Source organism: Athene cunicularia (assembly GCF_003259725.1).
Source record: "Athene cunicularia isolate RWA chromosome 4 unlocalized genomic scaffold, athCun1 chr4_part3, whole genome shotgun sequence".
NCBI lineage: Eukaryota > Metazoa > Chordata > Aves > Strigiformes > Strigidae > Athene > Athene cunicularia.
The window spans coordinates 3871228-3943316 of record NW_020799100.1 but is presented as its reverse complement, the minus strand read 5'-3'; the positions used below and the strand labels follow the sequence as shown (position 1 = coordinate 3943316).

The window sequence follows — 72089 nt, the reverse complement described above, 5'->3', positions numbered from 1 at the left end:
TGACCTTTAATGATTGCAACTACTATTCCACACTAAACTTTCAAGTGAAATACTCTCCACCCTTCTTCGGTGACTCTCCCCTCCCTTCTTTTCCTCCTACATTTCTAACCCACCTACTGGCACATTTTTGAGGGGCTTTTTCTTACATGCTTCCCAGCTTCCAGTAGATACTAACCAGACCTTGCCCCTAGAGTCGCTCCTGTAGTCACTCTACATTTTATCCCCAGATAATGTGTACTACAACCACAGTTCAGACAATTCCCACACTCAGATTTTTCACTGCTACACCTCTTCACTGGAGATTGGCATGCTTTCCTAACTAAACTCTTGACTTGTGTCTCTGTTACCTTCTTCGGACTGTTCAGTAGGACTTCCTCTTCTGCTGCACGCAGTCACAAATGCCCCATGAGTCCCACACCTGCACAGTCAGATGCCTGAAGATGATGTGACTGGAAGAAACGTGCTTTGAGTCACCTGACTGATGATTCACCTGATGGCTATTTGGATCTGTGAGAGCTTATGTTATTCAAGTTTTGTGTGTGAGTGGAGTTCTGGGATGTTTAGGTTGTCTCTGTATTTCTGAGCCTGGTCCTCGCTCTTTTGTATTGCAGCATATGGTGCCCATGTTGTAATCAGCCCAGACAGCACACAAATACTTCAGCCTCCAATCCCTGGGCCATCTGGATAAAAACTGGTTAATTGACAGCCCTAATGTCATTTTAAGCACAGTACAGTTAAAACAGTGTCAAGTATTCTCCCACAAGTACTCTCTGCTTTATCTATTGCACTATTATCTGCCTGTATGTAATAATCTTTGACTCAGACCTTTCCCTAGACCTTTATGTTCAAACTATGTCTGAAACTGTCCGTATAGCTAAAAATTCCATCTTCTCAAATCTCAATTACTGCAACATCCTTTCCTTTGGCCTTGGAAAATATAACCTTGTCTTGCTCATACTTATTGAGAACATTGCTACAAAGGCCATTTTTCTTAGTCTGTCATTTTCACTGTGTTATTCCTCTCTTTTCATCCCTGTGCTGGCTCAGCCTACTCTATCATGTCGATCCTTACCTACGTGTCTTTACTCTGGAAGGCCTTGGTAGCCTGTCTTCACCTTACTTGCCGTTTCCATTCACTGCTGAGATCTAACTGCCACTCCAGTCAGCTCATGATGCCAGTTTTCACAGCCTGCTTGTAATATGTTTAAACAGGTTGTTTTGTGCATTCTGCTGGCTGCCCTTTATTTCCAAGGATCCTATAAACAGAACAAAAGTTACTGATAATTTTTCTTCAAAACTGTCCTTAAAATTTTTCTTTCCTCTAATGAGTACAATATAGTGTCACATTTCTTCATGCTGCCTCTCTTGCCTGTATTCCTCAGTTCTCTCATGTCATACTTTGTAAAGCTCTCAGGGTCTTCTAGCACTATCATAATGCAAATAATAAATATGTATGTGGAACTGAAGATGCCTAGGCATTATGAGATTGATGACAACAAGGTGCAGTTTGGGAGCATAACCATACCTGATAATAATATTAACTTGTTTTGCTACTATTCTGTAAAGTAGAGGGGCAAAACTAAGTGGAGGAGGGGAGTCTGCATCTTTAAATCAAGCCCATAATCAAGTTAAAGATGATTTATATCCATCTACTTTTCACTTGGTTATAGTTGTGAGAGATAAAATGGAAAAGACAATATAGCATTGCACATAGCATACATACATATGTCTATATGTTCATATTTGTACATTTTTTTCCTTTGTGTGTTAGAGATTAGAAAAGATATATCAGTGACTCTTGCTTTTCTAGTACTGTGCCACTTACACCCTTTGTTTCCTGTTATTGTCCTTTGTTGGCTAATTTGATGTTTATTTTTGTCCCTGTTAAATAAAGACTGCCAGATTTAATTCTTTTAAGCTGTACTTTAAGACCGCTTTAACCTATTTCTGTCTAGCTTTTCCCTCAATTAGCCTAATCATTTCTTTATCAACTACCATGTTACCAAATAAAACACCTTTAGCCCCTAAAAATATCTGCACCTTGCTGCTTGATTCACAATAGCAATAAGGTGAGTTATGTAAGAGGCTGGTTGTATTTCTGGATCCTGCAACTCCCAAGGTCTGGAAATAGCAACTGTCTTTTGGGAACCATTTTCAGAGACACTGACTGAATGTACATACTTGTTATTGTGAAACTGGGCAGATGCTAGCTTTCAGATACCTAGGTTTTGCATGCACAGTAGTGCTGTCACCAAAAGCTGGCACATGGCAACTGAAGCATACATATACATATATATGTATATATACACATCTGCTGTGGCTAGTAGACAGATACCTCCTATTAGATGCTGATTCTTTGTCTTCAAAGAATGAGAAAATTAGTATCAGGTACTTCCTGATTCTATATTTAGGTAGGAAAAAAAACCATTATTTTCTGCATGCAAATATTAGAAGCAGTTAGCATGTTTTATTTGAGAAATAGCTGCATTTCACAGGAAGGCAAACTCATTCTCGCATGTATCATACCTAATTTGCATAGTAAGTAAAAGGTTTTAAGAGAACTGGAATGAACGTGGATGAAAAGAGCCAAACAAATGGAAGATAGTAGTATCTGCTGAATTACCAGAACTGTTAGTAGAATTAATCAGAACAATGCCCCAAATTAAGAGATATAGAAGAAAATCCTCTTAAATTAAACAGCACACAAGTAAATAAGTTTCAAGTACACTTAAATGTAAACTGCAATACAAAGTTACCTGTTAAATGTGTAAATAGACCTCATAAAACAGAGGGAGCTTTTAGACAAATGCCTGGTAAGTGCTTCTCTTTTTCTCTGTGCACTGAAGTTCTCTGAAGGGCTGAGGCTTCATTCAAATCCCAGCAGAACGAGTGATGCAGGGCAGCTGAGACTGCAGCAGTGAAGTGCTTAACGTTAAAACACCTTGTTACAAGCACAGCACGTTGGCATCAAACACTTTTATCAGTGTAAAAAATTGTGTAAAATGGACTCCCCCAACACCCTCCTTCTATTATCAAGGTCCACACGTGTACAGCTTAAGCCACAGTAGTGTCTGAATCACTTAAAATTCAGCATGTAAGAGGTTCTTTAAGCATCACTTTAAGTATGCCAATGAGCACAATAGAGGTGGGCTGCCAAAAGAGTTGATACATGATCTGTTCAGAAATAGTCTTTATTTTATAGTACAAGAGTCACGGCAGGTGATAGGACAGGAAGGGAAACCATTCTCACCAGCATTTACTGCTCACGGTGAATTATTTGTGCGCTTTGAAAATATGGCACAGCTTCTCCCAGCTGTCATCCCCCAACGAAGAGGAGTTAGCTTTAAAATCTGGACAGGCTCCAGGCAGCAGGCTGAGGTTGCTGAACGGCAAAGAGTTCTGAGGTCACAGGACCAGCCAGAGAGCCTGCAGAAAGATCAGCACTGGGAAAGCCCTTCCTCCTTCCTCTTGAGAAACATGCATCTGTTTAGATCAGAACATATTTTTGCTTGATTTCCATGATAGTATTTGCTGTCATATTGTCAACAGAAGTGACTGCTTATGCAGGGGAGGCAATCAATGAGTTGGCAAGCTGTTCCAGGCACCACTACCCCCCAGAGCTTTACGGATTTGTTTCTCCAAACCCCAGTGGATCCATTAATTTGGAAGAAATTCTGCACTCTCAGGTGATGAACTTCAGGTTGGATTCAAGCCTGTATCAGCAGAGGCTGCCAGTGCACAGCTAGAGGAATATAGTTTCTTTTGGGTTCTCCGGAGCTCATGCTTTATTGATTTTGGTTTAATTCGAATTTCCCCTGACTATGTTTTGTAGGAAAAATGGATCTAATCTTGTTATTCTTTATAATAAAAAAGAAAAACCCACCACCATAGTCAGTTTGCCTAAATATGTCATGGTTGGGAGAAGAGAAACTGAGTTTCAGATGCAATTTTCTTTCCCATTGTTAGAGAAAATTGCCATTTATTGGCAGGATTAGAAACAAGGAGCATTCATAGTGTTAACAGTGATCACCCATTGCAGCAGTCAATGAAGGTTTTTCTTAACTCCTGTGGGACAAAAGATCATTCCCATGGGACTGAAAGAGCCATGCTGCTGTGGATCAGCTAGCCTGGCTCATCTTTGCACTCTGGTGAGTAGAAGAAAATAATTTTTTTATGAAGCAGAATTTCGTTAGTTGATCTAATGAGTGAAGAAAAAAAAAAAACCCACAAACCTCTAAGCTCTGCAAAATCACTAAGACAAGTGCAGTCTTCGGAAGCCCCAGGTATCACATCAGGTGCTGATACAGGTTTCTCCAGACAATTAGTAAAGCTCCAAGCAGCCACCTGAAAGAAATAATGTCTTTTATTGGAGCTGATGCAGTCATTTCTTCTATAAAGCTTCTTGTGAATAATTCTTGCTAGAAAAATTGTACATGATTTCTTTTCATTTATATTTTAATGCAATTTATTATACAACAGCGACCTCCATTCAGGGTTCAGAAGATCAGAGTACTTACAGTAATCTTCACAGCACTTTGCATCTCCAGCTACAGCTTACATTCACAGCATGAAAAGAATAAGAAGTTAATGTACCAAATCAGAAAGCCTCCGTGTGGCAGTGTTAATCTCAGTGTTGAGTTATTATTTATTAGTAGTATTATGGTAGCATCTAGAGACTGGGGCTTCATTGTGTTGGGCACTGCATAAAATACACAAAGAATGTATTTGTTCTCCAGAATAGCTCACAGTTTAAGTTTGAGGATGATTTGAGGATGTGGACAAGAGGTACTACAGCTATCATTACTGCCACAGCCAGAGGCAAAACTCTTTTCATGCTTATTGTGGATGCTGACACCAGGAATAAAATGACCTACTGACAGACAATTAAAATGAAAACATTATTCTGGGATCAGACCTCAAGGTGCAAGAAGATGAAAAGAGCCTCCCTGTCTGATTTCATGCCAGGCCAAGCATGGTTGCAGATGGTGTCTTGCTACACTCTTGGGTACATTAGCCATCCATAAGAAGCTCAAGAGGTGTCAGGTGTTTGAGTTTCTAAACCAGTCAATCACGGAGATGTCTGCAAGATGAAACAGTGGATAAAATCATGAGGCGGTTACACATCCCTGTGAGTTACAGAGTGCTGGAGAAGCGTGTGCCTGTGATGGTGGATCTACACATGGCTAAGCATGTTAGCTTTTGACACGGCAGCTGGAAATGTGGGCATGTTTTCTGGCTTACACACTGGTAACCATTCCAAGGTGCAAAGATCTTTTTTTGCTACCTCTAGAAAACAATGCTTGAATCCTCTCTGTTGAATGCTGTACTCACATCACAACTCACTTCTAGCAAGTTTCCTCTGAAAATGAGTCTGATGCAATCATTTCTCTGTCTGTGTCTAGCCACACTCCCCCACTAGACGATTTTGAACTGTTGATTAATTGTACCAAATTCAAAATACACTAGTGGTCTCAAGATAATTAAGTTTCGCAAAGTAGACAACCAGGAAGAAGGGGGGCGCTTTCCAAATACGCACCAGTTCACCTCTTACAGCCTTGGATTCCCATCAACCATTCTTCACAGCCAGACATGGCAGTCCACAGGTTATCCTCACATGTGTGAAAGACTATGTGAAGAAAAAAAAGGAAATGTATAGGTGTGAGAGGAGTTAGATACAAAAAAAACCCCAAACAACCAAACCCCAAACAAAAAATACAAAAGCATACATACCTTAATTAAAAAGTCAGAACAGCTATAAATGCCAGCTGCTGTTTGGAGAAAAACTGGTCACATTAAAGCTTAATTATGAGTCCAAGAGCAGATACCCACCTGGAGTACTCATGTAGCTGAACAGCATGAACTCGGTGTCTGAGTGGCTGGCTGCAAATAACTACAAATGCACAATTGCCCGCACAAATCGTGAAAGACCAACAAAACACTGATTTTCCAGGTAGGTTCAGAGCATGGCCTGAAATTCATTGGTGCAAAAACTTATTTCCCTTTTCAACAAGGGATTGGGTTCTCAGTCACTCAAGCAGCAAAACTCAGCCTGTTGCAGCCAAGCATTTACAAGTATTTAGTTTAAATTTTTCTTTGGATACCCAGACACCCACCGCAGGCAGCGGGAACTGCTGCTTTTGGTCTGAAAAGGCCAGCTGTAGGCTAATCTGCTTTGCATGGCCTGTGCTGTGAGGGGAGCGGGTGCTGCAGGAGGCTGCTACTGTACCACAAGGCTCCTTGATCTGGTTGACACAGTAAAGCAAAGACATGGGACTAATAATAATACTTGGCACTTTTACAGTCCTAGCTGCTCAAAGCACTTTATCAGTGTTAACCAATTACCCCTCAAACTATCTCTGTGGAAGGGGGACTATCTCAATTTTATGGGTGGGTAAACTGAGGTGCAGAGCTTGGCTGGGGACACTAGCAGCCTCTGATTTATAGTGACAAGCACAGCATTGGGCTCAAAAGCCTCCCCAGGTGAAGGAAAGGTTTCTGCAGAGCCACAAAGCAGTACCCTATGGCAATCGGCTGCGCAAACCCACCTGACCACACACACTCCCAGCTCTCCACTAACAAAGCGACACGGTTACATTTCTGCATGTTCTGGTCTGAGCGCAGGCTCCGGGGAGGTGACCATGCTACAGGATTTGGGGAAAGGTCACCCCAGGGCTGAGGGGTCACCGAGGCTGTAAGTGAAGTCCTAGCCCTGATACCTGTCTCCAGCGCATTGGTGTGCCCTCTCTCCCTCCCTCCCTCTCCCTCTGTCCTTCAGTTCAGGTTCTCCCCAGGTGATGTTACATTCACAGCAATCCCACTTGTGGTAACAGTGCACCCCGCTACCCAGAGGAGCGACAGTCTCGGCCCACACGGGAGGAGCTGTGCTGCACTGCGGCTAACGCCAGGCTGCTCCCCCCCGAACACGTGTCCATTGTCCCTCCTGCTTCCTCTGGAGACAGATCAAACTCAGATCTGTCCCTTTTCTCCTGCCATCTCCCCACAGGTCTTTCCCGTGTGAGCTGTCTGGGTACTTGCTGCATTAGTATTTGCTACATTATTTCAACTGCAGGTCATAAGCCAAAGACCTTAGCAGAGTAAAGAGCTGGAGGTTTGAAGCAGAAGTAGGACTCCACCTGCTCTTTGAGATGCACAGGTGGCACTTTCAAAGAATTTGCTGGCAGGAATATTGGCCAAGAAGAGCGAACCACTTAGTTTTTACAATGAGCCCAATCCCTGCGGCAGCAAGGTGTGCCGGGGCCCAGAGCTGGGAACCAGGCGCTTAGTAAAGCAAAGAGCTTGCACAGAAGATGGGTGAAATTGATGGCTCATCCTCCACTGCCTACCTGCCGGACTGCATGCTCTCCCCGGCTGGAATGAGCCAACTGGCTCTTGAGGTTGGAAAATTAAAACAGAGAGGGGCCTGACTCACAGTCCCATTTTGCCCACAACAGGCCATACAGAAACAACCAGCTTCTCCTCCCAGATCTGTAAAACAAAGTCCAAACCGGCGCACAGCTACTGACGGTAATATACAACCCACAGGCTGTGAGACATGGCTGCTAGTCCTGCTTAACTACACTTGAAAAATCCTACTGGTGTCTGCCTGCCTCATTAGGCACTTAAATATCTTTGGGATTTGAGTCCTGAGCCTTTTGTGCCTCACGGTCCCCCACTGCTAATGGACATCATCAACTATCCTGAAAGGGCACAGGAAAAAATATATATATTTATTAAAGATTGTGAGGCTCAAACGGGGGGTTAATGGGAGCCGCTTAGGCAAAAAGTGTAGCCAGCTAATAGGTGAAAGAGAAAAATAATTTATGGGCTGAGAAGAAGAAAGGAACACAGGTCCTGGTCTGCCAGGTAATTCTGTTTCCCCGGCTGCCATACAAAGCCGGCAGGTCTGACAAGGAGCAGTCTGTAAACTTGAAACAAAGCATGTTTCTGCAGCTGGATGGAGTCAAGCACAGCTCTATATTAGCAAAGAAAAAAAAAAGAGATTTCACAACTTTATAGCTTCGGGCTGGTTTCCCTTCAGGAGTGAAAATAGGCCAGTCTCACTACCTCCTGCCACTGCCCCAGGTCTTACCTGTCCCAGCCATTCATCAAGCACAGCACAGCTTCAGGACGTGAAACCAAGCAGGGTCAGTACTCGGGTCTTTTCGCTCCTTGAAAAGGGATTAAAACAACATCAGAACAATTAATATGTCCTTTTTGGATACAAATCTGACTCTGAGCTTAAAATGGCATTTCTTTTTTCTTTTCTAACCAAATGGTTTAAATCTCAGACATTAAATTGCAGGATCATAAACCATGATAAGGGCAAAAACAATGTGATGCACAAAACCCAGGAGTGTCTCACTGGTTTCTGGCTCTGACACATGTGAGACCAACAGCAGGGTTCAGCCACACAGCAAAAGGCCCTTTTGGCTGTCGGGACAAATCATTGCTGTAGTTGTGGTGTGTTTTAATTGACACATAGCCGTGATGCAGCCCAGACCACTGTCATGCCAAACTTGCGAAAAAGAAAAAAAAATCCAACCATCTCTACTTCTGGAGCTCAGAAAAGCAAAGAAACTTGGCTCCATGTCCCTACCACGTGCATGGTCATGCGTGCTTAGCCACACAGAGGGCACACAGCCCAACACCAACACACACAGCCCAACGCAGATAGCACGAGCCCTTGTGAGGCACATGGCTGCCTCGGGCAGAGCAAGGGTGAAAGCCAAGTCCCACACCTGCCGCGTAATGGGAAATGGATCAAGACGTGTATAAAACAGCATATTTGTTCTGCGCACTGCTACAAAACCCTCAAGTGAGTGGGCAGGTAGCAGAGAAAATGGCTGTGATTAACTACAGCTCCACTGGTTTCAGCCTGGCTGCTTTAATAAGGCGCCTTTCCCCAGTTTTATGCAGGATTGTACACAGGAGGCCTCTTGACCAGCCAGAGTCTTCAGTTCTCAGTAACTCCCGCGGCTGCCAACCAGTACTTGTGTTTTAGCTTGCCCAGGAGAGACCATTATTGGTATTTAAAACACCTCACTCTCCTCCAGACTATTTTTTTTAAATTATTATTTTTAGATTTGCTATATATACAGCAGGGAATAGAAGGTGAAACAGGCATTAATTTGGCATTAAGCACCAAAACCTGAGCTCAGCCTGAAGAGATGGCTAGGCAGATGTGCCAGGGCCAAGTGTTCCCCTGGGGGCGTGTGCCACCTGCCCTTCTGTGCAGACACGCAGCAAGAAAGGCGGCAGAGCCTGCACGGTGGCTGGCCGCTTACCCTCACGCCTTCCCTCATCCTCACCGGCCCCTCAGCCTCGTGCCAGCACAGAGCAGGTCCTCTCCCAGGGCCACCCTGCATGTCCCCGGCACCTCTCCCGACACGTGGAGCCATCAGGGCAGGGCTGTCAGGCAAGTGCCAGCCTCTCACCAGGTGCTCACTCCTGCTCCCACACTGGTGTAAATCAGGGGTTACCCTGCTACAGGCAGTGGAATAGCTCCTGATTTACGACATCCTACACAAGAGGAGAACTTGACCTTACACTTCAACATCAGTGCAGCTTCCTTTGTTGAAAGCTTCTTAAGAAAGACATGTAATCAATCCTGGAGAGCCACTGAGCAGCAGAGCTCAGGTTCTGCATAAGTCAGGGCCAGGCTTCCCAGGGAAACTGCCTGATCCAAGCTCCCATGACATCTATCCCTACACACTCCCTGCGTGCTTTCTGATAGGAATTAATGTGTTTTTCTGTTTTGCCTTTGTCAAAACTGGGCTGCTTTAGATGAATACAGTTCACAAAGAGAATTTTTCTGTAGTAAGTCCACCTTACCTATGCGACTAACATTTCAGACAGACAGGCTTTTAGTGAGCTCAGGTCTTTGGAAATTCTGGCCTTTATAGGCATTTGATGTTATTTTAGAATCCAAGAGGAAAAACCTTACTGCCTTGCCTCTGTTTTCATGGCCATAATTATGAGGGCAGTCTGGTGATGTAACTTGTTTGGGAAATAAATGATAGCTTTCAACAGCGAGTGCTCTCAGACACTTTGTTCCTTGTAACTATTTTAGAAATCAAAATTAATTTTGCACTTCCACAGCACCAGATGCTGCTCTTATTTACGCCTGTGTAAATCCTGTGCTATACCACTGCCTTCAGGAGACCTATTCTGTGTTTACACTGCACGCAAGGCAGCAGAATTTGGCTCGTGGTGTAATTCTACATAGGCCTCGTGGTGTGATCTGGTAGTAAATACAACGGGAGAACCGTGCAGATGGATTTAGTCTTCCTCACTAGCTCTAACTATTTGCCTTAGTGATATGGACCGTGAAAGTGAAGGCAGGATCAAACCTTGGGCATTTTCACACTTTAAATGGAGAGAAGAAAAAAGGGAAGGCAAAGTACAAAGGTATTTTCTGTAGAACAAAACAGACGATTTATTGTGATAGAGGCATTACCTGACACCAACCAGAACTGCAGTGTTAGTGCTCCGGTTGCTGAAACATTACCCTGCGGTCATCACGCACCCTGCACATCCCTGTGCTTTGTGCTCCAGCCCGAGCTGCAACCCAAGCAGAGCACTGGCCATTGCAGTTACATACCAATGCCCCCAAAGATATGTTTAAGAATCAGCAGTTACAAGCACAACCAGAGACAGCAAGATAACAATAATACTTAGTCCTGTTCCTCTTCCAAGCTCGATATAGTCCTGACTCCTCACAGCACCCCTGTGGCACGGAAGGAGAGACGTGAGGAACTGTGATACGGAGGGGTAAAAAGCTCTACCAGCTCAAAAGCTAGACAAAAAAACAGAGTGAAAACAAGTGGGTACACAACACAGGTACAAGATAAATTCTGTGGGAAACAGTTGGCTTTTGAAGACGTGTCCCCCCCAGTATTTGTAACCCAAATCTTGCAGAAGTGAAAAGCTGAAAGGTGCACTGACACAAACAAAATGAAGAATGAAAAGAGGGCATTTTCATTAGTTTTATTAATATTCTAAAAAAGAGCGTGTGGGCAGTAGCCCTCTCTCCATCTGTGACCGCTGTGCTGCTGGCCCGGAGGGGGCGAGGCGCTGCTGGCTCCCAGACCTGTGGTCAGACCCGCTGCTCCATAAAGCAGCGAAGCCCGGCCGCAGCCAGCGCTGCTCCCTGGCAGGACACAGCTCACGACAGAAAAGCTGCTGAAACGGTGCCAGTTTTCACAGCCAAACAAACTCACCTTTGTCCTCACCACAGACATACTCACAGGCATTTCTCCCCCTCTCTGCTGTCTGGAGGCGAGTCGGCATTTCTGTCTCATTCAGACGCTTGCTGAGTTTTACAGCCCATTTTGGGCAATTGTTTGGTGGGGCTGACTTCCTTTGCTGGAAAAACTGGCTTTTTTCCTCCTCACCCTGGTTTCGCACACAAGTACATGCCATTCTCAGGACGAAGCTGGTTCGGGGTCATTCCCCTCGGAGCCTCTTGCACCACAAGGACCTGCCTTCGCCATCACAAAGCCACACAGATCTCCGGCAAGGCAGTTGTGCCTGGGAGAGGTCTCTGGCCCACCTGGCAGCAGAGCTTGGACTCGACTGCTTTAAACTCTGTCTGTCCCCTCTCATTTCAGACTTCAGAAGCTGTTTTCTGCCATCCAGCTCCGGAGAACAGGCTTCTAGAAGGACCCACGCCAGGGTGCCAAACCCCTCCCTCCAGCATGGATCAATTTGAGGGAGATCACCCCCCAGGAGATCTCCTCAGGCTTGCCCGTGACCACAGTGTGCCCAGGACAAAGGGCAGCACTGACACGTCTTCTCCACCAGCCCTAGGAAGCTGGGGTGGCATCTGGCCCTGTTTAAATGAGGCAATTTTAGCTACAGATTCTATTTGTGCATTTCTTTAAGATTACCAAAACGTTCCTGTTCCTTCCCACCCCACCTCCCTGCCCCACGTTCCCCAGGGCAGGCACCAGCTCTCCTGTCGTTTCTGTGTCAAAGGAGTGATGTGCTGTACCTGGCATCACCCTCGCTGGCGTTGTGGAATAGAGCCAGCCCCCCAGCTCTCCTCACCACCTCACGCTGGGCACGGCTCTATTTTCTGATGGGCCAACTGGTATGGGCATTTCGAAATAAGAACTGTCACTTAAATAAACATGTTGCTATGTAAAGAAAAACCCAACAGAGATTAATTTCACGTTCACCTATAATTACACTGGAAAAGGAGAGCAAGCCTAAGAAATCACACCTTAAAATAAAATTAAAGCCTGCTTCAATTCTTTGTCTAGCCCATTTCTTTTACTAACAGCACACACACACATTTGTACAGGTTATTAGACTGATGTTGCAGCATCCTGGACAAATCAAATTAATTCAAATATCTGCAGGTATGAAACACTGTAGCTGAGGAATGAGCACATAAACTATATGCAGTTTTCCCCTGGCAGTTTATTATGGTATGAAGAAAAAAAACATTCTGTGCTTGAAGCTGACGTTATATTACAAATGTATTGCGAAGTATGACGTGACTATTAAAATATGATTACACAAAGTATGAACATTTTAAGAAGTTTACAGTACAGTGAATCTTTTATAAACAGACTCTTAAATATACATAGGACAATAGTAGCTGACAGAAAAACATCAAAAATTAACTATTAATGTTTATAGACTTTTCCCCTGAAAAAAGTCTCACATGAAAACAGAAATTATGAAAAGCCTTAAAACCAGGAACAAATCACCTGTACACTACAAATATACATGGCAGAGGTGTGCAAACCAGAGCTACCTTTTTACGGAAGGGTTCAGTTGCCAGGGAGGCTTGGCAGCATCTCCCCCGCGCCCTGCCTCGGGCGGCGCAGAGCCCCCAGCCTGCGATGCCCACACACGCACGCACACACCCGCCAGGCAGCGCCTGGAACACCGCCAGTGCACACTCGCTGCAGGACAACGGACGGCACGGGGTCGGTCGAATCGACCTGCTGGAGTGGGTCAAGTTGAGAACGTGGTCGGGTTCTTGCAAATGGATCTCTGCGGGCAGATCCCTGAATGCACCAGGAGCCCAGATGGGACCTACATACCAGAATCGGGCTGTGAGACTCAGCTATGAGGGAATCTGCAGCTCCTTTTATGGATTTTTTTTTTTCAATGCAACTTTTCAATCTTTCCTCTTGATATGGGAGAACAGATGCCACATTTGATTTCTGCTTAGTCTGGTTGCAATGACACCCCTAGTTCATGTGTTAAGTTATGTCAAAAACATAAGTATTTTATGCTGTAATACACAGTATTACTGAAACTAACAATATTATTTGCATATTTATAACAAGGTATAATGAAATCCCTATAATAAAACCAAAAGGTATGCTATAGATTTATTTACAAACAGTCCAGCAAAGAAGTATAAATACTTCTACATTTAAGGTTTAGGAAAACATAATTTACAAAATATTCAAATATATACAGTCATCTGAAAAACTGCCAATATTAAACTTTGATGCAGGCAAAGAATTGGCTGAGTCTGTTCATTCTGTATTGAAAGAGGCGGCGGCTTTCACGGGTTGTCTGTTATGTTCAAAAGCCATACGTATGTTATATACAACGAGGCTGCTTCTCTCCGAGCTAAACGTGTCCGGAGCTTTGAGCATGCTGTCCCAAAATGTCGTCTATCATTGTCAGATTGTTCAACCACTCTTCGTCGTTGCTGCTGCTGTTCTTCATGAGGGAGTCGAGGAAGTCAGTGTCACTGCAGTTTGCGGGCATGACCGAATTGCTGTGCTGGGACACAAAGTCGTACTGTGGCAGCTCAGCAGCAGCGCTCATCCTGTTGAAGGCGTCGGGAGGCTGGCCCGTGGCAGGGTAGCTCGGTGGGCCAAGGCCCGAGGCAGGGTTGAGCTGGTTAAAACTGGACACTCCCTGTGGCATTGATTTCATAACATTCATAGCTGGCAACGGTCCTCTGGTTAAATTGTGTCTCAAGTTCTGATTACTCATTGAGCTCAAGCCCTGGCCAGACTGCCCCATGCTCAGTTTTTGCATCTGTCTGACCTGGACGCTGGGAGCGATCTGGTTTGGGGGCACTACAGCCTGCTGGGAGAACTGCTGCCCTGGTGCACTCGGTCGCATGTTCTGTTTGGAGAAGAGGGTGTTACCGGAGAACTGCTGCATGCTGGTATCCATTTGGCTTTGATTTGGCATTCTTGGCACAGCGGTCGGCGTCCACATCTGGGCAGATGAGTTGGGGTAGACGTTAGGGATTCTTGGCATACTCGGCTGCCTCAAGTGTTGCTGAGTTGCAGAGTGATTTGCTAAGGAAGCAGAACTGAAGCCTGCCATCGGCATTCCTGGCCGTGCAGCAGAGTGGCTGTGTGCTGTTTGGCACCCCGAGTTCATGCCCAGTGAGTTCTGGCTTGGCCGCAGCGCGATGTTAAAGTCAGAATTAGGTGGAAAAATACCCTGCTGCTTGCTGGAGTTGTGTGGAATCATCACCATCGTCCCGCTGCTCTGGCTGGCAGTGGCCGGGGCCATGCCAGAGCCCAAGGTGCTCTGGAGCATGGCTGGGTTAGATGGCAGCATGCGGTGGTTGGGCGGAGGAGCTGGCATCACCTGGCTGCAGTCAGCGGGAAGGGGCTGCTGCACGGCTGCGCACAAAGGGACACATTAGCTGGTGGGCACATGTTCACCTGGAGACATGGCAGAGCCTTAAAAGGCTGCTGCTACGTCTCTCTCTTTCATTACATGGGCCTCTCCTCTGTGCTCTTTGTAACAGAGTTATTACTGGAGTGATAAGGAAATGGGTCAATCTCATGATATGTGATAAAATGTGAAATGTTTTTATTTCAGGGCAGAGAATCATTAAGCACCCTGTATTTAATCAGACCCCAGGCCCTGGCTCCTCGAGGCTTTTTATAGCACACCATTTCCCTCCTTACCTTGAAACTGATTGATCTGCTGAGCCGCAAACAAATTCCTCTGCTCAGATGTTACTCCTAGCATATTCTGTCTCTGCTTTTCCTGGAAAACAAGGGGCAGAATAGTCAAGTTGCAGTCTCCTGACAAGCAAGAATAGCAGCAGACACTTGAAGTGTAGCCGCTGTCATCATTAACAATCCTTCCCCTACACACACACACACACGCACACACACACACACACACACACACACACACACACCCCACCCCTCTGATGAGACTCAGCTCAGACAGTTTATTTCAGACTGGATCTTAATTTCTACCATGCCCCTTCTCACAGAGGTGTCCTGACAACAGCCCAGCATTAGGACACACAGCCTTCAGCAGATGCTATGCAGGCGGCCCAAGGGGAGCTGGAGACCCTGGTGTTCTCCAGCTTATGAGTGAAGTGCATCACAGCCGGAGGCTGCAAGAATCCTGGCATCTCCCCAGCGCCTCTCATGCTGACTATTTGGACGTGTTCTCTGAAGTGCCAGATCCGGGGACAAAAGGTGCCCAGAAGTCTATTAGAGAACAGGATCTGTGGCAGCATTGCAGGGACACACCAACGAAGAGGAGATTGCTGGTGGCTGTTACCCTATCTGGAGGACAGCTCTGCTCATGTGTACCATCACCTTTTGTGCTGGTTGCCACTTCTAATCAGAACACAGCAGGAAACCACAGGAAGCCAGGGATCCTCCACAGGTGCTCCCCGCACAAGGCATTGCTGGCTTCCTCCAAGTGACCCAATTTGCGTCTCCCACTACTAAACCCCAGGACCCGCCATCGCACTTGCATCCTTGCTGAGGACGGCAGCTGTGACCTGGGGAACTCCTCATGGACAGTGGAAGCTGAGGCCTGGCTCCCGCTGTGTTAGAGCAGCACAGATAAGCTTGAAGCCAACTGATGACAAGGAGGCAGAGTTGATTTTGAAATGGAGTTGGATCAATGAGCAGGACCGTACTTTGCTGAGGGTTTTATTACGCTACTCTTCTATTTTCCCATACAAAGAAATGAGCCTACTTGACCCAAACGCAGCAGCATGCTCAGAAAGTCACAGGCAAATGTTCGGTGCTGCCTCACACAACCCATCTGTGGGACTCTCCCATCCCTGCTCTTCACACAGCATATTACAAACCTTGTTCATGCTAGACCCTGCTAGGGAAAACGGGAGCCTAATATCTGTTCTGGTAACTCTGAAGGGAATCAGAGAGAAAGGCAAGCATGGAGAACATCTCTCCTGGGGCTGACTCACCCTCCAAGCCTCCCTTCTCTGAATCTTCCCTCCCAACTCTGTGGCTGACCAACGATGACAGCAATGATACGGAGGTGACTGAATCCTTCCCTTGCATGAGTGGGCAGAGCTGCACTCAGACTTGCTGAGCAGCACTTGGCCTTGGCCCCTCTTGGGCATGACATCCTGGACTCACCACAGCCCTAGTCTGACTCAACCCAGCAATTCCAGGTTCACTTCATAGTGTTTGCTGACTGGTGATTTCCCCATTCCAGTTAGTCCTGTCCTTCCCAGTGAGGTGGACAGCACAGCAACCCACAGAGGCACTCAGCATCGTACCTGCATCAGCTGTCTTTTCATTATTTGCTGCTTCAGTAAATGGTTCCTCATTGTGTATCCATTTACCGTGGCTGGTGCCGGCACAGAGCCTCCGCTTGGGATGGAGCCCGGCTCCTGAAGTCTGGCAACAATTCCAGGATTTTGATCCTGCCAAGAAAGATGAAAAAAGAAAATTAATCTCATCAGGGAGATAACAACAGAAGCCCTTATCCTCTCTGCTGATGCCCTCTCTCCGGTCTTTGGCTGTCCCAAGGCCAAAACACCTTGTGGATTTGCATGGACTCGCATGTCACGGTGAGGACAGTGAGGGGCAGGGGACTGCTCTGATTTCTGAGGATCAGCACAAGAAGAAGCGAGAGAAGCAAAAGGTTAATCCGAAATTCTTTGTGATTAGCCCAAGGCTATGGGACTGATTCACTACCATTACTGGAGTCACATGGCTGCCTGGCTGGCAGAAGGGATGTGAGTAAAGCGTCACATTTCCCACCAGTTCCCCAACTGTTACACTGAAAGACATAAGGAAAGAAAAGTTGCATCAGGGTAAGATTTGGCAACTGAACATAAAGGAGAAGCCTACAGTAAAAGTAAACAGCAAACTTAAGGCAGAAGAGGAGAAAAGGTGCCATCAGACCAGGGACGCAGAAAGATGACGAAGACATGGTCCTCAGATTGAAGTGGTTCTTGTGGGTTCCATGATAGGACAAACAAGGAGAGCTAACTGTGAAAGGAGGGGAGAGCATGACAAAATGTAGGGTCAGGTCATGGCCAGGCACAAATCAGTAATGCACTCGGTCTGACTCCTGGCTGATGCAAACTGGCCTCACTGTAAGTCCCCAGTGAAAGATCTGAGATGGTTCTCACCAGCTAGGACTTGCCTCCAAAGAAAGAGCATTGTGGGGAGAAAAGAAAAAAAAATGATAAGAACACCATAAAGACACAACCCAAAAGGGAAAAAAAACAAACCCTGAAGTCTGAACATCTTAGGATCTGGCAGGTAGTCAGGGAAATACAAAAAAAAAAAATGAGGGAAGAAGTCAAGGCCTCACTGAGGACAAGAAGGGAAGCGATCCTGGAAGTGCCGTACCCAGGCACAGCAATACCAGTGTATTCCCCTTTCTCCATTTTCACATCCAGCTTCTGTATTATTTATGGTGTTTTGTTATTATTGGCAGGGAGAAGTATGTATATTATATCCAGCATCCTTAGCTGGGCCATGCTTCCTTTGTTTCCAGAATGGAAGCCCACATCCTTTGTTTGAGAATCAATGTTATCAGGAGATAAGCAAGAAGAAAATGGTTGTTGCCTTTTGACATCTGACAATTAGAAGCATGCTCAGATGGAGAAAACAGGATACGAGCCATGTTTCAGAGTGGCCAGGAGAAAGCCTTGGAAAGCATTTGTCACCAGGCAGGCTTCTTGGGCCTGGGGCGCCTTTCCACAGCAGCTTCACCATGAGGAATCACCCAGCTACTTCCAAGATATTCTTTGTAAGAGCGATTACCAAGAAGGTCACTGAAATTACTCATTTTTATGGTGCCTCCTTTTGTTGTAGCACTTTGGTCTATTATGCAAAAGCACAATTGATGAAATGTAAATGCCTGCTAGATAATTTACTAAAAGACACAAACCTGCAGCTCATCACTGCTCTCATTATCATTCCTATTCATGGGCAGTCTCATAAGACTAGACTTTATTACTGGTGCTTTGCTTACAATTCTGGTGGACATCTCTCCTCCTCCCCCTTCCCTCCTACCCATTTTACTCCCTCTCTCCCACAGAAAAAGAGGGAGGGGAGGAAAAAAGTAAATATGATTTACTACAGATGTAAATATGAAAGTTCATGTAAAGCTAGCACTCTGCTTTCATGTCAGACAGGATGCTGCAGCCATAGTTAAGCTTTGAATAATGCAGATTGCCTCTAGGGGAATATTTGAAAGTGGAGGGATTCAGTGTGTGTACTCTGCACATGAAAGACACTGAAATGTTCATACCACCAAAATCCCTGCCATCTATCCAATTTCCTCCAAACTTGTCTTGTTGCGTGCAGAGGGTCTGTGCTTACTGAAGCAAATGAGTTTAGTGCAAGGACAATCATTCTGATGTCTTGCTCAGGGCTATTGCATTAACAAGTCATAACATTAAAGTCTCTTCTCCTAATCATGTCCACCTCATTCTAATTTCTCCTAAACATCATCAAGAAAATAATGTTGATTTTTCCATATTATTAATGGCAAAGAAGTGTAAATCACATTACTAATTGCAGCTCTTGTGCTGTGGCAGTACAACAGCTTAATTATATGGGATTTTCTGCAGGCACCCTATAGCAATAATGACAATCAGCAAAGTTCATTTGCAAATATACAGAATGGGTTGCTGAGTTTTTCAGAGTGAAGTTGTATAATACTTAATTAGCCAGTAAAGAAACAATCTATAGATATAAATTTTGCTTTGGGGGAAATTGGGACAAAATAGCATACATGGGAAGACAAGGAATGAATTAAAAATCTTGCCTTCTACAGTTCACATTTAGGTTAAGCCAAAAAAGAAAAAAAAGGAAAAGGAAAAACTTCTCTCATTTCACCACTAGTGGGAACTACTGTATTCTCTTACAATAAAAAATAACCACTTAAACGCCATGACTAAGAATAGCTCTGGTGTAGTCTAAAGGACACTGCTATCTGTACCAAAGGTTAATGAACTTTAAACATTTTTCCTTTTCATCACTCCCCAAGAAAAATCACTTTCCTTCCCATAGTAAGGCCAAGTCAAACAAGCCATAATCTTGACTTGTCTGTAGTTTGGACTATCCCATTTTAAAATTCAGGAAGACAGCAAAGAGAGGAGGATTCTAGTGTTGAAGTTGGGAACGATGGAAACGGGTGTTCATACGCCAAGGGGCATGCAGCTGAGCCAGCTGTAAGCTACACCGGAGGGTACAGATGGCTATGGGGAATTCTAATTCTTCAACTTTTAAAAAAATGTGTTTGCATGTAGGTATCAGGTTTTTTTGCCAGTTTTCCCTCCAAAAACTCGTATTTAAACATCAAATGGGCAGAATCCCTAACCAAATGGCATGCCACGCAGACCTGGAATTGGAAAGCATGTGTTTCTGTTGCTAGGCAAAGTGTCGCACAGCAGGTCCCAAGCTCCTGCAGCACTCCCTGGGCTTTCCAGTGTGGCAATTTCTGTTCACAAAGGCACAGGGGCTAACCACGGTTTTGACTGAGTAGCTTATGCACTAGTTCTGAAAGCAAGGAGAAATGAATCAGGTTCTGGGTTTGCGGGAAGGTGTACTGTTTCTGTCGGTATTCCGCCACTGACTGTAATTGTAAAAGCCGTTGCACAGCCCAGTGAAACCAGTCCCTCCCAGCCGCCCAGCTGGTGCACAATGGCAGGCTGTTCAGGCTGGGCAAACGCATCTGCAAATTACTGCGTCCAACTGGAGCGAGCGTGTGGGTCTGGTCCAACAAAATATTTGGGCAACCACTTAATGGAAAGTGTGTGAACGGTCCCACTGAGACCTACCACGTATATTTATGAAGCTACATCTTTCTAAAAATCCACCGATGAGCTCGACCTGCCCAGCCCCATCATCTGATTACATGTAAGATGCACAACTGCAGTAAATAAGCACGGAGATGAATTGTTCTATGTGAATGCGGTTGATAAACTCCAGTCCTCAGCACTTAGTTATATACCCTGTAATCACTTTGTGGCTTCACTTAAGCGAGAATGAAGAAATTTATGGCCTCTGATTCCTCTGAATCCTCATTAACAAACAGTCCAAAAAGAATTTAAAAGCAAGACTTTCTGAGGATCTGAGCTAGAGCTTTAATCACTATTTGTCAAATATGTAAAAATCCCTCTAATCTTTATTAAAGGGCATTCACTGTTTTTTAGGACTATGTGAAAACACTAAACTCATTTATCATTATTAAAGTTTCCCATCTGCTCTTACGGTGTAACTCCAAAGAATATAACAAAGAAATGTACATGTTAAATTGTATTGACTTAAGCCCAGAGCTATTGGAGATGTACAATTTATTTCAGTGAGGGCATGAAGGGGACTGCAGGCTGCTAGACAGAGTCATTTGTCCAATGCTGAAAAGACAGTTATCTGCACCAAAATGGCTCTTGGAAAGGCACATTTGCTTTATAAGAAATAAGCTGCCAGGTGAGACCATTCAGCACTATGTTACAGACCCAGACAATAAAACTAAGCCATGAATTTCAATAGTTAACAGATGGACTAATTAAAGACTGAATTCTTTGTGGTTCTAACAGATAACCAGGTCACAGCAAGGTTACCGAGAGAGAGACAGGCAGCTTTGCAAATTTCGGTAGGTATTTGCAGAGTCGGGGAAGAACTGCACTTCCTAACTGAAAGCGTTAGCAGCAGTAGAAGAACAGAAATGTGTCTAATTAAAAATGGGTATCGTACCTGCATTTTAAAAGTTTATTCCATTACAAAAGACACTGCTGATTTGAGAAATATTCCCTCCACTTTCAATGGGGCATCCAGCTGAATCCAGTAATTATAGAGCTTAAAACAGAAGGGTTGTTGAGATGAGCCACAGTACCCCAGCATGAAAGGAAAAGACAAAATCAAATGGGTTGCTCAGGGTAGATGTTTGCTGTAAATACGAGAAAGGGACAAACTGCTTTTCCACCAGTTTTTTTGGGTTTTTTGTAACCAAAGATAACATAGCTTGAAGTATTTACCAAGACATCACACAGTTAAAAAAAAAACCAAAACAAAACACAGAGAGGAAAAACATGGCTACAGGACTTGACAGGAGGCAGTGCCAGTGCTGTGCTCCCAGGCCCTGCCGGCTTGGCCGGGGACTCTCGGTGGATCTGCAGGGACAGCTATTCTCTAGGGGTGGGGTGAAGTTTCACTAACCAAGTTTTGTTCTGTATTTTAAGAACATCTGTTACGTATGGGGAGTTCTGTACTCGGGTGAGGAAATGCAAATACTAGTTTCAAACTAGTGCCTCTGCACTTCCCTGGGGTCCCTCCCACCTGCCGTGATGGTCTCCTGCCTAGGAGAGGTGCCTGCATCAACTTGGGGGGCTTTCATGCCTGGGCAGGACTTCGCTCTGAAGTCCAGGACTAAGACTCCTAGGCACAACGACTCTACAAATACTACAAAATAAGCAATTAAAACACTAATAGTATTAAAGTTGCCTCACTCATAGAATTTCACGGTTGCAAGAGTTTCGTGTCCAGATCCACAGAGAAGCCACACATAGACTCCCAGTGTCTAGTGACCTGGTGCGGCCCCATAGGAAACCTTGATGCCACCGTTACAAAGGAGGGTCCTTGACTCCACAGCTGTTAATCCAAGTAGGTACTAAGATGGTGAATCTGTTCGGCCAGTGCATGCAAACAAAATCCAGGGTCATGGTTTGGCACAATGATCATGTCAGCCCACTCAGGAGTGTGATGTCTGTGAGATGCCATGATCATTTGCTTCATGCAGAAGTCGGTGGTTACGTATGCTTCTTGCCTTCAACAAAACTCTCCCTTTGCTCTTTGGAAGTTTTCTGTCTTTTCTCTCTCCTCTATTCTGCTCACAGTTCAGAGATGCTCTTTGAGATAAAACAGTCTTTCAGCTCAGAAATACTGCAAAGCTTTTTGTTTGTTTGTGTGTTTGTTTTAAAACAATGTATGAACATTGATAAAACAAACTGTGCACCTCAGTGGATCTTTTTTTTACCCATCTTTCACTCACTTACTTGATATACAAGCATGTGAAATACTACCAGACTCAAGTTTCCAAGCTTATCTTGGGGGCTGTCAGTCAGGAAAAGGCTTTGTTTGAAGATTGTAAGTGATCCATGGGTATACGGTTTTGTTTAAAAAGAAAAGTTCTTTTAAGTTTTTCTTTCTTTTCATACAGCATGAGCATGCACAGCTTCCTTCAAAGGTAGTCCTCCTTCTTTACTAGGAGCAATGACAATATCACCACACCTGTCTAGAAATTGTATCAGGATCTCCTCCCTTCAAGCAAAGCAGATGAAACACTTAATTTCCCTATAGCTGCTCTTACACTGCATGCTGTTGAAAACAAAACAAAATCCCATCAAAGTATCCAAAGTGCTTTTAAAAAGGCACCCAGAATTTTAATAAGATGGAAACTGAATACACGTCCCCTCTCAAAAAAATTAATCTGATTAGTTAAAGCTTTTGTGCAAAGACTCTACCAATATTTTCAGAGCCGGTTTCATCCATCAAAACATGCCGTTGAAGAGCAGCAGCAATCAGATCAACAGAGAGACAGAAAATGCAGAGTGAATTATTGCAACAGTGATTTTTCTCTTAGATGAAAACACATCCTTTAGCAGGCAAGTTGAAATCAAGCTGTGATGCTGCTACCAGCACCATGTTGTTAGAAAGAACATGGGGAACAACTCTGGGAGCAGCCAAGAGCCTGGGGCACAACACGGATGGGAGAGCTGGTGTATCACAGACACACACAACCTCCCAGGGGTTGCCGTGCTTGTAAGGACGTGATCAAGACTCCAGCAACAGCAGCTCCCCTGCAGATAGATCCTTTGGCCCAGATGAACTCCCTGGCCACAGGTGAAGGCAGCCCAGAGAACAGCTCTGCTCCACCATCCCGTGTGGAAGACAAACCTTTCAGGAGGAGCAGAGACCCACGGAGGCTCTGCCAGAGCCCTGATGGCAATGGGACCTAGGTACCTGCAGTGTTAATACACTTTTCTTCCACCTGAGAGCAATGCCCATGGGCTAGACTCATCCCCACCAGTTTTTGTACCACCATACTTTATTTAACATAAACTGTATCTTACTGGTTTTATGTGTATACACCCAAAGATGCAGGGATGGGTGGTTTGTACCTGTCTATATAACATATAGTCAAGATTCAAAATTGGATTCTCTGCAAAGAACAAAATATTTACATTTGGCTTGTACAGCTATCATGATTCTCCAACCCTTGACACCAAACTCTTGTTCCCACGGAGGGCAGCTTGCCTATAAATTCAATGAGATAATCTAAAACTGTATTTATCTCACCCAATTTTGGCTGGTAGTCCTTCTGCCTGTCTCTACAAGGTTGCACTAGCTGTGATGACAAACTACAACGTCTCGTATCTATAAAGTGGTTTGAATCAAGTAATCCTTGTGTTATGTCAAGGCATGCTCTTGGAGGTGTCGATGAGATTCAAAAGGAGCCGGGTCAGCTCAACACCCGACAGAAATGCAGTGACTGACTGGCGAATTTATGTACTAGGGAGAGCAGAAAAGATCTGATAGAAAAAAGTGAAGATTTCACTCTAACAAAGTGAAAGTCAGGAAATCTTGTGCTACTGGGAGAAATCAGTTCTCTACCTGCCCATTTCTGAAAAGCTCTGCGAACTGCAGTGAGGTGGTCTAGATCACAGAGATTTGTGCATTCCTTGATTTCTCAAAGTTAATGTTTCCGTGAATTTCTTTTTCATGTACAGGTTCAATTTGCAGAGGCAGATGCCCAAGTCTTGTTAACTTTCAATAGCAGTTGGCTGTCTAACCACTTCTGAGAAGCCCTTTGCATGAAAACCTGCCCATATGCAAAACCCAACAGTATATACTCCTGATTTCTCATGTAAGTGCACAAACAAAGCACCCTCTGGCACAAAGTATCACATCACTTTTTTCAGTATAAAACCACTCACAAGCTTACTCTTTCCTAGCAGATGAAACTATTCAAACCCTAAAATGGCTGTATCAGATCTAGTCAGGTGCCAAAAATCACCACCATGACTTACAAAACAAAATGCAGTGATAAATAATATGCTAAAATAATGGATACAAAGTAGGCTGTGACTAGGTAGTCCTCATGATCAAATTTTTAAAACCAAGATATTGACATGTTAAAACGGAAAAATGTATTAAGGTGCCCTTGAGTTAGGGGAACAAGGATGCGATTACATTATTTTTTAAAATGGAAATTATTATTAAAACACCCGAAGCTGAACTGCTGTAACCAAGTCAACTCAATCTCCCCTTAAAAATTCCTTTTTTCCCCTTCCATTCAGATTGTATTTACAAACTGTAGATGTCTCATTTTTTTCTTGTGTCATTTCATTATTACAGAGTTGAGATCACTAGCCATCTGCAGCTTCATTTCATCAAGCTCTGATTTGTCCTTGGAGCAAGGTCATCCGGGACAAGAACATAAAATGCTGCTTTCCTCAACTGACAGTTCTTTATGCCTTCCTGTAAATATTCCCCACTAATTTTAAATAATTTTACCACTTCATACTCCCCCTCACACACACTGAAAAGGCTGAAATACACGCATATTAATAAGGATCTTGTCATTTAACCACTGCATGACATATTAGAAGCAATTAATGGTGTTTATTTGCTGATAACATAGGCATTTCGAACTCTAGCTCAAGAATCCTTGGTAGCTTCATGTGACTTGCAGGATATTAGCTATGGGTCAGAAGTTGGGACCCCCCCATTCAGCATTAGCATATGCTTGGAGCAACTCTGCTTTCCATCAAGCAGGAAAAAAATGCAGCCAATGCACAAAAATTACCAGCTGCTATATACCCTATGGTGGGTGAGCGATAATAAAACATCACTAGGTGTATGTGGGTTCATTCATCGAAATCAATAGACCGGTAAGGAAAGATTTTCAGGCGCATCACACAATGTTCTGAGCTAAAAACAAAGAAAACAGAACATGGAATTTCTACTCAGATCAGATTTGACTTGCCATAAATTCTAAAGCATCTTCTCTGAAGCAGAGACTGCTGCTCTGGATTACGTCAAAAATAGAACAAACCAACACACCCAACACCCCCCACTCCCCCCCCGAAAAAAAAAAAAAAAAAAAAAGCAGGGTAAATTAATTGAGAGTATTCATTACCACACCCATAAAGAAACAGGGAATAACTGAGTGATTGAGAATAATCAGCACTAGCTCTGGGGGTCAGTCTCCCCCCCCGGTCTCTGGCTGCAGATGCTGGCAACAGCAGGCTGAAGGTCCCGGCTCTAATCTCCAACTCAAGGTGCGTATCTTTTGGCACCTGGAAAATTCACTTCTGGGCTGATGTAGTGGATTCTGAGATATGCTCTGCTGTACGCAGCCATCTGGCTCACAAATAATTGTGTAAGAGTTTTTACCTGGGTGCCTTTAATAGCCCCAACAGTCCTAGCCATGAAGACGTGCACATCACAGAGGTCTGTTTGCAAACACATCTGGATATACGCTGTGCAGGTAGGCACACAAGCCTCCGATGAGTTTACTTGCACAAGCAAGTGTCCCTGTGGGCACACAATGGAGGGTTAGCTCACGAGACTGTGAGCATGCAATTTGTCAGGAGACGTAGAAAATGGGATCATTAAAGGTGAACTCCCAAGCCACCTCTAAAGGAGATGATCTTGAACAGTGAGTTTGTTTCATGACTGAGTCACAGGATAAAAGCTGGCTGTATGGACTCGGGCTCACATGACCAGATTCAGTTTCCAGTTCCATCATACATAGTTTCTTCACATGACTATGGACAGGTTGCTTCATTTCTCCATCTCAGTTTTCCCCCAAAAAATGTTACTCCCTGAATAGGAGGATGAGGTTTCCAGGGGGGTTATGTCTTCGGCCTCCTGAAACGATGCTTCTCCCATGCTCTCGAGTTATGACCCCGAAGACCTGCAGCAGAACTGTGCTCCACGCTACTCACCGGTGAGAGGTCGAAGGGCTTTTTCTGCTTCGCTCCACATACGAGATTTTGTCGCGTCCTCCTCTCTGCATCTCTCCTCTGGTTCCGGCCACAGCTGGTTGCATCTCAGAACGGCACTAAACTGCAGTAAGTTGTAATGGTCCCTGATGGCCTCTAACCTGGCTGCACAGACCAGCGAAGCGCAGCATGTCCCAGCCACACGCCCCGTGATCCCATGACTTGCTCCTTACGTGCCAGCAAAAGAAGCTGCTGCAAGAACTACGGACATCGCCACACCTGGAGGATCCCTCGGTGCCCAGCTGGGAGCTGTGTAAAGAGGGCTGTGTGCTACGAGAAGTCAGCCCTGTGTTTTGAGTGGTACGAAAAGAAGAGGCTGGCTGAGGTGGTTATGGGTGAGAATCCTAGGATCTTCCTGTAAATCCTGCTTGGTATTTTATTGCCAGAGCTTTTACTGCGGTGAGAACAGTCCTGTTTCACTCTTCATCCTCTTCTGCATCCCTGGCTTCTGCTCACTTCCATCCCCATTATATGTCCTTCTTTGTCTTTTCACGGCAGGAGATACTTTTAATTCAAAATTTATCCATGATGAAAAAAACATCCAAGTGCCTCCAAATACCATCTTCTCAAGTCAGCCAACATTGCTCTGAAATTCTGTGGGATTTTGGTGCCTCTGTCACTTGAGATAATAGGAGTCTAGGCAACATGTGCCTTTGAACACTTGGCCAGCTGCGCTTTTGCTGTAAGGAAAGAGGGAAGCGTATAAAAGAAGCAAGGAGGCTGGAGCTAGTCCCCGGTCCCTGAGAGGCAGAAATGTTGCAGAGCACTCACAAGTGTTTCTTCCACAGAGACATCGCATGTCAACAGTTAACTTCCCTTTGTTCCCATCCAAATGATTAAGGTTAGAAGTTTGCCTGGTGACATCACCAGAGTTTAAACATGCTGGATATGGTCCAGGGAGCCAAAGTTATTGCTGACCCCATGGTTACTGATCTGCTCCGCAAGTAGCTGATGTCTGCTCTCACTTTATGAATTATTTAATGGGTTAAAGATTGGTCAGATCTTCTTTATGCAACATACAGCTATACAGTGGGCAGGAGGACATAAACATGCATTAACAAGGTTAAAGTCATATACTGTAACTACACTGTTTTCAGCTTCCAGCTTTATTGACTTAATCATGCCGGCACCGCAGCCAACAAATCATTAAATCCATTCCATTCTTTTGCTGGTTACCAACCACAAAAACAGAGGCAGGCAAACACGGAGCAAATCTCAGAGGGGGTGGGGAGCAGCGGCGGGGTGCGGGGCAGAGGGAGAACAGTGGGATCACTATGGAGCGCCACACTGGCCTGTCACTGCCAGCACAAAGACGCCAAATCTGTCTTTACGGACTAAGTGGTTTCATGGTTTAAAGTGACACACTCATTTGTTCCTGTTCTGCAATGATTATAGAAAAGAAGAAGGGGGGGTGTGGAATAAAAAGCAAACCGAGCTTCTTCATACCGTAAGAGCGTGAGTGCATGTGTGCATCCTCGCAGAGCCGCAGATCTCATGTATAAACACACCCCAGGGCCAGGGCAGAGGAGATCTGGGCACTCGCTGCACCCCAGGGGTCTTGGGCTCCACACCGCACTCCCTGCTAATCTGCAGTGAAATGCAGGCATAATTAAGAGTTCAGTGTAAAAGAAAAAAACATGGAGCATTAAATCTGTCCTTCTCTTGCCCTCCAGGAGCAACTCTGACCACAGCGAGCAATGGGAAAAGTCCCCATTTTCAGATCGAAGTAACAACTTCACTTTCAGACAAAGGCTTTAACTTTTGAACTGGCACTTACTGTAACTTTTCATCTCCACATCCACGTCCAGGCTGCCCACAGAAGCTCCCTGATTTTCAGCAGTGCAGAGAACGCAGGTGCCCACTGCAGTCAGCACATTGCCAAAATACTGTTTCTAGGTCATGTTCAAGACATCCAGGTTTAAAAACAGAGCTGTCAGCTTATCAGTTTTGAACCCTTAAGATCTTTATTTGTCACTGCTGTTGTCCCCATTTGTTTCTTCATGGAAATGATCTTCTCTATCACCATGAAATACAAGTGGCTTGCTCTGTGCTAGGGCAGCATCATGTCAGGACATAGCTCCTCTGTGTTACAAGCAGGCTACGGAGAAGAATTCAGCATGAACACTCTTGGAAACCTTCAGACATCAGGGTGTTCTGCTTCTTTTAGGCTAGACACAGCCTATTTGAAGCTTTCCTCCACTGAGAGAACATGAAATAAGCTCCCCCTTCCTGGGGAAGACTCAGCTATACCAGGAGAGATTCCTGGCCCACTTCTATCTATTATGAAGAGAAGGCGCTGCCAACAATCTCCTTTTCTTCACCTTCTGGGTACAGACTGCTCAGAGCTCCCTGTAAGAACAACCAAGATTCTGGCGTCCTACCAGTGCAGGGGCTTGGCAGATACATTTGCACCTTGTCCTGAGATACACCACTGCAGACCTTTTTGAACACCCTCATTATTTGGTTTTATAGTTGTTTTCTTTAGACCTAAACAAACCTTACAGTTTGAGTTCCAGCCTTGCCTTCTTTTGTTTACTTGTCTCCAGATCCTTATCACCCAGAGATGTCTCCTGGCTCCATATATTGCAAATAAACATATCATTACTCGGTGCAGGAGTCGGCCAGAATTCCTCTCAGGAACAGCCACCCGAGAAGAGCCTGTTCCCCAGCCTCTCGCCCGGGGTACTGAGGTGGTGGAACACCATCAAGGGTACTTCTTCCCAACCACTGCACTGGAAAACCAGACAGAAACAAAAATGCTTTCTGTTGCAGAAGTCAGCTATTTCAGGTACCTGTATGTCTTTCAACTTCACAGACTTTTGTATACTAGATCACCACAGCTGCTGCTGCTGCTTCCAGAGATGGTGGAATAATGGTACCTCCAGAAGAAAAGGGCCAAGCCTAAGCCTGTTGTCCAGGCTTCCCTCACCACAGACCATCCATCACATCTCGGAGGTGCACATTAGGGTGAGGTGAAATTACCTTCTAAAGAGCTTTTCCTCCACTTGCCACAGGAGGAGCCTAAACGATGGGCGCAGGAAGATGAATCCCAACCAGTCACAGAGGAAGGCTGACAATGGAGAGTGCTAAACCCACACCTCACCAGTTGCACACCAGCACTTCACCATGCAGTTATTTCACCCTTTGTCCCATGTTCAGCAGCCTTGGCTCCACGGTTTGTGCTCAGCAGAGCCAGCTCCACTGTACCCTGCTAACACCACCTCCCACCACCGAACCCCAGCTCTGCAGCGCTCCCTGCCAGTGTGCACCCACCTCCCCACTTGTGTGTGCTCACAGGCCCAAGCCAGCAAAGCAAGGGCTGGTGTGATGGACACGTCAGCCTGGAGCACATCTTATCACTGACCTGTGCTTATCGAGAGAACATGGAAACGGAGGAGGCTCTACTGCCACGGTCATTAGCCGACAAGCTACTTCAAAGGGAACTGACAGTTGTGGTGATGTTTTAGTGCTGACACACCCATCCAGGAGTAACACACCAGTTGGGCTATTTATAATCTCTGATTCTAAAGTCTTAAAATAGCACTGCTGTTATTTTTACATTTTTAGGCACGCTTGTGTATTTGAGCAACTCCATTCGCAGGCTCCACATCGAAAACATCCCAGCCAGTCTCAGAAATGAGAGACAGTGCTCCATGCCCTGCCCCAAAAGCAGAGGTGAATTCCCCTCTCCCTATATTCGCTGTCTCCCTGGCCAAGGCGATTAGAGTCCCCAGGCCTATTTCCACATATTTTTACATATAGACTGACTCTTCCAAATGCACAAAGCAAGGGACATGCAGCATGAGCCTGCAAACACCCAAATTCAGGAGAGCAGCAGAAGTGTCTCCTTGCAGTGCATGGCCACACACGCGCTGCTCTTATCAACAGACACTGCAAAGTCTCTGAAGGAGTTAATGGGTCCTACAATAAAGCAATCTTGACTGTTTGTGCTTTTCTTTAAAAACAAAGGTCAATATACAGAAGTAGTCAAACAAACCCTGTCTGCATGTGGAAAAGGAGAGCTCTACAGCCACAGCACTGCATAGCTATTTGTTCTCTGCTCCCTGGTGCCACAATGTACCTTGGTTGGCATTTCTTAATGACTGGAGCATCCACCTGCTCTTTGTAAAACAATTATAAAATATTCAGGGCAGGAGAAAAAATTCCTTGCACAGATGAGGCTCCAGCAGACTGCATAGGTGTCAAATCGTTAGGTGTTTTTTTTTAATTGCAGACTTATTTATACCCTGGAACTTGTTATTAACACAGAACCTATTGTTACCCATAATTAAAGGGACCAATATGGGACTGAAAAAGCACGGATGACCCCAGCCAGACCACCCCTCCTTTGGAAGCAGCAGCTGGCATGGGGAGGAACATTAAATAGAGGCCCTGTCTTAAGATACTGCAGCCAGGAGCTTCAGAGGGGTCAGACCCAACGGGTGAACCTCAATTTCTGCACTGAGCCTCAGCTCCCAGCACCCCTCCTCCTGCCTCTGGCCACAGACCTGGTGTAAAGCAGGGGTGCTTTGGGGAGAGGGTACTGCAGGGGTGCAATCCCACCCCTCCCGAGCAGCAAACCCTTACTGACCAAGGGGCACATGGATAGGACACATCCTGCATTTGGTCTGGAGTTGCATAACCATCCTTGTTAAAATTCAGGATTAACAGGTTATATTTTCATTTGCGAGATTGTTATCTGCCCCAAGAAAGGTTTCCGATTTCACCAGCACTAATCAGGACGCCACAATGGATTTCCGGTCTCGGCAATGAGGCTCGAGAGCCTTTGTACCTTGTGGAGCCGGTTTTAATTCAAATCTAACTGGCAGAGCTATTGTAGGCTGCACGTTGAACAGATTAGAAACAAAAAGAAGTCACTTACATGCTACCATACCTTATTTCTAAATCCATTTCTTACAGACAGAAATCCCTCTGACCACGAAAGCATCTGGTAGCTGTGCTACCTCTCCAGGAATGACACCCTCCATCTCTCCAGCGGCCCTGAGCCAACATCCCCATTGCAGTTTTGTGCCTCAAAAGAAACGTGCCAAAAACCTGCACTGGTGCCCACCTCAAGTTCTGGTTTATGCTGTTAAGGATATCATAAAAAATAAGCAGCAAAATGTCCCACATAAAGAGATTAGTGTGCCATGACAACCCGTGCTCCCAAACAGCGCGGGGCTGCATGCCCTGCGTCGTACTGTCGGCTCAGTGGGCATTTCATGTTTTAATGCTATCACCCAGACATGACACCCCAGCAGAGGAGATGCAGCCGGCCTAGGAGGACAGTCAAGTATGAAACTACTGATGCCATAATTATAACTGGGAGGCCAAACAGACTCCCGAGAGGGACTATCGTTGTGGACAGAGAGGGGAAAGGCTCATTGACGACTGGCTTTACCAGATGAGTAAATTAGACCTGGGTTATAGCCTTCTTGTTCTCCCACTGCCTCCACCCCCAAGGACTGTGTGAGTCAGTGGAACTGGAGGGAAAATATACACTAAACTCTGCAAGTGCAGGAATTAAAGAGACATCTACAAAGCTGGCCTCTGGCATTCGATACCAGCTGCAAAATTGGGTTAGCTTGACATTGCTGCTGGAGGTGAACAGACCCAGGAAGGCTGGCTGAGCAGCAGGCGAGAAAAGCCCCTCTCTGCAAAGCAGGTGAGCTGAACGCTGACTGCAGTCTCATTGCTAAGGCACAGAAACACCTTTTTAAATTTTTAAATCTGGGAACGGGGTGAGGGCAATTAAGAAAACAAACTCTGCTTCCTGGACAAACATGAGGTTCAGTTTGGGATTATGAGATACATGCAAATCTCCAAGCCTGGCCTGAGCCAGTTTTTGAGGGCTGGAGAGCCCTGCATGTTCTGTGAGGTTCAAAAGAGCTTTTCCTTTAATAGTCAGGTCAAGAACATTTTGATATCGAGGCTCTTTCACCAGTGAGAGCACCATCAAATGAACCCCAGCTGACATTCACGCTGCCAGGCAGCAGTCTGGGAGATCTCCGTAAACGGTATCACAGCTCCAGAACGGAAATCTCAAATGTCTCGTAAATCCTGCTGCAGGGAGTGCCACATCGCAGGGGGCCCGTTCAAAGGCTCTCTCGGTTCGTCCTCTCAGACAGGATGCCAGGACCTGCCAGCGATGACACCTAGCTGCCTCTCCCGAAAGATGCCACCCGAGACGTCTGCCCATCGCTGCCCTGTCCCCTGGCCCAGCCTGCCCCTTGCTACAAGCAGCGATCAGACACTCCTGTACAAACTAACCCAGAAAAAACCCCAACAAATTACTAGGTTATGCCAAAGAGTCTTTTTCTCCTTAATACTTTACTTCTCTTCCCGTTTGCTGCTGGACTTGAGGGAAGGCTGACAGAAATGAGTCCATAAACCTTTGATACTTCTCCCCAAGTTGGGGAGGTTTCCTTGGGGCTACAGCTGCGGCTGCCGCCGGGGTCAGCTGGGAGGAGGGAGAGGAGGGCAGAGGAGGGAGAAGGGGAAAAAATGAACAGCTGCAAAGCAATTAAGCCTGCCTCTCTGCCTTACTGTCCAAAGCAGGAGGCAATCTAATTCAGCCTGGTGCCTCTCTTCCTTCAGCCGTCTGGTGCCTGCCTGTGATTCAGGAAAGGGGCTGTCTGACTGCCCACTTTGTCTGCCGAGCCAAAGGGGCCCTTCCCAGCCACAATTTCCAAAGGAAAGAGATCTTGGCTGGCGGTGTCTCTTCTTTTCTGAGAAAAACATGCGCTGAATGTAGTGGCAGCAGCTTTATAACCCTCTCCTGCCCTTCCTCAGCAAACAACCCAAGTGGAGTTGGAGGAAGAAAATGACCCCGCTGGCTCCTCCGCTCAGCACTTGTCTCCCAGCACAATGAATCAATTAGCGTCTGATCATTATTGTGGTAACTGTATCTTTCACAAGCAAGATTTTATATAGAGATAGAATAGGATGTTTTCTGCTCATTTCCTTCCTGTCATTCCAATCACGAACTACTGTTAAAAATACAATGCATTTAAAGTCTGTAATATTTGCAAGCATGTGTTCCAGTTTCCCAGCTGAACGCTGGTCTTTTGTTTTCTGCACAGTAAAGGTATGGAGGAACAGTGATAAAGGGGAGCCTGTAGTGCAACTGGGTTAGAAACTCACACAGGGCATATATAGAAGGTCATCTCATTTTCATGTTCCTAGTATCAGGGATTACTTTAATTCCTTATTCTGGCCAACTGTTTCAGTTTACAATCCATGGCGCATGATTCCTTCCAGCATGTCTAAGGTGGTACTTGTTCTACTATTTCTTCAGAAATTGGCAAAAACGTTTCATTTGGAAAATGTTAGTGTAGCAGTAAAAGCCTTTTAGTACCTAGTCAGAAGGAGAAAATAGTCTCTGTTAGGAGAACAGAGTACAATTCAACTTCACTTTCAGTTAAGTTTGACAGTAACCTAGACAAGCAGGTAGGTACCCTCCCTCTAGATCAAGACAGAAATAGGCAAAAATGTATATTTTAAATGCAGCTAGAGAGCATTTCATTTTATGAAAAACCTCAATACTGTTATAAGCAGAAAAAAACAAGAAATCACAAGAAAGCACAAGATTTTAGCTTGCTATACAGAGAAATGCTTTATGAAGAAACCTCTGTAAACTAGAGCACAGTAGCTTTATATGCTGTGTCAAGCTAGAATGGAGCAGCACACCCAAGTCAGGAGTTACTTTCTCATCTTATTGCACATAGGGTCCCTGATGAAGGTCACAGTTCTTTTTAAAATTAAAATGTATAGACATATAGATATATGCCTATATATGTATGTAGAAAAAAGCTCAGCCTTTGGTCTCATGAAACAGATTTGTCCATTTCCCCCCTCACTGACAATATTTTTACTTAATAAAAAAGGATCTTATTAAATGGTCAGGCTTTGTGGTTTGGTTGGGTTGGGGTTTTTTTTTAAGTAATACAACATAAATAAATGTTAGGAACTTAAGCAAAGTCCTAAATTATGGGAAAACATTGATATGTCTAGCAAAACTTTTTTCAGTTAAAGATTACTCACATTTCAGGACCATCACACAGACTATGGTGATGTTATCAGCATTTCTCTGTTCTTGCTGACCTTAAGCACTCTTAAACCATTAAATACATATTTTTTTCTGATAATAGAATGCCATTCACATTTCAGTAACTATAACTCACTTTAATGAGATAAGAACTTAAACATCAAATGAGTCTACCTCTCTTTGAGAAATATTAGCACACTTTGGGGAACTGTAGAGTCACAAATAATGACATCAGGAGTCCAGCACTATTCCTGGAGAACTTGTAACTCCTGGTTACATCAATAGGAATTTGAGATGTGTAAGGATTGCAAAATCAGATGTTAATCTGCAGCGAACAACACAGGTATGGGCAGTCTGCATTTTTGCCTTAAGCAAACAAGAACCAACAAGACTATTAATGAGAAAGCAGCACCAGCTTCTAACTGCATATAAATAGGCATTAAAAACAACTGTATTCCTTAAGTGAGTCATTGCATCGTAAAGAAAACTTTTACAAGAAACTTCATGTTGTTTACAAATTTCCCGTCTACACTTTTTAGAAATTCTTTCCTTCCCACTCATAACGTGTGCACCAACCTCGGTACAGAGGGCTGCGAGAGACAGAAACCTGGTGCTTGAATTAAAACCCACCGAATGATCAATACTGACTCTGGCACCTTCAGTTAACAGGTTCTCCACTTTTTTCTGCAGTCGAATAACTAAGGCAATCTAAACACCGACCTTCTTATCAAACTAAGACAAGATTACTCAGCTCTCTCCTGGCACTGGGCGATTCAGCCCCTTAGATCCCGGAGGCTGCTCTCCAGAGCAGGCTGGGTCCGGGATGTGGGAACGGCCGCGCTGCCGTCAGCTCTCCCCGGCGCGGCGCTAGGCGCAGCACTACTGCCGAGCCAAGGACGAAAAATACAGCAGGAATAGCTTAATTCCAGCTCTAAATGAGCTCAGCGGGGAATCTAAACAGTCAAGTCAATTGCCAGAATCTGCACTTTTCAACCTCGTTCTGCTCCTTTGATCAGGCTGAATTTTGAGCTACGGCGATTAATGGACTAATAGAGGAAGTCACAGGGTATCTCTTGGGAGAAGAGGGAAAGGAGAAAAAAGTATCTCATCCTTGTTATGCATCTATTCTACTAAACGCCCCATTTCCACATAGAAAACTAAAATGCTTCTGCAGAAAGTGTGCTGACTGAGCTGGAAAGGAGGAGAAAAAGGGGGTTGTACGAAACAAAAAAATAATGCTCATACGATCATTCATTCATTGCTTAAACACGCCCTTCGGAGCAACGGTAAAAGAAAACAGACTATCCAAACACAACTGCTGTGTAAACTACCCTTCAGTCCAGTACAGTAACAGTTTATACTTAATAATGGCGGAGAGTAAAGGAAATATTAAACACATTTGTTATGCAAAGAGAAGCTTACAAAAGCCCTGAGTATTTAAGTACTGAGAGAAAAGGATTTGTTTATGACAGGGATACATACTACTGGTATCCCAGGATAGCATGTCCTCATCTCTCTGGAAAGGGAAGAAACAAACACATTAACATTAGCAGCCTGCAATCACAAAAGAAAAAGAGAGGGAAAAAGTCTTTGTCAAGAAATTTGTTTTTTCCTAACTTGCTTTTGTTATTCCTGTGCCTGAGAGGAGGGGGCAGCTTTTCTTCCTGGCAAGGGGCAAATTTTTCTTTTGCAATTCATTACTCTAAAACACAAAACCCAGAGGACTACAAATAATCACTGGATTGATTAAAATATATACTTATTCAAAGTCTGGCACATTTACAAAATGCTGGTACTAACCCTCAAGAAAAAAAAACAAAACCAAACCAACACACAACAACACAACACACTCAACAGAAAAGCCAAAAATAATTCAGATGTAAACTTGAGGTGAGGTAAGAACAAACGCATGAAAGCTTCCGACTCTTTTTTTTTTTTTTTTTTTTTTTTTTTTTTTTTTTTTTTTTTTTTGTAGCACTAATATGCCATTGCCAATGATTACTGTGGCCTTTGCTGCATCCTTCTCCTCCACCTTTGGTCTTTCTTGAGCATACAAAGACTATATACATACATGATTCACTCTGCTCTCAGAAATATTCTTGTAGTTGTCCTGGAATGACCTCCCACTGCGTACATTTAGGTGTGTGTGTTTGAATCTTTACAAGATCAGGCTGTTAATGTAATGTCTTAGGATATCATACTATTTTGTCGACATTACAGGGCTTACCCTCCTCACGGGTCTCTTATCAGTTCTGTAATGGGGAAAACCAGCTCAGCACAGCTTGTCCATAACCTGCATTCACATCTGCATCTGTCTGACACTGATCTAAGATACCACGTTTACATTACTCATTGACTATGTTAAATAATTTTGCTGGTTATACAGAAAGTATTATTTATGCTGAAGTAATGTATTTCCTACCTTCTTAACATTGCCGTATACAAAGGGTTAAATTGTAATAGAGAATTACTTTTTGTTAACAGTCGTGCTTTTAAGAATTACGTACTGATAATATTTGCCTTCATATATGCTACAAAAAATTTAACATTAAAACGTACATGTAATTGAGCGATTAGCCTTCAAAGCCCTAAGAAGAGCTGCTACATTCTGATTGTGGATTTCTATCAATTATTAGTGCTGGCTGCTTGAAATAGTCCAAAGTGCTCGAGACAGAAATATTACACAGCCAACACAGCAGACTGATATGCTTCCTAAATGTACAGTTTTTGAAGACAGCTCATAATAGTGTTTGGCTTTCAAACCTTAATGTTAACAGCTTTGATGGGACTGCTTCTAATTTGTATTTAAGACCCATTACCTCTTCCTCTAAGCAATCTTCGTGAAAGACCATTTGTTCTAGGGGGATATTTGCCATCCAGCACAGCTCTGTAATGGCCGTTAATTCACACCATTTTGCTTGCTCCTGTATTAATCAGCAAACTGTGAATCATCCCAGTGTTTCCAGACTCGCAGATGTACGAGAGAACCACCGAGGCCAGTTCAGTTTCTCTCCCCATTCAGACGTGGAGACAATATCAGTTCCTGTTTACAGCCACGGCTTTGTTTTCCCCCACCCACACACTGAAATTTCTCCAAAATGCCCAGAGAAAAAGAAAAAAGAGACTGAGTTCATTTTACCAGGAAAGTTATTTCTAGGTATTGCATCTGAAACAAAACATGTTTGTACTTTTATTTTGTGTGCAGCGCTTACTGCAGAGAGGGAAAAATGACAGAGGAGAGGAGCAGAAGGACAAAGTAGGCTGCTCCAGTCACCCCACCCTGCCGAACCGCCGTCCGGCGCCAGGCACATGATTTAACAGCATCTGAGGGACTCTCTTATTTATTTGTTTGGTTTTTATTCTAATTGTTAAATTAGACTTTGGTTCTGTAAGTATTTCTGCCGTGTGGAATACAGATGTAATTTTAGACTCCTACAAGACAACACTAGGTAGAAACCATCCCAAAAATCAAGGGTACAAACCATGCTCTCACAGTACCACTGCAAAAAGTATTAAAATGAATAATTAATGTAGGCATCAAATTTGAGGTAGTAAGAAGGGCATGGTTTTAGGGAAGTGAGCACATTTTCTCAAAGCCAGGCTGCTTTCAGTTCAAAATAAGCTCCTCAAACTGCCATTTACTAAGAAAGATACAGTAAATACAGACAACAAACAAACCTATCTTCCACAAATGTGGGAAAAAAATGGAATTAAGATGGTCTGATATTAATGGGAATTTACAGCACAGATGAAACGAGCTGGGTGTACAATAGGGTAATGGAAACGATTTCCTCATTGCTATTCATCAGCATGCTGGGCCATGAACACACCTTTTCTATATAAGAATTATGGGTGCACTGACTTGTAAGTGAGGATGCAAGTAATGTGTCTTACCAACCCCTAACCACTATTCCTGTTGTTATTTTTAAGAATGATACACAGAAGGAAATTACGGCATTCATTATGAAGCCAGTGAGAAGGTCGTGGAGTCTTTCCCTAGATTCCTCGGGAATTTAGAACTTCATTGCATCTAAGGACACAGTTCAGAAGAAATGTATTTTCAAAACCTTTTGCTCAGCTGTTTATAAATTAAAGATGTCTGCATATGGATGTGGGTTTTTTTGTGGTAATAAGGAAGCAAATGAGTTACTTGAAAAAAAGAAAAGCAAGAAAATCTGGAGTCGGGGACTGATTCAGCCAACGTTTAGCCCATGAAAACGCGTGAATACTGCTACCAAGCTGCCTAAAAAACCCAAGAAAAACTGCTTACCTAGGCTGGCAGGATCTGAGTGGGCTTGGTACAACTGGGTGTCAGAACATCAAATTCATTTGATTCACATCCCATGAATCAGATACTTTTTAGCATGATACTACCACTTTCCCTACACCTTTGAGAGAAGAGGTTCTCTCCCAACCCTGCACTGCAGAGCAGAAGGAAACAACTGTCTGTTGCTTAAAGCTCAAAACCACAAAAGCAAGGGGTTTTTTTTAGAGTTAATGCAGAACCTCCGTGTGATGGCACACTCTCCTCCGCTCACCCCGAGGCTGGCGTGGGGGAGGAGGGGGAATAGACCACTGACATACAGCCTGTGACCTGAGCACCAGGAAACTCATTAAAAGAAGCCTCTCAGGCTGAAATTCAGCGCCTTGTCCTAAATTTCTCGGGGATAAGTCACATTTCCATCTACATGTTCACAGCACATGAGTACTACTTCCTCTTGCCTTTCTCCACCAAAACCCCGGACGATACCACGTCAGCCTTCACACACATTGCTTCATCGTCCTGAAGGTAACGAAGAGAAATACTTTTTTGAACACCTCCCAGCACCCCTCTGGTGTTTATGGAGTACCCCAAGTCTCTTTTCTTTCCAAGTGGATTTTAATTTGTCCAGCATGAGATTCCCATAGAGTTGTCCGCGTCCTAAGAGCTAAATTGCTGGCAGGACATCTTCCATTTTATTAAACAGGTCATAACTAAGGGAAAGACCGTGCCGGATTAAGGGAAGTGCTGCAACTTTGATGTAGTGTCCCCATTAATTTCAGATCCAAAAGGAGGGTGATTTCGAGGGAAGATGCTCCCCACATGGTGTTCAGAAGGATTTGATCTATTTACAAGCTTCTCCTCTGCAGATTGCTTCCCCTAATGATGTGCTATGTGGTGTCCAGAAGTGCTTTCAGCACAACAGATAGCTAAACTGGAAGGAATGATGAGCGCATCAGGCATAGCTGCTAGAAATACCAATGCCTGTAAACATCTTAAAATACAAAGCAAAGAACTGGGAAGGTTAAGACATAGCTACAAGGGCTCCACAACAATAGAGAAATGCTTTGGAATACCTGTAACCTAACAGAAGACGACAACACATGCAATTTAAAAAACAATGGGGCTAAGAAGATCAGATGTGAACTAAGTTTTTTATCTTGATTACTACACTTCTGAAAATGTTGTATAACTGTTGGCATGTTGAGGCCAAACAGCCCATTTCCTTCCACAAGTTTACTCCTTACTTTCCAAAACTTATCTTCCATTATTTATTTGCAGGGCAGGGAGAGGAAGGGAGAAGATGGCAGTCTGATAGTTTCAGTCAAATTCCTTTTGGACTCTCTTGAAAGAAGGGAGGGGAGAATCTCCAAGTTTGAAACAAAAAACCACCTCACTTGCAAGTGCAGATAAATATAAATTCAGAAATGACCATTCAAGAAGATGTTTTTATATGTGTGGAGAGGTCAAACTCCAGCCTCAGCCTTACTGCTCTCTGTAATCCAGATTCATCACCAGCTTCCTTTATTCACCTATTCAAAGGCACTTAATTAGCTGAAGGGCTTGTTGCTTTGCCTTCAAAAAGCTCTCCATTCTATCAAAGGCTCTGCTTTGGTATTGTGCTACCATTGCCCTTTGAAATCAAATCTGTTTTTCTTCTCCACAGCATTAGTAAAAGGAAAAAAAAAAAAAAGTAATATTTTAAAACTTTTTCCAGAGGAAAAAAAGAAAAGGGAAGGGAGGGGAAAAGAGAAGGGGTTGGGAAAGGGAAGAAGGAGAGGGGAGGGGAGGGGAGGGGAGGGGGAGGAAGAGGAAGAGGGAAATACCAACGGAACTTCATTCCAAGTGGCTTTAAAGATAAGTTTGACACTTAAAGAAAAAGGGGGTGTGTGTGAAAGTGCAGATGAAATCTGGCCAGTAATTTTTGTCTTATTATTAATACATGATATTGTAGTTGCTTTATGTCTTAGGAAGACTCCTTGTGACATCTCGGAAATCCCAAATAAAACATGATTTTCCCCTGTACTTACAAGAGGACTGTATGTACTCAGATGCTGTGGGCTGTGTTCTCTGCTTTTCCAAACTCTTAATCAATCTGCATCAGGGCTTATAAACATAAAGTGCTGCTGAATCAGAACAGTTTCACCTAACAGTCACGGTGCGTGGACTTTTCACAGGCAGAAATAACTTCACATAACATAGGACAACCAGGAATCAGTCCATGCTATTAACATTTCTGTTTATATTAACAAAAGTTGTATTTTGTATTGCATTATATTTATTTAACCTTTGACATCTAAGCTCCGGGTCAGTTTGCTCTTTATAACAGTGCATTTCTTCTTCAGTTTTGTTTCTATATTTAGAGAACTCATGCTCAGAAACAAGATTTTTTGTTTAATTTTATTTCCCCTAGTATATTTAATCTAGCTCAGGGGTTTTGGTGTTTCTCTGCAACCTATAATTTACTCTGCCAACTCAGATACTGTATTGCTGCTTTTACCACAGTTAAAGAAACACTGTAAAGTCCTTTACAAAGTGGTTTGGTTTTTTTTTTAGCCTTCAAGCATGTTCTTCACTATCTCAGATGCAGTCCACATGTAGTAAAATGTAACCATTTTTACTGCAAATAATATTATTTTCCTCTCTGTCTCTTCTCCTATCAATTTTCCTCTACCATCATTTTTGGCAATGGAGCTGAAACAAATATACCCTTCACTGACAATCCAGTATACAACTATCTGGATGCCAGCAGGAATGCGGAGAGCTCTAAGAATAGCACATTTGGTTCCTACAGTGCAAGTGGAGCTCAGAACTGCACAGTGTGTCCCACCCAAACAATAGCTGTTTATTAGCTACATCCCCCCCAACAAAACAACCTTTTGAGTAGTGGTTTGGGTTTCACCATTTTACACACAGAGCAGCGGGCAATACTGCCCTCCTCCCCGAGACTCAAATTTAACTCAAACTTGGGCTTGGAGAAGAATTCTTTTATTCATCCTGACTTAAACTGCAAAGATCACCAGCTCATTTTCCTGCCTTCAGGGGAACCCTCCTTTCTGTTCACAAAGACCTGTGTCTGTTCGGGTATGGGTGGGAGTAAAAGAAGAGTTCTCCTGGAAGCAGGGATACTGCATCAGCATTGCTGAAGGCAGAATTGGGCCCAATATCTCTGATGTGCCAGAATCGGAGATCTGCAAGTACAAACTGTATTTAGACATGAAAATCAGGGAGATGCCCAACTATTCAACCTGCCTGGGCAAATGCAGCTTTCCATGCGCCCAGAAACAGCCAATACAGTCAAGTGGCTAAGCTCAAGCCCAGAAAACAGCATGTGATAGTTCCAGAGACTATCTTGGACTCTCTGGCATTTACTACCATCTTTATATTGTGGATTTACGAGTCCAGACCTCTGAGTATAATTTCACTCAGCAAGCATCAGTCCTACATGAGTAAAATGAAAACCTGCATGTATCCGCAAGAGCAGCGTTAGCACCACCAGGCTTTGCAATATCGCACAATGCAAACTGTCAGTGCCTCAATCAATATCCATCAATGCTCAACAATAAAGACACAGTGCTTCAGATGGGAAAAGATTAGCCCTTATCAGATTTACCCGTTGTCCAGGCAATACAGGATCTGGGATGCAGACTGATTACGCTTAAGAGATGTACCACGAAGTACAAAAATGGTAGAGCTGTGAGGTGCCAGTAGTAACTCAGCTTTTGGAATGTGGAGTCTTTGCTTTAATACACATTAAAACAACAGCAAAAAGCTCGTTCTGGATCTGTGTCCCAGCCACTGCTCTCTTCCCCGTGTTGCTCTGCCTGCTACAAGGATCAAATTTCATGGTTTATTGTTCTCCCTCCAACTGGCCACCATCCACATTCTTCTTCTGTACAAAGCTGCACCTCTTGCTCAAAAGAAGAGAGTACTACGCCTTATTTTTACAAATTTTAGTCACATTTACACACACACACTCAGAGTAATGGGGTGACTTTTAAACACTAAACAACATTCCAGGGAATGCTGTTACTTTTCTTCGAGCAAATTTCTGTGAATGAGGCTAAAAAGGCCATTTTCCACCAGAAGGTTACTGATTTTTGAAGATGCAGAAGTTGTCTCCCTTGTCTTCTGAATCGTTAACATTTTGCCTTTTAATGAAACAACTGCTCTATGCTTGAAAAGTCCTATTCATCACCTGCCTCAGGAGAGAATTCTGCAAAGCTCAAATTCAGCTCCAGGTACACTGCTGGAAATCAAAACCAGAGTCACTGGAGCGATTTCACTATAATGGAGTAAAATTGGTACATAGCAAGTCAGGTCCAAAATTTCAGTATCAGGGTCTCAATGTAAATAAGAAATCCATTGCAGAGAAATAACAAATCTACATCTAGATTCAAAGAAACTGAGCAAGTATCCCAGAATTTTAAGGTTTCCTACCTAGATTAATTTCTCTGTGTCATTTCTCTTTTAATTCAGCACACAGGTTCCATTTTCTTCTATGAGATTTGCAGTAAAGTTATCAAAACCTAACAAAAAGTTCTATTCCTGAACATCCACCATTTTTCTTCGGCAGCTCAACAGACAGTAAAACTGAAGCACTGTCATCTGGTGTATAATTATTGTAATATGTCTTACTTGTAAAATGAGGGAGGCACCATAAGATTACCTAACTAGTCTGAAAATGTAAAACGCAATCATTGTCTTAACTGTCCTTGATCTTTAGTGATAGCCACCAAATTACAACAACTCTCTCTCTGACGGTGAGAATCAGCTAAAAATGCAGCACAGGCAGAGCACTAGGAAAGTTTTCTGGAAGAGGGACCATTTTGGTCAATTAAAGTTTTTTTTTTTTTTTTTTTTTTTTTTTTTTTTTGGCTAATCAATAATGTAGGGGGTTCAGAGGTGTAAGACAAAAATGCAAAGTAGGGAAAACTAGGGCACAGGAAACCTCAGGAATCCAACAGGGACGTGGCAATTCCACACACCCAGTGGTGGAGCCAGAAAAAAAAAAAATGCTCAAAGGTTACGGACATATGATCAAAAGCAATCATGTTACTGCAGTTAACAACTTACTAGCCATCATCTGAGACACAGTGAAACACCATGAATATATTCTTCACCCACACTGCCTCCAGAATAAACCTGCTGATGGGCAGTAATTCATAAAGCTGCAGCAACTTACTCACTTTCAATCATATGTCCATCCATACTCCTAGATCCCAAGCCAGCAAGACCCTCTACTTTGTGCTTCGTTCAGGTCCCACTGAACACAAACAGGTTCCTCAAGTGCTTCAAGCAACAGAATTGCTTCAGGCCTTTGGTGAATTAGGGGCCTTACATTGATAACCCTTTAAAGTAAACTATATATGCCATACTGTTCTATGCTTTTTATTTGGATAAGAAAATTCAGCGTGTCACCAGGCCTTCCCAGCTGTCTCTTTTAAGCTGCTGTGTTGAAGCAGAGGAGTACAGAGCATGCACAGCTTGGAAAAGAGTGAGTCAGTCCTAAAGTGGCACAGTGGAAATGCACCTCATTGATTTACCACTAAGAAGCTGACTTTTAGTAACTATCCCCTTATTTCTCATTGCTATTATAGGACAAGGTTAAACCAAGCCACATACATTGAAAAATCTACCTCTATAAGAACGAGTCACTCAGCAGGGAAGAAGAGCAAAGAAACCCAGGCTCTGGAGTGTATTCCCCAGCTAAGCACCATGCTCTTGAGCAGATCCTAGCGGAGCTTCAGGGATCAGTCTCTGTTTTGCTGGGTGAAAAGTGTTCCAATCCTTCATGAGGAGCTGATGGAGTGCCTGTGTGCTCAGCTAAGCGGCTTGAAGGATTCTGCTTCCAAAGTGTCAGTTCAGCCTAGCAAGGTACATAGCTTTGGTGGTGAGGTTCAATGTTTCCTACTATTCTTCCTAACAAAAAGACAGTTATTTATTCCTTACACCCAGGCTGCTCTCAGACCAGTCCCGAGCCCTTCCTTGCTCTGAAGTCCCCATTCACAGTAAGTCTCTCTTGTCTGGGGTAGCAGCAGATAGTGCTTTGCACCTCTCCTTGAGTCTCAGGGAGAAGGTTGCTGGAGAGAAATCAGAGCTGTGTCTCACTCCTGCCAGCTGCATTTTTGGTTGGTATCGCAGATCAACAAAGGGTGGGGAATGGCCCTCATCCAAAGCAGGGCACTGCTTCTGGCACATGCTAGTAACAGGTATTTCAAGTCTGCTTCTTTGCTGTTCGGGAGCTGTACTGTTTGACCTGCTGTCCATGAAGGAGTCATATTTTAACTTCAGTTCTTACCCCACCCGATCTTTCCTAGCCTCAGAAGCATAACACAGAGGTTAATTTATTGAAGGGCACCAAGAAAAAAATAAAAGCCTACTAAAAGGATGATGGGAAACATGTTATGGGAACATCCTACAGCTTACAATATAAGCTAAGTGAGAATATCACCTGTACATATAAAACAATTTATTTTGGTGGTATGAAATGTGTTTTGCCTAATAGCACAAAGTTCTTCACTGGGCTAGCAAAGCCAATGCATGGTGGAATTACAGTACATTTCAGAAGAAGAAATAAAGTTACTCTCACAACGCCAGAATGTTGTTATTGCCATGTCCATGTGCACACTGTGCACAGCCCAGAAGTTTAGTTACATCACATTTGAAACACAAAGTAAAAATAATAAAAGAAAACAGTCAATATTTTCACATAAACCCTGTAAGACAGAAGAGACATTCTCACCTGTCTGCTTTGAGGTGGCAGTGTGGCAGGCTGCATGTGTCTCTGCATCCGATGCGGCTGTATCAGCTGCCGAAACTGCTGCTGGAGGAACTGGCTGTTGTTAGCCTGCTGGGACTGCTGCGTGGCGGGAGCTGACTGCTGCTGCTGCTGCTGCTGCTGCTGGAGATAGTGAATGAGGGACTGCTGCCCTTGTCCTGTTGTCAGAGGTGACATCTTTTGAGTAGCTGACTCTGAGGCAAAGTGAGACAGTGGTTTGGTGTTATTGAAAGAAAACTGCTCTTGGCTAACAGGGTTCTCATTCACCAGACCTGGCTGTAAGCTACTGGATGGCTGCTGCATAATTAAGTTCATATTTTTGGACTGGTTTGTAGTCATTGATTTAAAAAGCGAGCTCTGCATATTTGTGGGGTTGCTGGTGGGAGTGATGTTAGACATTAATGTACCTTGAGGACTGAAGGGCTGCTGATGCAGAGCTGGGCTTGACAGCTTTTCGGGCCTGTAGGGTGGAGAAGGTCCAGTATTTGTGGAGGCCATGCTGGCAACCAAGTTGTTCTGCGGACTTTTAATGTTGTTGGTTGGTAAGCTGCCTGCTGCCAGGGTGGGCAGCATGGAGCTCTGCGGGCTGAAGGGCTGCTGGTTCAGAGCTGGGCTGGAGAGCTTCTCAGACCCGTAAGGAGGAGAGGGGCCACTGGATGGGGTGCTGCTGGAAGTCATGCTTGAAAGCAGAGTGCTTTGAGGACTCTGAATGTTGTTTCCTGGTAAATTATTAGCAGGCATGCCAGACACCATAACATTTTGAGGACTGAAAGGTTGATGGTGTGGGGAAGATCCTGTCCTGTAAGGTGGAGAGAGACCAGGAGGAGACATAGTGGGCCAGCTGGGAGTCTGTACTTGCTGCTTAGTACTAGACACCTGCTTGCTAGCTGCCAGCTGCTTTAGCTGCTGAGCATGCCAGTTGGAACCAGGTATGTTGGGTAAGGGTACTGGAAGCATAGGTGGTGGCTGGTTCTTGCTCTGAGCTGCTGTAGAGATGGGCGATGCAGCAGCTTTGTTTGAGGGAGGAACTTGGAAGTTAGCTCCAGCAGATGATGGTCTCATCTGAGGGGATCCTCCACTGGTTGGATTGCAGCCCGGAGAAAAATCTTTGTTAGTAACATGGTTGTCCAAGTGGGAAGTCTGTGGGGAGGACTTTGGAGTGGTACTTATGCTTGGTTGAGCATGACTCAGCCCAAGTGGCTCTTCAGCCTTGCTGCACAAAATCTTCTCTAGATCCAGGTCATTGGGAGAAGGATCAGGCATTTTTGTCAGCTCTTCCAATAGATCTTGCAGCTCTTGGTCCACAGACTGTAAGCTGTTTCCTTTCTCATCATAGTGGACAATGTTATTGTTTTGCCCTCCTATTGACCCCTTCTGATTTATTTCTGTGTTGGGTGGCACTGAAAATGGGGAACCAATCCCACCGCCATTCATGTGATTGTTTTCAAGGAGCACTGAGTGACCTGCAACTCCCAGGGAAGAAGCACTGTGACTGGTGGAGAATGGAGAACTTTGCATTTCTGGACACGCCACGCTGGGATTGGCACCTTGGCCCATGGCAAGATTTACATCATCAAGACAAAGTCTTTTACTGTCGTTTGGGAAAATGACATCAGGCATGCCACTGGAGGCAGGAGAGCTATCATCTTCCAGTTTTCTTTTAATAGATCCCTGTAACTGTGAAAATAAAAAGGAAGAAGAAAGGATCTGTTATTGACCTTATTCTAACATGACTGAAACTCCATACTGTAACACTGGCGTGGAGATAAAGAAAATTAAATCGTACAATTAAAGAACCACTCATGTGAGACAAATTCAATCAGGATTTAAGTGGGTACAACTTCACTGAAATCAAGAGAGTTACAGTCAGACAAAGGCTAAATCTCACATGTTGGCCTTAAAACAGATGTTGGAGCTATAAAATACTGTCTGTCATGTGAACTGTAATAGAAGTTTTTTAAATAGTTTCTGGTACCATTTCAATTAAGACATTATACTCCCTGCATAACAAACATGCCAACATTTTTATGGTAACATTTTTTAGGTCTAAATGGCAGATCTGAATGAAACCCTGGACTGAATTTAGTGACCTTCTGCCAGTGACTCAGATTAAATTCAGATCTGAGACAACTAAATTGTTTTACATTCTTTATAGGCAGAACATCTGAAATAACGGGCATACTTTCTAAACAAACCAAAACAGAACAAATTCTCAACTATCTCTCTAAGCAGACTTTCAAGAGTCCTAATCACAGATGTTATAGATTTCAGAAACGGTAAGCAACAGCTAAACCTCTTAATTTTTGTTTATTCCTCTAAGCGTAAGGCCGTATGGTCTTTGTTCTTTTGAAACTCATTCATAAAAACAGAAGTGTTTTCAAAATACAATTGTATAAATATCTTGGTCTAACAGAAACGGTAGAGTTGTAAATCCACAAATCTTAGGGAAGAAAACCTGCCTTGTACATATAAAGGAAGTGAAACTGAAAACAACAGTTCTAATACTAATTCAGTGCGATATGGCAATCTCTTCCAAATATAATCTGTGGCTTTCAATTTTAACAAGCATGACCTGCATGTCGTAGGATTAATCAGACATTAACATTGCTGCTTCAAGTTAAGAGAAATAAGCATTATGTCCTTGTTTATCAATAAAGGGAGGTAGCATTTAGAAAAGTATTTCATCAGCAATGGGAAAATCATAGAAAGTCACTGTTCCTCCAAGCCGGCTCACAGTAAAGCCTCTTCCAGCTCTGGGTGACGACTGCAAGCGCTGCCAGTCATCTAGTACCATGAAAAAAATTCACATCTACTAACAGCTCATACCACCAAAAAAAGCCCCACCACCTAACCTCAGTGTAACCAGATCCACTCCAGGGCTCTGGTGGGTATGACGACCTTCTAAATTTTACACTAATTATTAAGCACATCACAGTTTTGCCTAAGAGTCACTACACAATGGCCAGCAACTTTGGTGCTCTGAGACAAGAGTGTCACAGGACTAATACCGTAGGGTGTGCAGGGGCTGCAGGGGCTACAGGGCACAAGGTGGGCACATCTTGTGTGGCTCCTTCCACAATATGCACGTGAAGGTCATTGTGCAAATGGCCAACGTCCACCCATAAATTCAGCCTGTCTTCAGGCAATCGACCACAAAAGTGCATTGTTCTGACCTGGGAACATGGGAGAGATGCCCGGTGGCTCGCTCAGCTGGATTCACACAAATGCTCTCTCATTACTTATTTCTAAATTGGTGGGCAAAGAGAAGACTGCAGATTTGTGCCTACAGCTGCTTAGGCTACAGATGCAGTTTAGGATTAGTATCGTACCCTGCCATGCTAGCATACAGCTTACAGAGACATTTGGAGGAGAGTGAGAGGATACAAGTTAATTGTACACTGTCATCATGGCAGATGGAAAAGCAGGTCTGTATACTATGGAGAGCTGCTTTTCAGGTTTTAGGAGTTCACCTACCCTTCATCAAAAGACACAGCAGTTTTGAATGGCACTGTGGCAAAGAGATCTTTTCACATGGATATTCTCCCTTTACGCTCTATGAGTTATCCCTTACTAGAGCAATCAGTGCTTCTCTCCTGTGACCTGCAGTTGCATTGCTTTAACAGTGGTTGCACTCAAAAAACCATTGGCAAGCGAGAACCGATGCCGAACCATTCACTGGTTACCTGAGAGCCCTCTCTGGTCAGCAGTGCTACGCAGGCTTTGAATCCTTGCTCTGCGAGAGACTGCCTTTACATCACAGCCAGAGACAGCTGAAGCATCAGTGATTTGATTATTCCTCTGGGCTGATGAGGCCAAAATTTGCTTAGCTTTAGGAAATGGAACAAGGCCTAAATCTTCTCCCAAGTGTTGGTCTAATGATGGATGAAATTGTTTTCCTTCATTTTCTTTGCTAAAACTAAGCCAGAGTTGCATGTTTCAACAGATGTTGCCCTGTGTAGGCTGAAACATGTTGGTAGAGCATAACTACATATATTTAAACCCAGACATGTATAGAGAATATTTACAGGGGCTTCATACATCCAAAATAAACACAGTGTGTTCCCAAGTTGCACCCTGGGAACCTTCAGGCAGGAAGTGGTGGGGGATCTCCCATACTTGGCCAGCTGACATGCTGGCATGCATGTCCTTGCCAGTGCTTCTTTTGCCATAGGACATTCCTATGCTCTGAGTTACTGGGGAAAAATTTGGGCTTTCTAAACACTTTGAAAAATAGTTTTTTCACTGTTGCACTGGGGAGTAAATGTGATGGGAAAACAAAGCTCCATTTCCCCAAGACTATTACTAGTTACAAACAGATAAAATAAGGCCATAGCTTTCAGATGGCATGGGCATTCCAAAACAGAGACAGGATTTTTAAATAGGGTGCTGTTGCTTAGCCCTTGTGAGAAGCCTCGATGTAAAAGAAGCAGTGAAATTAGCTGGGTGTCATGTTCTCGTGAAAAGCAAGACTCCTGTTTCACAGGTGAATATTTGCACAAGGACCATAAAATCCAGAAGACCAATTTCCCCCAGCACAGGCAGGTGTAACTCCACACAATTAAGTAGCATTGCTTTTGCTTAAGATAGATTTGGCTACAGCCCCAAAAGCAACTAAATGTATCATAGAATAATTTTGGTCAGAAGTGACACCTGGGTACCATCAGCCCTTTGCATGGAGCACATCACAAATGAAAAACATAGATGACAGTATTTCACCAGGCACTTGAGTATGAAGTATCAGCTACATACACAAGTCCCTTCCTGGGCTGGACGGGCTAGCTGGGAGGTTCGTTTCGGTACTCCCCACAGAAACACAGGTGGTGGTTACTCCCGCACAGCATGCTCGGTGCTGGTGCTGGCTGTGAGGAGCCAGCATTCTCCTCAGCTCCCAGTGACTGCTCTCCATGAACGTGACACTGTGGCAGCCCTGACCAGTGCAAGGGACAGTAATGCAGTGTCGTATTACAGGGACACTGCCTGACTTGGACACGCCAACAACAACAGTGGCAGATCATCACTGAGCCACTACAGCTTTTAGGACCAGGAGCTCCTGTCCTAACTAATTCAAGAAGCTGCTTGTTGCAGATCATTCATCCAGTACTCTCAGACTTCTCAATATGATCTCTTTAAAGCCTATCTATCCTTTTCTAGACCCTTCCCTTACTAAATACATTTTTACTGCCCGTTTCCTTCATCTGGCCCCAGATTCTCCAGGAAGGAGCTGATTTATTCCAACTCCTTCTCCTCTTCTTTGAGAGGGCTTCAACAGAAACAAGAAAAGCACCAAAATATGTTCTTCCCCTCTGCTGATTAGTATGTTGGGCAGCTCTGCTTCAAACTGAATACCTGAGAAGCAAATAGAAGTATTTTAGAAACACATAACGCGCGCGCGCGCGCGCACACACACACACACACACGTATTTAAGCTGGCTGGAGGCTGTCTATGGCTACGTACAGGAAAGCTTCATTCATATGTGTAAGCAAGGACAAAGCAGACAAGCAACAAAAAGGCTCTTGCGACCTTGTCAAAATTCATTAAAATGCATTAGCATGCACAGGCTAACTTCTGTTTGGGAATACCTGGGAAACAAAGGCAGGCCCTCCAATTTGGGTGATGTCCAATTATGAGTTCTTCATTCTCTCAGGTTTGCTTTTAGAAGTGAGAGTGCCATGATCCCAGCACTACTGTTCTCTCAAAACCAACAGGCTGTCTTTCTGGGAAAGACCCAAGTTACAAACAAGTAGCGCTGCTAGCTCATAATGGCAGTATAACAAGAATAAATAATAACTGTTTACCCTGATCCATCCAAGGAAGTTATACAGCTGTGGTTACAAACATCTAATTTGTCACACGCTACCTCTTCGCCCAGCACCAATTCCCTGTGTGTGGGCAGAGTGCTCCACAGGCTTCTCTTGTGCAAGGAAGAAGATGGACTCAGTAAGCAAAACTAGTCCTTGGCTGCACCCTCTCCTAGACTGAGCCCTTTGAAGTTGCCCACTCAGGTGACTTTTTGTGCAGGCACTTTACAAACTCAGGATGCGGTGCGGGCCTTGAGTAACTTACTATTTCTCAATGAAGGGAGAAAGGAAGGCTGAAAGTAGCAAAAACTGAATTATTAATAAATATAAACTGTGGTGGTTCCATTGGATTTTAATAACCATCTGAACAGGCACCTCTGGACTGGCTCCTTGCTTTGCTGTCACTCAGCCTTCCTCCCTTCTTTAATACATCAGCTGTCCGCAGTTGCCACTCCAGCTCTCCATGTGATCCAGGCTGCCCCATGGCCCTGCTGCCAGCCCCTGTTAATTCTCCACCCGTCACTTGCTCCTTCGCCTGCACGGTAACTGGGAGGAAAGAGCCACTGCAGCTCGCCCGGGAGAGCCTTGTTTCTCCCGCCTTGCAAAGATCCTCCTTCTGCCAGAAATAAGCCAAATCTAACCAGAGATTCCTGTTTAGGTCAACATAATGCAGAAATGAGAGAGAGGAAAAACGTTAAGCGAGGTATTTCTGTGCCTCTTCCTGGCTTCTGCAGCCTGTCAGAGATTCAAGCCTTGATTTACAGCAACCGCAGGGTGCTGATTATTGATCTGCAACCACCCCACCCCACTCACTGCCATTGAGAGATCCAACCTACAGCAGCGATTCCCACACCTACGCAGCTTCTTCAAGTGAGAACTGAGCCTGATGAGACACTGCCGCGATGTCTGTAGAGTCTGCACTGCGTTCTACTTGGGCAGCTGGGCCACTTCCCCCTGTCTCCAGCACACACCATCAGAGTGGAGACTCTCTTGATTTAAAATAGCATGAAATCTATGGATCCATGACTGGGATATCCAGAATGGGAGTCAGATAACCGTCTTTCACTGGGAATCTCAAGACCCTTGTAATTCTTGGGAAATCCCAGGTGTTGGCTTTTCTGTTTGACTGGAGAAAAGAGAGAAATGATGGTAAAAGGAGACAGGGCAGTTGGGAAAAATATCCGTCTCACCACAGATAATGGGATTTGCTCGTATTGTGGCAGGTTTGCACAAAGCCTCTCAGAGCAAGATCCTGGTGCTTCAGAAACCTGGGGAATCCAAGTCACCAACAGGCTGCTAAGATCTGGCATATCTGAATTATTTTGACAGAGAGAGCATGTTTAATTTTGGTGGAAGAGCTGCGCAATGCAGCAGCCTGAGATGGGTAGAAGTCTTTTTTCCAGCATTTTTTCAAGGTATATTGCACTTTTTTTTCCCTCTGCAAAGTATAAAACCTGAGTCTAAGGTCTGCTCAACTGAACTGACCAGAGGATCTCTCACTCTCAGTCTCTTTCAAACACTAGACACTGCCAAAACTGGAAGTATGTATTTGCCAGAGGCAAACTGTTTGCAGCATCCAGCGATCAAGACTTCAGTCTCTGTGTCTTCAACAAGCTTCAGCGAGAGCTATCTGCCCATCAGCCCAAAATGTTTCTATCTGTTCTGACAAAAACAGTCATGTAATGAGAAAATGAAACTGGCAATTTTCCATATAAAACATGAAAACATCACAAATTTTTCTCCTGTGCCTTAAATAGACAATTTGGAAAGCTTTGTGCTATCGCTCATTTATCCATGCTCTAGATAGATTTTAATGTCCTGCTAAACTTAAAGGACAGATAATGAAAAAAAGGTGAGAATTTGACTGTGTGTTTGAAGGCTGCAAAGTGGATCTGATATAATATTACCTTTTAAATTGCAGCAGTTACATGCAGCCCCACTTGAACTATCAGACATGCTGCCTCCAGTAGCACTGTGGCTTGCACATGAGCAACAAAACCCAGATGCTCATGGGCAAAGATCCCATTTGACTAGAGCAGAACCTGGCACTGCATTAGTGCAATTAGCACATCTGCAAGTTTCCATTTGTGCATGCTGGCTGCAGTTTAGTAACAGAAACTCACATCATATATCGGAATCCAAGAAAAAATGCCTCTTGCTGACCAGTGAGTAGCCACAGCAGTCCATAACTATGAGGAACATAAACTATGCTTTAGCAAAGTCACATCTCAGCCTACAAGGAAAGCTCAAAGAGGTTCAAGCAATTAAAACTACCATACACTTTCTCCATACTAAGATTAAACATAAACTAAAACCACATTCTTCCTACTGCTTTAGGCTGTTTGACCCTTCTGATTTCCAGTGATTTCAGCATGGACGGACGTAAAGTTGTCACTTCACATTGTCAGGAAAGAGATCACACTGCGATTCCAAGCTACCAGAGACGTGTTTCACTATGCTTAAAAATAGCAATACCCCAACTCCTCAGCTAAGTAATACTAGAGTGGAGTTTGCTTCGGGGTCTGTCGGGTATTTGTAGGCTGGAAAGGTGGCAGATCCATTTGTAATGAGGTGTGGTAGTGGAGAAAGGATTATGAACAGGGAAAATTAACGGGGTGGATTTCCTTCTATTCATCACGCTCATGGAAACAGGCAACTGGAAGGGAGGATGCAGAAAGAGGAACTGGGGATGCAAGCAGTCATTTTAACCATGGAAGGATGTTAGTTATTGGCTAGCTTATATATATTATGTAGATTATTTTTACCTGGAACTACAGTTTTTCCCAATTTATAATTTACAGTGGCAATATTAAATCTGCTGTCCTTAAGTATATTAACATAGATTGGAAGTTGCTACTTAGGCTATGCACATGTAAAATGACTCCTAAACACCACTGCTACATTTGTAGCATTCAATCTCCCATCAGTACAACAAACATCAGTGGACTTGATGGGAGTGTGCTGTGATCCTCTGTCCCATTACTGTCACCACTCATTGTGATCTTCTCCAGTTATTCCCTCAGTAAATCAGGAACCTCAAGCTGTGTTAAAAGAGAAAGAAGAAAACAAGGCGTGTGCTTTCGCCTAATAAAGGTGGCAGTGCTCCCTGCTGTGAGTGCAAAAATACAGGAACTAACAGAGAGTTGATCTCCTGCCTGTATCGGGGCTGACAGACACACCTCATGTACGTTGCTGGAGCCCCCAGCAAGAGGCTTTGCTTCCTTGGAATGTTGCTCCAGAGTGACAATCAATTCCCCTTCCCTGTTACATTGCTGCAATACAACAGGTCTCCTGGCTGACTGCTGAATATATGTGAACTTTTAAATGGTGACTGCCAACCTGGCACTTTCTTTTGTTTACACGGCCTTCTTCCCCAAGAGTCACCATGCATTATAGGAAGTAATCCGGGCAGCAAATACTCAGAACTGCACCATTTAGCTGGTAAGCACAAAAATCCAAAACATCATGACTACACAAAAGCGGAAAGACGTGATCTTACAATAAGCTTAAAACCACAGACACTAACAGGAAATTCAACCTGGACTACCAAGAGCCTAAGGTATTAGCTTTTTTTCTCTAAATCTCAACCAAAAATTAAGGGGAAGGAAATATGACAGATACGATTTTCTTGTGCCAATTTGTGTGACTGCAGTTACGTTCATAATGACAGAAATATATGTCATCTATATCCTGCTTTAAACTAGAACATCTTACAGGCAGTGAGCTTGTGAACAAGGTTTTTCTAATTACCCGCGTGTGAAATTACAGACAATATCATGAATTTCTGTGTGCAGATATCAATGTAGGATCAGTTCCAAGGAGAAAAAAAGATAGCCAAGAATATACCTATCTGACCATCCCACACAAGCCAGCCGCATGCAAGAGACCAAGTAACACTCACTGTAAAGAAAAGAAAATAAGAAAAAACCCCAAACCAGTGGCTTTGCTACTTTTCAGGTCAGACAGAATCACCAGTCTCATCTAGAAGGCACCAACAGAGATCTGCCCTATCAAAACAAATGTTCAGAGCCTTCCCATCTTGTCTTTCCTTAGCAATTCATCTGCTTTTGGTATTAACGGCACTGTTAAAATGGAAATTTTTCCAGGAGAAAAATTGCTGTTGACAAATGGATCTGGAGGAACAGGACTACTGTTTGCTCCTGTGTTGTACTGCTAGCAGGAGATCTCTGTACAGATGCCTCTTAATTAGTCATCTAAAGACTTACAGCAATCACATCACGCATATTGTTTGGCTGTAACTTCCACATTCCGTTTAATGACAAGTGTTATTAACTAGACAGCTGAAGACAGAACAAGTTCTCTGCCTCTCGGTTTTTAAGCTGTAGTACAAGAGCATTTCTTTCATATCTGGCCTTAAATCAAGATCAATCTTAGACTCAACACCTTTCCATCAGTATTACCTCATCTTACCTCAGTTTTAATACCAGCAGTATTGTTTTATATCTTTTTTTATAGTCCGTTAATTTCAAAGTCCTGTGGAACACTTTCCAGTAATTTTGTAGACTACATTAATTTCTCACAGCAATAGCTAGGCTGAAGAATTGCAGATCCTCTCCACTGAACAAAAAATGATGGTTTTGCTACTTGGATCTACAGGGATTTCAAAGACACTTTTGTCTCTCCTTTTTTGAGGCCCTAACGACTGGCAGTGTTATGCAATGACCACAGGTTAACAGGAGCTAGGTATAAGGAACAGGCTTCCTATGTTCCTAAATAATGAGATAGGTTTACCGTTTACTACATAACCAGTTAAAACCCAGTCTGACACTTCTTTTCCACTACATATTGCATTATTTTTAAAAATCCCAGAAGACTTGCTCCTGCAATTTTATCAAACTACAGGTTTCCATTTTGTCAAAAGATATGGTTGGGGAATTAACAGCCTGGAGGCAAAACCTTCAATTAGGTCAAACCTGGGGCCAACAAGCTCTCAAATTCTCAGAACAATAAGAAACAGTGGGATTTCAGTCTGAAAAAAAAAAGGCCTTTTTGTTTCAACAGCTGAAGTACTCACACTCCTGCAAAGAATAACAGCTCTAACCTCACCTGTGTGGCTGCACCTGAACGCTAGCACTGTGCCCACATACGTCTGACTCATGAGTAGCCTTCTGGTTACTTTCTGTGCCGGAAAACAATGCAGTACCGCATCCAGAGCTCTTCTCTAGGCTTGGCAGGGGACAAAACATTTACAAGGGCAGTTTGAAGTTTCTCCTAAGTGGTGGCAGAAACTGGAACACAACTCTAAGGAGGATGGAACAAACGGGCAAGGAAAGGAAATGTCCTGCACGGCTCCCCTCCTACACATTCACAAGGGCCTTTGTTAGCCTCCTGGATGTTCCTCTGCCCTTCAAGAAATGAAACAATAAACAGGATATTGATTAATACAGAACCATAAAACCAAGACTCACTTAGAGTAAAAAGATCTACTGAGTCTCTCACTGAACATGTGTGTAGAGAGAAGTCTTAGCCAGAAGCAGAAATCTTTTGTAAAGCAGAAGAGACTGGTACTGAATATTAAATTTGTTTCTGACTACTTCATTTTATCCTACCACTCTCATCTTTACCTACACAAGCAACTCCACAACTCTCAGCATGCATTAACTGGAATAGGAACACAGTTCACTGGCAACACATTATTTGCAGGCTTCCTTCCTCATGGACCAGATTGACAACCGGACCAGCATGAAGCTCTGGCTCCTACAACTCTTTGAACAGGATCTGTTACTTACCCGGGGACCATTAAAGGGATTCTGCAAGAGTGGTACTGAAAACCCAAAACCATAGACCATCACCCCACTCCTGAAATCCTCATCCCGTATAAAGACGTAGAAATCCTGGCCTCAATGAAATAAATATTTTGGGACACTGACTTCAGCAGGGATGGGATTTCACTCTTTGCTCTTTCATTACTCATTGATTAAAGGAGTGAATTAAAAATACACAAGATTTGGAGAAATTCTCCCCAAGAGAAAATTCAATGCTTAAGTTACGCAGTTTTTAACCAAAGAACCTCTTGACTTGCTATAGATACCAGTTCCCCTCTGTCCTAGAAGCAATGTTAATCACACATTCATCACTGTAAATTGACAACATAAATGCTGACTTGTACAAACAATGTTAGAGGAAATGGTGTTCTTGCTGCAGAAGTGAATTACACAGCCTTTCAGGCTTTCTACACTTCTCAGTTTTATGTAAACTCTAATTTCTAAGCCTTTGTTCTGCCTTTAAAGGTCACACAGTTGAAAGCCATGAAGCATAGCATGTGTTCCCACTGATATTAAAATACTGTTTACTAAATCATGCATATAAATGTAAAGAAGAAACTATTTGCAACCTACTGCGTTAATAAGAGACGATTTATCAGACAACACTGTTCCAAGTATCAACATGTGAAATGTAAAATCTGATCTTAATCACGAAACATGATTTTTTTTTTCTTATTTTTTGAAATAAAGTCTCCTCCACATTGCCATGCAATCACACTAACTTCTGATGACACTGTATTTGACTGATTAAACTCTTAATCTTGCCAAGGCTTAACTTCAGGAATACAAGCAGTCTTTTTAGATTTGAGCATATGATTGCACATTTGCAAGATCAGGATTTCATTTGCATATTCAAATTGCAAAACTGCATCTTCTCTTTGTCTGTGTAAGGCCAACTATAGCGCTCCAAATGCTAAACAACCACCGTAGAGTTGGACAGTATTTTTAGCATCTCTATGGTGCACTTCTATCTTTAGCTGCTGTGTTCAGAAACAATCCCACAGGACACTGCATAGCTAACATAGCTTGGGCTTCTCACCACATTCAACTTTTCTCCCAAAACATGGTGAAAGCAGGCTATACAACAGGACCTGCCGAAGTTTCCTTAGATGTATTGTCCTGAGCAGAGCAGAACTATATCAAAGTACTAAAACATTAAAACATTAGAGCATTCTGCTCTGGAGTGGTGATGGAGGTTGCTGTGACTTCCTCCAGGGAAAATACAGCTCTACACTCCAAGTGTGCACTGTGCAGATAAATCAAAGAGGACAGTGAAGGATTTCTGCATGTTGTTTCCTAGCAGGATGTGCCCATGGGTTCATGGCAAATTTCTGGTCAAAGCTTAACCCTGCAAGAGAAGTTAATAATTGAACTTGCCAAATCATCACAATTTCTAAATCCAACTCTGTCTTGTTTTTACAAAGAGGCATATTAAACCAGTGAGCCATTTTATTAGACTCATGCTCATGTAACAAAAACATGTGTTAGCTCTTGAGTGCCAAGTATCATCCTGGAGGGTTACCAATCCCTGTTACAGATTTTGTAGCCAGACTGCAGTTATCTGTCATAACAGAGGAGGTAGTTTTGAATACACAGAATGAAGCATGCTGCTCGGTTCGGGAATACTTTACGTGGTCCTGGTCTCTGTAAAACTCTGGGAAGGAGATGTACTACGGGACAAAAAAACAGAGCTGGAAAACTCCCTGCTGACTGTAGTGGGACTATCTTGCAGAAGCCTCCTGGATGGCTGGGGCATAGCCCCAAGCTTGCTCCTTCATCCTCTAGAGGAACTTTTGAAAAGGGCTGCAGCACCACCAGTTCCAACACACAGCTATAGCAGCTGGGTCAAGTCTGAGTGCGTAGGAAATGTTTTCAGAGTTATCTGTATGAGGCATTTCAAAACTACCCGTTTACAACAGAGAGTGAAAAAACTCATCGTGGGAATAGCACTATTAATCAGATGACTGACCTCTGAAGCTTTTCTGAAATGCTTTCTACACCAAGCTAGAGCTGGATATGGAGATAGTCTCCAATATCTTGATTTACAGAGGAAGTACTGATGGAATCCCATACATCCCATTAATGGTGAAGGGAAGGGAATTATGTAAAGGAACCATTTTTTCATTAAGTGCCTTAGCTGAGGTCTGCAGATGAGCCTAGACACTTGGCTCCAATTTAATTTCAAGGGGACAAGATAACCTGAAAACCCTTAGACCTTGTGAGTGCTTCATAAATGGGCTCCTCATTTCCCCATTTACACTTATCTTCTCTCCCATTACTACCTGCTATCAAACACTCTGTCATTAAAAATCTTTAAATGATAATGGGACTTTCCAAACAAACTGTTCATTAGCTTCTTCTACCCTACCACAGGTATGGCTGTATGTCTGGGAGGTGTGAGAACGGGGGAAAGAGCATCAGGGCTGGGCAGGTGTCCCTGGGCTCTGCAGCAGCACCAGGGCGAGGCCGAGATGCACAGGACACAGCACCAAGTACTGTGCATTATGTCTACAATACACATCTGCGGTTTTTCTTTCTTTTTTTTTTTTTTTTCTGGTCAGAGTTCTTTTTTCCTTTTAAGCATAGCATGTGTTCAATCAAGAGTATCACAGTTATTCATTCGAAGTGTTCAAATTATGTAACATAAGCATCAGGTTAAGAAGAAAAAAAAATGCAGGCACTTTGGGTTTTTTCTGAGCCCTTTCTTACAGGACTTAATTTTTAAATGAGTAGAGGCTTCCCCTCCACGCAGGATGCGAAGCTGACATCCTGGGGTATGGTCCTCATCCTATTAAGGGCTCCTCAACTGAAAACTGTGGGTTGCAAGAGTTGGCCTTTACTAAGAAACAATGGCATTACAGGAAAACTCACTGTATACTTTCAAACATCAACAGTAAATTACCCTTCCATTTTCTAATACAGACACGATGTCTGGAGTTGAGCAAACACATTCTTGAAAGGTCAGAACACTTAAACTGTATGTACCTAGTTTAGGATGAAAAAAACTGTTCTTGCCTTTTAGTTATGACATTTCAGTTTACCCACAAGAATTACACTACTTCCCCTAAAAGTTTTCAAGCTCAAGAACATGCTTTTCTCCCAGTGTTGGAAAGTGAAGGTAAAGCTCTTTTTCTGTATTAACTTATCACAGCCATCACTGAATCCAGTGATTTGTCAAGAATAAAGCCATTCCTTCCCCAAAGGCCCTCAACCACCCGCAGACGTGCACGTGGGGACACCCTGTCCACCTTCGAGGAGAAGGGGCTGGAAGAACCCAACTTGCCTGGATAGCAACCCACGGCAAGTCACTGCCCAGGCAAGCCACACGCTGCCATTCGCACCAAACTCTGCAAACATGAAAGAACTATGAAATCTCCTAAAATACAGAGCTGGAGGGTGGGCAGCTCTTCATTTTTTTCTGAAAGAATGGGAGGAACTTCCTCTTTCAGTTACAGTTACAGCCTAGTGAGGATATAACTGCTGTAACGATCAGGAAACAACTGTCATGTCCGGATGGCACTATGGAGCGTTACTGGGGAGCTGCAAGGACCTTGCAAACTGGGAACAGAAGTCTGGATTTGTTGGAAGTGCTCTGATCTGTCACTAAACACAGTGTTGTGTCCACCTTCAAGTTTCAGGGCATTAAGGGAATTGAAGGAGCACCAGTTTAACCCTAGACCAAAGAGGTGAGGTTCACTTAAGTTCAACAGAGCTGCCTGAGATCCCTTCATCACTTTAGATCGTATTTCCTTCCCTGGGGCTCAGCCATCCTGAAGGCAAGGCTGCACTGAGGTAGCTCTGGGACTAATTAGCGCGGGTGAGCGCTGCGTTAATGCCGCTGCGCTGGGCCATGCTGGGACCTCAGCAGGACGCTGCGTGCGCTGTGCCCATGTAGTCTCAGCAGTCTCGAGCTGAATTGCACCAACAGAAAGGCCCCTTAGCATATTCAGTTGTGGTGAACAGGGACATCTTAGACGTGGTAAGATGACTATCCTTTATAAGAAATGACAGCCCCTCAGGTGGAAGTTGCTGAACTCCAGCTGAGCAGCACCGACTGACTGCAAATGTAATGGAGATTAAAACAGGTTAGCCACTAAGAAGTGGTTGAGGTATGAGTAATTTCATCATGGCACAGAGGCTGTCAGATACTGCTTTGTCGAAGGGAACACAAGTTCTTCAAATGGACTAACATGAGTGCTTCCAAGCACTTACCAGGGCTGCAATTCCTCACCTCCATCCTTATTGCTATGCAAAACTCCTGCCAGTTTAGCTTTGGTCCTTGACAGTATTTCCAGCATGCATTGTGAGCATCGACACGCACTTCACAAGTCTCCCATTCCCAAGTTCCTAAAAGAGAGCCAACTTCTCTTCTGAACTGAATTTTCAGTAGAGTCCCTCCTAGTGCCCACCAGCGCCACTGGTACCACAGCGCGGTGCGGTGCATACCCAAGCCAGTACACCTCGTCCCACTGCTGCGGTCGCTTTGAAGGAGGAGAGCTTCAGTTCTTCAAAACAAAGCTATTTCCTATTGAAGTTGTTTGTGGGGACTGCAGAGAAACTGTACCTGGTTTCCTGTGCTTCAGTTACTAGATTTGCCAGACATTATATAGGAAATGGGCAGGAAACGTCAACCTTACGTATCGCAGCAATTCTTCCCCTTCCCTCCATGCCACGTCTGAGCACACCAAGACCTGACCCTGCACTCTTTAGTGCAGGCTTTCTTATACAAACATTTGAGTCAGATCTGGAGCCAAAAACAAATAAAAAGCCAAACCCATTGCCTAATTTATTATTTTTAAATGAAAAAAGCTGACCCCTTGTTTCATACCTATTTGTTCTCAAATCTAAAGCAAACTGCGCATTTTTAACTGTGTGAATTTTGTAAGATCAACAAAAATTTAAAAACTCGACCTATTTTTTACTCCTTCTGGTACCAGTGTACAGACTGCTAAAGAACTGATATTCCTGGAGCTCTGTACAGACATGAGAGGTGCTGATGCACAAAAAAGGTGTACTATGATTAAAGACATGAGTTAGGAGGTTTCAGATGTTATATTTCTCCCTCTCCCTTTTACAGTCATCTTAATTTTGCTTCCATTAAAAAATCCAAGGCAGAAGCCCAATGAAGACCTAGTCCTTCACCTTACTTCTTTGAGCAATCATTTGGACAATGGATGCAAAACAGTACTTTTCTAACCTGGCAGCATATTATATTCACTTTATGCACATGCAAATGACGCATAAGGAGTAAGGAAGTGGAATCAGACACAGGTTATATTTCTCTAATAAAACTCTCCCTCTTTTCCTCTTAAACACCTTAAGTTGAATACAATTTTCTTCTTTTGTTTTCCTGTTAATTATATGTGGACAGGGAAAGATAAATGTCAAGTGTATCTTTAGAGGAAAAATACACCACAGTTTATCAATACTCCAGTAAAAAAAAATCCCTCCGTGTTCCTGGATTAGTCCTTTCTTTTTACAATAATTGTCCTACCTTTTTGTAGTTTCTATTTACTGCAAGTAAACATGCCTCATTATATCACTGGAGAACCTACAGGTCCTAACTGATCCAGATCATGCCAGGTGTACTGCTGATCATTTTTGATCAAGTCTGTATTATATTTGGTCACGACCAATTAAGAATTAACTCAGAATACTGAACCCAATTTGAAGTACTTTGTGTTAGTACACAGCGAGACACCAAAAATAACGTGTGGAAGAAATGGGGTTACACAGGGGTAGACTTTGATTTAAGGAAGTTTCTTTTCCAGCAGCACACAGCATGTTCCCTTACACGGTGTTTCCTGATTTTTGCAAGATAAAACTGTTCTGTAACAAGACAGACACTAAGCCAGAAGTGTCAATATGAGCAACACCCTGAAAATAAACTTTGCTCATTTACAATACAATGTGGGACATGAAACTGAAGTGCAGGGAAGGAGCTTATCGGGCCGCCTGCAAGCGAGCGGCACTGACAGCAAAGCACAAGGCCTGATTCTTCAATCCAGAGAAGAAAAAGTGATTCCCTGCAAAATCTGCATGAGCTGACCAGACGCCGTGTCGCCACGCTTGTTCACCAAGTGGTTGTGCAAGACAAGATTTTGCTCGTCGATAAGTCCATCCTGCTGCCGGGGCGGCACAGGTGCCGCGGCGCCCAGTGGGACGGGGCTGTGCTGGGAAGGTGCCTCTGGCAGCTCTTGCGCAGTGCCTCTGAAAACCACCAGCTCATTAGGACTGCCCTTTTAATTATGCCAAAACGGAGCTGCGATGGGATTCCTAGACAGCTCTTGTATTGCCACGGCCTGGATCTCTCATTGTCACATTATTAGTTTTGAAAGTGGTTGAATAATATTTATTTTTTGCCCTTTAAAATGCATAGAAGCTCATGGACTGAATGGGAGGGAAGGAGAATTAACCTCAAGTATATTTCCTTTACTTGCTAATGGTTTGTGCTTAACTCTAAGGGTAATCCAGGAGCAAGGAGGAATTTTTGTTACCCCTCAAAAATGTGTTTGTGTTTATTTCCGTATGAGAAAGAGGCAGAAGCCTTCACCAGCACATGATACGTTCCTGGCTTCTGAGGCACATGGCTGTCAAACAACAAAATACTTTTAATAGAAACCTGGTCATTAATGAGCTGAACCATCAAACAGTCATACAAGAACAGCAAATAACCCCAGGAAGAGCTGCTGTCTTTCCATGCTGAACAAAAAGCTATTTACAGTAAGAGAAATAATGCAACCTCTAATGCTGCTTTGCCTACCTCTCCAACACATCTGCACACAACTTTCTCTTGGTTGCAGATACAAATTTAAAGGAAAACTTGCCTTTTTCTGTGCTCACTTGTTCCTGGGTGCTCCTTTGGGCAGATGTCCTCCCAGGACCCATTCTGCCACAGTCCAGTGCCAGCTGCAGATCTCATCGGGTTTAGGCTCTCCACTGCCTCATGTACCAAACACATTTCTGTTTGGGCATCTCAGTGCTTGTCAGTAATATTTTTAAAATAAAAGCAGAACTTGGTCTTCTCCTTTCTGAAGTCTGTCTTTGAGATATTCCATATTCAGAATAATCTCTGTTCTGTTTTATAACGGGACCTGAGCTGCTGAAACAACTGGAAACTTTCCTGCTGATTCCAGTGGGCATTTCTTGGTGTATCTACACACCAAGTAGTATTATAATAAAATGATCACCACATCTTTTGTAACAATACCAGTGCTTATTCTCACCATCCGCATACCTGTGCATATAAAGAGATTTTATTGTTTCTGCATTCACCATATCTGACCCGTTTCAAACCCCATGTGCAATACAAATAACTGCACTACATGGAAGAGAAAGTATGTGTCTAACACAAACATTTATAATTCCAAAGCCTTAGACAACAATCGAGATAAACCTAGCTTCAACTGCAGTGCAAGCTGTGCTGTGAGATTCAAAGGGGGCCCTGAAGGTGCAATTTGCATTTAATGTTTTTGCCGTTAGCTCAAGCTTTAGGTGAAACAAAAAAACCCCAACCTCATTAGACAGGTGGAATAAACTGAAGGTGAAGTCTGTGGCACTCCTACTCGGTGTGAAAAGAGCCATGCTCACCTAACAGGCACAGTGATGCTACATCCTGCGATGAAGATTTAATTTCGGTAATTTTTATTTCTGAAAAACAATCAACCTGCCACATTTTAAGTATGTTCATGAAGGAATTCCTAACAACACTAAATCTGCATGCAATACTTTTCTCAGATCTTCTGCCTTCCACATACAGGACAGCTGCTTTCCAGCCAAAGCACTGGGCTGCCCTGATTTATAACTGAGGTGCTTAAAATCAGCAAATCTAATTATTGACTTGATAGTCCACAACATCTACAGTCAGCAAAAGTTAAAAAATGCAAAATATTGACAAAATCAGACAAATACATAATGAGGGAGTTATTAAAATGCAAATTGCCTGCCTTCTGGTACTCCTGTGGTGTATGGCACGGGACCCCAGAGTCTGCATCCAGCCCCAGCCTCCCTCTAACTCCATGCTGGTTATGAGGGGGAAGAGAAACAGCTGAGGAAAATGAACGGGCAAAGCTATCACAGGCCAGCTGATGGGCCCTCACATCACGGAGGCCCCCAAAGAGAGATAATGACTCCATGGGAAGGGGAGGCACTGCGATGTATAAAGAACAGGCAGCCCCACACACATGGGACCCCCAGACCCTCACAGGATTTCAGAAAGGCCTTGAGCCGCAGAGGGAAGCTCAGCAACAGCAACTCAGGGCAATGTCTTTTTTTTGGGAGAACAGCCAGAAGTGAAAACTTTCTGCAAGCTGGTGAAACTTGACATCAAAATTCATGAAAGGCACTGCATTACGATATAGTCAAAAAAAAAAAAAAGTCCAAAGAAAGGATGTGCTGGAAATCCTCCTAGTCAATCTATTCCAGGATGCTTGGACCTGCCTCTAAGATGAGAGAGCCCGGTGCCCTGATCTGGTTTAAGAAGTCCTAGCTGGAAGGTGAAAGGGGGTATAATTACAAGCCATATATTTCCATTCTTTCTCATCTTTGCCCCCAACTTCTTCTTCTCATTTAAATAGCCTTATAATCCTGTGGACTGTCTAGTATATGCTTATTATTTCACCTTGCAGACACATTCTTGTGCGTCTGAGGCCTGCATATGTGTCTGGATGTCTATAATAGAACAAGTAAAATAATACCATTCCCAGCTGTGGGCTGGATGATCTAAGCCCCCACCAGGAGAAAACTTTGATGGATATTATAATTTTATGCAATGCATTTCAATCATGTTACTATTGCTGTAACAATCTCTGAAAACTATGTCAATATAGACAGTGACACCCAATTAACAGGCAAATACTAAGGGGGAGGTTACATGCTAATTCTACGTTGGCGTTCAGCCTAAGAACTTCATTATGCCATCTTCTATTTTAAACTGCAGCCATCCCACCTTGTGCTGTGCTGCCGTCCGTTCTTAGCATTACATGAATCACAGTAATTCCTTGCAAGACAGACAGGGTCACAACCGTTGGTGCTAGATACCTGCCCAAAACCAGAAGAAAAGATGGTCCCTGCCCCCAAGAGCTTGCAGTAACCCTGAAGCTAAGCTTTATTGACACACACAAGGGAGATCTGGTCCAGGGTGCTAAAGTGACGGTTCAGACAGATGCATGTAGCTACTTGGTGCTCCTGAAAACTCCTCAAAAGGCCAGGAAAAGGGCACTGCTGCAATACCATCTCCACTGAATACTGACCCCTTTCAGTATCCATAGGTAGTGTGGAGTCAGGTAGTCAAAAGGTTTGCTGAGACTGCTTGGCCATTAGTGAGCAGCACTGATACAAAGCCAGTTCTTTATCTCGTATTTCAAATAAATAAAATCACAAATAGATGGAGCTTAACACACAGAGATAACAGCAAAGGTACAAAACCAAATTGAAAAATACTACAGCGTACTTGAAGCTACAGCCAGGACTGTGGTAAAGCTGTATTGAATTTGCAGAGAAATTAGATGCCTCGTTAACTGTGGATAGATGCACAACTGCCCAAATTTAAACTTCCTCCTTTCCCCAGCTCACCACAGTCATTACAAATCATGCAGCTGAATGAAAACTGAAAAAGCACTTGGAGCTCGGCAATTTTGCTGCGGTGAGTCCCATAATAAATGAGGGAAGAGGGGTGGCAGCACTGATAATCTTTATATCAAAAACACATTTTCTGCAAAGCAACCTACTATTGTTCGTATGTAAAATACATCATGCTGCTAGCAGGGAACAAAACGTCCTGTATTTTATAGATAGTCATTTTATTACAGATTCCCCCTGATTGTGACTCGAAAAACAAACACTTCATGCATCCTTTCTTTTTAATAAATGCACAAGATACACAACATGGCTGGATTATATTATGCTGCTCTACACAGTGGTTTAAAACACAGTGTTGGAGGGATATTTTTTACTGTGCAATACCACACATAAATTATTAACAAAAGTTAAGGAATAAATGAAGAGCAAAGCTTCATGCAACTAAAGTCAGCTCCTGAAAAATGCTGAGCATCGTCCCCCTGTTCCCAAGTCAAATGGGCTGGAGGCAGCACGGTACCCAGGAGCCCTCCTCCCTATGGTATCTTTTCCTGGTCTTTCCATCTTTCTCCCTGAAGCAATTAAAAAATCCTAAAGGCTTCTTGGCAAACTAATTTTTTCTATTCTCTCACTCCCTCTGAAGCGACAATGGCTAGGTGGAGTTTAGTTTTCTCAGTGCTAGGTCTTTTCCTAATGCTAAAAATGCTTGGGTAGATGTGAGCAGCCTTGACCACATGCAGGAAAATCTAGTCCATTGCTTATCAGTCAATTTGGCTTCACACCAAGAGCAACACACTGCTATAAAGGGCCAACACAGTGTGAAAAAGGAGCTGTTCTACTAGAATACACTCCGTTAGTTCTGGTTGAACTGACATTCTCCTAGGACAACAGCTCGAAACACGTTTAGACTATTGTACTAAGCATGATGGGGAATGGAGCAGCAGGCTGGCTTCTCTCCGATACCACTAAACAAGAGGCAGGCCAGAAAAAAAAAATCTCTTGAAAATCAAATGTGGGACAAACTCTCACAGCATCATCTTTTACCAAAATAATACATCAGGTTTTAGACAAAAATCCCCACTGCTGTATCAGGAAAACAACACTGAAAAGTCAAAAATTCCACACTCGCTACACTTACTGTAATTGTCCTTTATAAGAAGAGCCCTCTAGTTATGTGAAATGACATTACCTCACAGCCCCAGGCTCCCCGTGCTATGCACAGGAAGGAAGCAGACACACATCTCTTTAAGAGCCGTTTCCTCTCTGCTCTATTAATTTCAGAGATTAAGCAAGCCACTCCTTTGTGGCATAATAGAGCAAGATAGAGCCATTGTGTTTGCGGAGAGTCCTGCTCACTGTTTTTCTACCTTTGAGCAGGGGGATGCCTTAGCACTTTATTCTCAGATGAAAAGCAAGAAAACTTCTAGCAGCCCTAAAGCCTCCCCTTATTCTTAAATTACAATTTCAGCACGTAAGAAACCAGCAGCCCCATTCCTCTCCCCCACCACTGATGAGGATTTTCAGAGTCTCACTGACACAGGTCAGGATGGGAAAAAAGCCCAGTTGTATCAGATGAGGAATTATCTTTTCAAGGGCTCTGAATCAACAGGACTTATTTAATCAGGATTTTTTTGCCTGGACACACACATCCCACCTTCCTGTCCCTCCCTGCAGTGTTGAAGCTGAGGCATTAAATTTACTATAATTTCTTTCTTTTCTTTTCTTCTTTAAAAATGTATACATCCTTTTTGCTCTTTTGCCTTCACAGTACAAAATCCCTTCAGCTTGTACCAGATGCCTTATGACCTTTAATAATACTGGAGGCCATCGCCTCTCCATTTCAAAGACTATCAACACATCTGATGTTGGAGCCTGGGATTACACAGGCTACCAAAGTGACCACCAGCTGACCAGAGCCTCAGCTAGTCCTAAAGTTTTTTTGAAGGAAGAAGCAAGGAACAGAAGAAGATTCAGCCAATGCCAGAGCAAGTTGGGGTCCCCACTCCAAGCCTGGGCTTTCAAATTCCCTTCTATAGCTCATGCCGATGATTTATCCTCAACTTCCCAGATTTCTTTCCAGACTGTTAAGCAAACGAGGTTGGAAACACAGGACCTTTTTGGAGTCAGCTGCCATAGGAAATACCACTTTGTGGGGGCGCACAAAGCTGCAGAATCCCTGAGACTAGTTCACATTTTTTTACAGTGTGTAAACACGGCCGTTACTAAATAAAAATGCCATCAGCAGTAAATGGATTTTGTTAGGGGGAGGAGGAAAAAGATAACACGTGCTCAGAGATTTTTAGGATCAGAAGCAGCAGGAGAAAAAGCGATCTCCTGGCTGGAGCAGGAGTGCATGAGCCAGAACACTGTTTCTACTGTACCTTCCCTTGCAACACGGAGTCAGGAACACAAAACCCATCCAGATAAAACAATTTGCCTATTCAGCAGCTTTCTTTTCATGAGCTGCTTCATCTTTGCAGGCTGCTCCCCCCCACCCCCTGCCTTCCTAGTCGCCAACTGAAAACTTCAGAAAGAAAAGGAGAAAGGAGCTTTCAGACAAAGGCCTGATTCTCTGCAAGAGGAGGGCACACACACCAGAAAACACGGTCATGGTGTTTTGGGCACGGTGCTGGCAAGTTACTCTGCTGGTAGTTGTAGGAGTACGCTCCCCAGGCTCTGCTTCAGGTTTCAAGACCACGCACCAGCCTCCTGGATGTGTTTCTGGCCAAGGCTGCCAGCTGGGTATTTGCGATCTCCACACCTTCTCCCAGCAGCTATGTGGGGCAGGTTCCTTGCAAAGTTTTCCCTGCCTGTTGCCAATGGAAGTCTTAACCCCTTTCAGAGATTTTTCTTCAGTGGCAGCCCCTTACAAAAGTGGGGTTTTTTTAAACTATTCAACGGACATACTTTTCTCGTGTACGAATGTAAATCACCACTGCACATCGCAGAGGTGACTCAACAGTATTTAGATACCAACATGTAGTTACTTCTGGATGGACCAGGATGTGATTCAGCAACTACAGGCAAGTAGCAGTGTATCCCTTGCATCTTCTAGACTCCTTTTTCCCTAATAAATTAAACTAAAATTCAGTTTAGTTGTTTTTACTTTGTGGTTTGTTGTTTTTGGTTGGTTTTTTTTTTTTAAATACAGTTGATCTAACATAACACACACCTCTTACCCTCTCCTCCAGTATTCAGAAGACCTATGAAGAATCATAGTATTGCCACACACCAATAACACTAAATAAACCCTGTGCATCACATCCGTCTTAGCCTCTGAAAAGCTTTCTTCCCTGTATTATCAAAAATTCACCCAAGACGCAGCTCCCACCACAGCTGTCTTACACCAACAGCTGGAAGCAGCTTCTCAGTTGCTCTGACTGTTCGGAGCAACTGCCCCAGAGCAGGGCACAGCAGCTCCCTCCAGCCCCTGGACCCTGCTCCATGGGCAGAGCCTGCAGGGATACTGCCATCTTCCACCCACACACGTGGGCTGCTGGGGAAGAGCAGAGACAAGGCTATTGCAAAACACAAGTGAAATTATTTTTTTTTCTTGTGTTCCCTGTGACGTATGGAAAGTAACTGAGTGCACTTGAAAGTATCAACCTATAACGTTGAGCAAGCTGCAGCCCTGGCTGGCAGTGGTGATGCAGAGGGTGCACAAGGATGCTGGCGGGGACATGTCTGGTGCCTGGGTGTGCTCCTTAGCATCTTCTCTAGAGCAGTTTTAAGTGTCTTCGTGGAACTGCATGAAAGCAGAAGTGTTTATCTTTACATAGTGCTTTGCATGAAGGCTGGCGGGGGGGAAGCAAACTACCTGAGCAGTCTTGGAAGATCTAACAGGCAGGATTTATTAGTTTTAATATTAAAATATTAAAAAATCTACCCTGATCATAAACTCGGGGGCTTTGAGTCACTGGAGAAAGAGACAGGATTTTTTTTTTTTAATGTAATTTTGGAGTTTAGAAGCCCAGAGTAAGTGGCAATATTAAAATCATCAGTCAAAAAACCCTGTCTCCAACATATAAACCTTTTCTCACATCTTCTATAAAGGCAAATCTTATTCTCATATTGCCTTCATGCCAAACCTGACAAAGGAAACAGGCATGCTTTTTGCCACTCACTTTGCCTAGGGATTGTCAGAGGTGTCTCTCCACAAGATATCCTTGTGTCTGGATGTAGTTCCTTGTACTGGAGAGGCTCTGCACCACTTCCAGGGATTAAATGGAATTTGGTGACAGTGAAGGTCTGGCCCAGGACTTTGCACTAGAGAAAATACCATGCTTATTGGAAGGTGTTTTGGCTCCCAACTCCAGAAAACAGCTAGCCATCTACTTACACCTTGCCTGCACAACAAATCTGCATCAGGTTAGTTAAAAGGGTGAGCTTAAACTGTATAAGAACACTTTTTCTAAAGTATAACAATGACCTATTAGTTTTCATTTAAATCAGTTCCTAATGGAGGTAAATAAAATGAAAAGGAGTGGTTTTACCCAAGCCTGTCTAAACCACAGCATACACCAGCCGATGATCAGTGTAACTACCTTGTTCAGACAAGACCTAAGTCCTCCTGATTTAAGTTCTGTCCTGAACATAAACAGTTTACCTTTCAGATATGCTAAATCTCAGCTCTGCCATGCAATAGTTACCTTCAAATAGGGTAAAACATGATAGAAATAAACTGCACAAACAGTGCTCAGTATTTTATACGCACTTTGAGAAAAAAAGGGAAAAAAAAGAATTTTAAATTAATCAGAGCATAATCACTTCAAAATTTGTTAGTTCAGAAAAAATTACCAGCCCTTCTTTGCACAAAGAAATATCCTTCTAATGCTTTGCAAGAAACAAAAGCAGGCACAAGGAATTACAGTGATAACCTAAAAATTGTTCAACTCTCACAACAGATTGTCAAGCAAAGGGGGAAACTAGGGAAAGCTGAGAATAAGGTTTCTTAATCTTACACTGAAGGCTTGTAAATGTGCGAGCTCAATACCTCACAAGCCTTTTTGAGTAAATAAAGGTTTAAAATGTTCTTTCTTTAGCGTGACTGAATTCCTTTCCAATGTGACCTCAACATGCCATTCCTCTATCTTTATCTGCCGACACAGCAGAGCTGTTGACCTTTCACCAATGACCTGCGCAATCAATAAACAGCCGACAAACTATCTCAACAGAAATGCTCCACGGACAAGTTTCTCCCTCGATTTCTACGCCGTCAAGCTCTGCCGTTCCTGAACTTTTCCTCGGGCCCTTGGTTGTGCGTCAGCGTGACTTAACAAACAACACAGGGCTCAGAAATACATTTTCTTGGGCATTCCCTATCCAAACATATTAAACCTGTAAGTGGTTTTACTGTTGTTTGCAGTCCCATGAACCGCTTTCATACTAAGTGTAGGATCTACAAGATCTCTACCTCATGCTGAGCACTTCATGTCGACTTCCAAGGACAGACTAAGGGCTCACATAACTCAAATACGCACAGACCGCTGGAGAGTAAGATAATAACTTCATAAAATAAAAAATCTTACTAAAGACTTGCCCAAACATCAGTTGGCAAAGGCTCATCTTAAAGAACTTCATTAAACAAAAAA

At 43.6% G+C, this 72089-nt stretch overlaps 1 protein-coding gene across 1 annotated transcript; it reads right to left on the bottom strand.

Moving 5' to 3' along the window:
* Window positions 1-12403: 12403 nt before the first annotated feature.
* MAMLD1 (mastermind like domain containing 1) lies at window positions 12404-48501 on the bottom strand. Its single transcript, XM_026848757.1, has 5 exons — window positions 48346-48501; window positions 45302-47044; window positions 16496-16642; window positions 14907-14988; window positions 12404-14615 (listed from the first exon to the last, which is right to left on the bottom strand). Exons 1-5 carry the CDS (start codon window positions 48499-48501, stop codon window positions 13597-13599), a joined length of 3147 nt encoding a protein of 1048 aa, XP_026704558.1. The 3' UTR covers window positions 12404-13596.
* Window positions 48502-72089: the final 23588 nt, after the last annotated feature.

Coding starts and splice junctions, on each gene's coding strand:
- MAMLD1 (XM_026848757.1), bottom strand. CDS start 48,501: ATGCACTTTTGTGGTCGATTGCCTGAAGACAGGCTGAATTTATGGGTG. Junction 47,045..48,345: donor CAGCCCCTGCACACCCTACG/GTATTAGTCCTG, acceptor GGTCAATAACAG/ATCCTTTCTTCTTCCTTTTT. Junction 14,989..16,495: donor TGAAAAGACAGCTGATGCAG/GTACGATGCTGA, acceptor CTTGTTTTCCAG/GAAAAGCAGAGACAGAATAT.